We start from the raw sequence: 56390 nt of genomic DNA on the forward strand, positions 1-56390 counted from the left end.
CCCCTCCCCCAGCCCCTTCCCTAACCCTCTCAATGCTTTTTCTTCTGCACTTCCCCCTCCCATCCTCTATTGCCAGCTGTTCCCATTAGCGGCTCAGTTCGTGAACCCCATGGGCCTTACCCACACAAAACTTACAAAGCATTACTCCTTTTAATCTATCCTCCCCCTTTGCCTTCTAGGCCCTCTTCAAGGTCCCATCCTACACATTCCTGTCACATCACCGTCACCAAGCCAATATGTGTTAACCCTTCCCCTGTGCTCTTCTCCGGTGCAGTAGCATTGCCAGTGTCTACATTAAACCCTCCTGTTCAAGGGTTCTGCACCCGTGTAATGATTGTTCCCCAGGTTTACACTTTACAGCTGGTAGGGGACCGGAAGAGAAGAGAGGTCTTCGTCCCTCTGCTCATCGGGCCGGGTCTCACCATCTCACTTGGTGCCACAGAGCCGCTGGAGCAGCCTTCGTCCTAACATACCATCAGGATAAGCTTCTCCAGGCTGTGCCTCCCACCTTGGACAGTTTCGAGTCCCTCCAACGAAGGATCTCCTCCCTAGCAGGGGTTGTTCTTCATAACTGGACTTATTGATGGCTGTGCAGGGAGGGGCGTGGCTTGCATTGGGTTGGGGGAAGAAAATGGCTCCTCTGTCAATGAATCTGGGCTGGTGGAACAAAACATACAAATGCTCAAAGATTTCCAGCGAGATCTCTGGCCATGCTATGCACCCAACACCCGTACCCCATGGTACCCCATCACCTGATGGCTTAGCTCCTCCTCTTCCTTGGTCTTGCATTGGTTCTTGGGACCCTTCTCCTCCTGGCACCCTGCCTCATCCAATTTCTAAAACAACAGATAAGTAGCACTGCAAAAACCACTGCCAATCAGGTTCTGGTCCAGTATCAAACCATTCCCAACGTGGATGTTGACTATGACGATACTGCCCCTTTAAGGGGGGAGCTGTGGGACCTTAATGGCCCAGGGTTACAGAGAAAGGGTCAAGGGAGCTTCAACCCTGCATACCTCACACTTGAGGACAGCAGGAATTGGCTCCCTCCTGTCTCCCAATCTGTTCCACAAAGCCAGCTCCCCCCGCTATCCTAGAAAGAATTTATTACCCTGATAGTTATCAAGCTTCACTCTTTGTTTGACCTTATAGGGTTCCTACACACATACACACACACACACACACACACACACACACATACACACACACATATACACACATACATATACACACACACATACACACACACATACACACACATATACACACATACATATACACACAATACACACATACATATACACACATACATATACACACAATACACACATACACACACACATACACACATACAAATACACCTACACACATACATACACATACACACACACACACATACACACTCACACACACACACACACTAAAAGCTCCTGAGTATGCAGTATAAAGCATCTTCCAACACTCCTGCCCCTGCCCCCTGCTCTGACCAATGGTACACACATAGCCAAATAAACCTTGCCCCAGAGACCCTGGCCACCCCACCCCCAGAGGCATAAGCACCCCTCCTCCATAAATGGAACCATTTCTCTGAAGCCGGTCTCAGGTGTGTTCTTGGCCAACCCAGAGCCTGCACTGCACTCACCACTGCACTCACCTGGACCCAGCTAGCTTCTCACCCTCTAGTCCAGCTGGGTGCAGAATGGACCTAGCTACCCTGAGGGGAAGCAGACACAGGGTGGCACAGAAGTGTGTGCTGGGAAGTAAACTCAGGTCCTCTGGAAGAGCAGCATCCCCCACTTAACCTCTAAGCCATCTTTCCTGCCCCAGGCATTTTTTTTAAAACTGGTAACCAGGTGTGGTAGCCCATATCTCTAATCCCAGCACTCAGGAGTCAGAGACAGATCTCTGTGTGAGTTTGAGACCAGTCTGGTCTACATAGTGAGTTCTAGGCCATCCAGGGCTACAAAGTAAGAACCTGCCTTTAAAAAAGAGTTACAGATAAGTCTCTGCGCAGGGTACACGCCTCACAATGCTCCTGCAGGTAGACCCTTCTCTCCTCACATCCATGTGACTGTGGCATTCAAACAGCAGTACTGTGAACCACCAAGAGGACCCTAGAGACCCCACCAAGTAACAGACTGCAAAGGGAGTAGAACCCGCAGCATGTCAGAATGACCCCCACAAGTTTAGGCACTGTCTCCCTTTCTTTTATTCTGCACTTCCCACACACACAGGGTTTCTCTGTACAGCCTTGGCTATCCTGGAACCTGCTCTATAGCCCAGTGCTAAGATTAAAGGCTTGCACCACCTCTGCCAGCCCCCTTTCCATCCTAACTCTACTGACAAGTAATATCCAACTTTGACACTGTGCTAAAACCCAGGGAAATGTGCACTTTGTTTCACGACTTCTGTCTCTGCGAACACACACATGAAAATATGGAAAGCAGCAGCAGAAGGTGGAGACCAACGGGGTCTTTACTGATTTTTCAATTTCCTAGTCAATGTCCATGCAGGGGTTAAGAGCATTTGCTACTGTTTCAGAGGACCTGGGTTCTGTCACTCACAGCCATCGATAACTGCAGTTCCAAGGGCTTTGATCCTTTCTCCTGCTTTCCTTAGGCATCAGGCATGCACACGGTACACACACACATACACACACACACACACACACACAGTGGAGACGTAAAGGTTCTTTGGAAAGTCAATTGTGTTGGATGATGGTTTGCTGGGGCAAACACATGAAGGAGTGTTTTCCTGAAGTGGACACAGGTGAAAGACTAGGGCAGACTCATAAAGGAAGGTTTAGCTGAAGCAGACACAGGAGAGAGAATCTTCTATAAAGCAAGCACATGAAAGGACACATGATGAAGGGTTCTTCGATAATGACACGCATGCCTTAGTCCGCCTTACGTTTCGTAGTTGAGCACATTTTGTCAGGATTCCATAGAGAGAAACACACCAAAAAACTTGTGGTGGTATGCTACAGTTTCTTGCCACTTCCTCAGACTCGGGCTGATTGGCAGAGTGATGTTAGCTGTGACAGACATGAGTGCTGAGGCAAGACCCGTGGAGGACACGCAGTGCTTGGAGGATACTCTGTACATCACAGCAGAACAGGAAGCAGGAAGCACAGGGCTGGAAGCCTCAAAGCCCAGTGATCTAATTCTGCCAGCGAAGCTCACAAAAGCCGAAGCCCAAACACATCAAGAGGAAAGGACTCTGGTAAATTGTTTACAGTACTCAAGGCTGTTCACACACGGCCACTGCACACAAAGGAGTGTCCCCAGCACAGATGCCGTGATGAAACAGCCACCAAGAGCCGAGTCTGAACTGCCGATGGCTGTGGGCAGAGCCGTCCCTAAGCAAGTTACAGCGATGAACTCTGCGCACACGGTGGTCTATGACGAACCCTTCTGGAAAGACTCAAAAGTGAACAGAACTTAGCCCTGGGGTAAAAGACAAGGAAGACCAAGCTTTTCATTCTAGACTTTTCTATACTTTCGAACTCTACCATGTGAATTCATTTCCCTTAGGTGCCAATATGCTGCTGGTAGGGAAAGACCAGGTCATTTCAATTTCTTTGTACTTCCTGGCTTTATTTAAAAAAGAAGAAGGAAGGAAGGAAGGAAGGAAACGAAACAAAAGAAAAAAAGGGAGGGATCAAAGCCAGGCATGGTGGCACATCACAATCCCAGTACTAAGGAGGTAGAGGCAGGAAGATCAGGAGTTCAAGGTCGTTCTCAGCTATACAGTAAGCTGGAAGCACACTGAGTTCTGCTTGGTCTCAGGTCCTTCACACTCAGGGTCCCTCCCACAGGGTACACTCTCCCCATGGACCGTCCAGATCTTTCTCTGACTTTCACAAAGTCAGCTGCTTTGCCAGGTCCCTCAGCTACCAACCGTCCTTTCTCTAGAGGACATCCCTGCTTGCCCATGTGTGGAATGAAGGGAAGCCTTCCCCCCACCACCACCACACACACACCACTAAGACAGTGAGAGGGGTGTGTGCTCAGACCTGTCAGCGTTCTCAGAAGCAGGCAACAGAAGCAACCTTGCAGAAGATGGTTTATCTGGAAATTACTTGGTAGGCAGGAAAGAGCAGCCAGGGCCTCAGCTTTGCTGGGGTTATTCCCTGTCTTCCCACACCCACCCAGAACTCACATGACCACTGCCACGGCCACTGACGATCCTCTAGAACTCACGCTATCCAATATAGTCCAGTACAGACATCTCTGTGACAAAGGTGAGGCAGACGTGTGACTCCCAACCTGGTCACCTGAGACAGTCACAGCAAGGTCTAGTTAACTGGTGTATGGCATTGGGAGCTGGAGAGATAGCTCTATAGTTAAGAGCACTTGTTGCTCCTACAGAGGACCCAGGTTTGGTTCTTGACATCCAGAGGGAATCAGATATCCTCTTCTGAACTCTGTGGTACCAAGCATGGACGTAGTACAGACATACATGCAAACACTCACATAAAATGAAATTTAAAAATCTAAAAAAGAAAAGTACAGCGATGCTTTCCCTTTAGTCACCCTTTGGGCCACGGATCAGGGGTTACCACAAATCGGATCACAAGCGCACACTCTAACAGCGATGGGTGTAGGTAGGTGAGCAATGTTCAGTTCCTTCCTCAAAGGATCCCGAAGCCTCTCACAGTCACTACCGGGGTGACGATCAACTAAAGCGCCTGAAGCCCAGTCTATCAAGCAAATACCCAAACCAAAGCACGTGGATCCTGGAGTCAGACGCGCAACGACAAAACTCCCAGTCAGCACTAAGCGAGTCTCAAGAATGCAGCATCAATTTCACCAGAAGGACTACTGTAGTGGATTCGTTCCCTGGTCCCACACTCCAGCCCAAAAGTACTTCTTACACATACCCATAGAATTGGGGCATGACTCCTAGAAGATAATCCCTGGGAACTGCCAGCCATCCCCTGGCTGTGCAGCTAACAGCCAGCAGTAGCTAGAAACCACTCAGAGGATTACAGCGAGCACAGCCAGCTTCGCCACCTAGTGGCGAAGGGTTGAAGCATCTGTGGGTTTTGGCTCATGGTGAACCTGGCCAGGACTTGGTCCAGGGAAACCCAGAAAGCCGGGCTGTGTCTTGGGCTTGGAGGGAAGGGAGAGCAGCTGGGAACATTTTTAAAGAATCAGGAGAGTGGACATTCAAATACTCAGAATTCTTCCCAGAAGAACCCTCTGGGAAAGAACAAAGACAGAAATGACAGTTCTTAGCATTCCCTGGCACTGTGGGGCTTCAGAAAATGATGCCATCGCAGTCTCAAGAGAACCCTCACAGACAACTAGTACAGTGCCTTCTTACCATTTATCCTAACCTTTAGCAAGGTACACATTTATCAGCTGTGACTCAACACACACCCACAAATTTGAATGAGACCCCCACACTCCCCCTTATGAACCATCTGAAGGTTTTTAAGTGTATAGTCCACCTAACAACTATAATAGAACTCATTTTAAAACAATTGCCAGTGGTGGAGTGGCGGGGTGGCGCATACCTTTAATCCCAGTACTCAGGAGGCAGAGGCGAATCTCTGAGTTCGAGGCCAGCATGGTCTACATGGTGAGTTTCAGGACAGCCAGGGCTATGCATGGAGACCCTGTCTCAAAAAATACAAATTATAAAGGGGCTGAGAGAGGTAGGTCAGTGTTTTCGAGCTCTTGCTGGGCAATCGTGAAGACCATAGCTCAGCCTCCCGCACCCACATTATAAGCTAGGTGTCCCTGGATGCCAGCAGCCCTATCTGTGAGATGGGAAGAGGCAGGAGGATTGGTGGGGTTTAACGAATTCCATCCTACCCAGTGAAACTCAAACTCCACGTTCAGGAAGAGACTCTCCCACAAAGGATAAGTGAAGGGGGCTGGAAGATACCATCCCTCTTCTAGACTCCATGAGAGTACGGTTCTCAACCTCCATGATGTGACAACCCTTTAATACAGTTGCCACATGAGTTGTGGTGACCCCCAACCATAAATTATTTTATTGCTACTTCATAACCATAATGTTGCTACTGTTATGAATCCGATGTGATTACTGTGATTGTGTGCAAAGATCTGATATGTGATACCATACAGGTTGAGAAACATTGATACACAGCTACTCACACATATGTAACTATGCCACACACATACAAATAAATAACTTATGCTGATGAGGTGATACAAACCTGTAACACAAGCTCTCAGAAGCTGAGGCAGGAGGATTTCATGTTTTAAGCCCCTGTCTCAAAAAATACATTTGTTATTCTGTTTATAAGTTCAGTTGAAAGCCAGGCAGAGGCGATGCACGCCTTTAACTCAAGCACTTGGGAGGCAGAGGCAGGAGGATTTCTGAGTTTGAGGCCAGCCTGGTCTACAGAGTGAGTTCCAGGACAGCCAGGGCTACACAGAGAAACCCTGTCTCGAAAAACCAAAGAATAATAATAAGTTCAGTTGAGGGGCTGGAGAGATGGCTCAGCGTTAAGAGCATTGTGTGCTCCTACAGAGGTCCTGAGTTTAATGCCTAGCAACCACATGGTGGCTCACAACCATCTGTAATGTGATCTGATGCCCTTTCCTGCTGTGCAGGTGTGCATGCCGACAGAGCACTCATATATGTAAAATAAATAAATTTAAAAAATAAGTTCAGTTGATTGTATGAGGGATTTAGTCTCATTTGCCAGCTGTTCTAAATAAAAACTCTTAAATCTTTTTGTATATGTAATTGCTTTTAATACAACTGAACATCTGGCAAAATACTCTCTAATGTGCAAAACAGGGCTCTTTTTAAATTTTATTTTAGCCAGGTGGGAGGCAGAGGTAGGCAGATCTCTGAGTTTGAGGCCAGCAGGTCTACAGATCAAATTCAAGGACAACCAGGGCTACAAAGAGAAACTATCTTGAAAAACCCAACAAAAATATCTATGTTGTGGCTGGGACGTTGGCTTGATGGTTAAGAGCACTGGATTCTCTTCTATAGGACCTGGGTTGTTTTTTTTTGGGGGGGGGATCGAGACAGGGTTTCTCTGTGTAGCCCTGGCTGTCCTGGAACTCACTCTCTAGACCAGGCTGGCCTCGAACTCAGAAATCCACCTGCCTCTGCCTCCCAAGTGCTGGGATTAAAGGCGTGCGCCACCACCGCCCGGCAAGGATCTGGGTTTAATTCCCAGCATCCACACAGTAACTCACAACCATTCATAGCTCCAGTCCTAGGGGATCTCCTGCTCTCTTCTGGCCTCTGTGGCCACTGCACGCATATGTCACGCAAACACACATGCAGGAAAAACACACATATGAAAATTAAAGAGAAATACATTTTAAAAGTTTATATTATTTTTCACATGTGTGTTGGGGTGGAATATATACATCTGAGTGTAAGTGCTCATAGAGGCCAGCGGTATCAGCTCTCCCTAGAGGTGGAGTTACAGGGGGTGGGGATTGGTGCTGAATACCAAACTCAGGTCCTCTGCAAGAACAGTAGACACTCTGTCGAGAGCTTTCAGTGCCGCTTCTAGGTATTTGGCACTGGGCTCAGACAAGGAAGTAGACTCGGGTAAGAATATTAGAGACAGTGACCACGGGGCTTTGTTTACTGCTTTGCTTGATTGCTACCTTGTGTGACCTCTCTGCTTATTGCTTCTCTTGCTGACTTTGTCTTTGATCTAAGAACTGACCGTGTGCTTTGGATGGACCTAGAATGATATCAAAGCAGACTGGGAAGAAATGAAGCTGCTTCAGCCTCAGCACTGGCTGGAGTCGTGTTATAGTTTTGTCTAATTGGTTTTTTTTTTTTCAATCCTCACTCCCTCCTTTGAGACCCAGTTGACTGACTAAGCTGGCTTGGTCATACTCTTAGCTTCTGAGCCATCTCTCTAGATGCCGGGATAGATCTTAAATCCTAAATCACTGGCTAAATTCTCCTAAATCTCTCAAATCACAAAAACATGAGAGCCAATTAAAGTAGTCATTTTACCTCCATCTTCCAGGGATGGGGCTTCATGTCTACAAGAGGTAAAGGATTAAGGGCTGGAGAGATAGCTCAGCGGTTAAGAGCACTGACTGCTCTTCCGGAGGTCCTGAGTTCAAATCCCAGCAACTACATGGTGGCTCACAACCATCTGTAATGAGATATGATGCCCTCTTATGGGTGTCTGAAGACAGCCACTGTGTACTTACATATAATAAATAAATAAACCTGAAGGAAAGGAGAAAAAAAGAGGCAAAGGTTTCATTTCAGTGGTGCTGATCTCAGGTTGATCACAGCTGATTCTTCTGCCCAAGATGACTAGAAATCACATATTCTTAATTCAAAAATATCATAGGAACGATGATAAAAGTTGTTAAGGGCCTCTCAAGCTTCCCTCTGAAATGCCACAAGCCCGGCCTCCATTTGTCTGATCTCAACAGAGCATCTCCCGGCTCTCACAGAGCATCTGAGCTCTGGTACTCAAGGGCTTTTCCAGCCCTAAGCTCTGAAATCCTTCTACAAACCTCTCCCAGAACAACACAGTCAGGGCCTTTACAGCAATATCCCAATTAATGTGTGTGTGTGTGTGTGTGTGTGTGTGTCAGGGTGTGTCCCATTTCTGTTCTAGTTTGCCTTCTGGGATAAAGCATCTAAAGCAACTTGAGGGGAAAGGGTTTGTTTCACCTGCCATCTTACTGTCCCTCATAAGGGGGAGTCAGGGCAGGAATCTGAGGCAGGAACCTGGAGATAGGAACTGAAGCAGAACCAGGGAGCAATGCTGCTCACTGGCTTGCCTCTTCTCAGCTTGCTCTGCTTGCTTTTTACATATCACAGGACCGCTTGCCCAGGGTGGCACTGCTCACAACAGACTGGACCCTCCCGTCCATCATTAACCAAAAGGATCCCCTATGGGCTTGGCTCGACGGCCAGTCTGATGGAGCCATTTTCTCAGGTGAAGCTCTCTCTTCCCAGATAACTTGGCTTGTATCCAGCAGGGGTTGGTGGGAGTGAGCGAGGATGACAATGAAGGGTAACGGAGAGTGTGACTACGAATACAAACATTACGCATGTCTGCTAACACCTCATAGTCAACCCACGGTTAAGAATGATTAACATTGGGGCTGGAGAGATGGCTCAGTGGTTAAGAGCACTGACTGCTCTTCCAGAGGTCCTGAGTTCAAATCCCAGCAACCACATGGTGGCTCACAACCATCTGTAATGAGATTTGATGCCCTCTTCTGGTGTGTCTGAAGACAGCTACAGTGTACTCATAAATAAAATAAATAAATCTTAAAAAAAAAAAAAAAGAAAAGAAAGGAAAAAGAATGATTAACATGTGATCATTCACACATCATAGTGCAGACAACCTCAAAAGGAAAAACAGTGCCTCCAACAGGATAGGCCAAAGATTCCAAAGGCTTCTCCCAGACGTCACGACTTGACGGTGCTAACACAAGGCTAAAGCTGGAGAGAAGTGTGCTGAGGCCTGGGGTCAGTACTTACAGGATGGAGCGCTGCAGGTTCAGACCAGACAAGCGATGACCAGACAGTGGCATCCGAAGGTCGCTGCTGTCAAATCCACAGACACGGAGACCGACGCTAGGCTTAAGCCATTCTTTTGTTATTTAATTGTAAATGCTTTTAATTTAATTTTTTTCTTTTTTATTTATTTATTTATTTATTTATTTATTTATTTATTTTTTGTTTTTCGAGACAAGGTTTCTCTGTGTAGCCCTGGCTGTCCTGGAACTCCTGCCCGGCGAAATAAATCTTTTTTTTTGTTTTTTTTTTGTTTTTTTTTGTTTTTTTTTTTGTTGTTGTTGTTTTTCAAGACAGGGTTTCTCTGTGTAGCCCTGGCTGTCCTGGAACTCACTCTGTAGACCAGGCTGGCCTCAAACTAAGAGATCTGCCTGCCTCTGCCTCCCAAGTGCTGGGATTAAAGGCGTGCGCCACCACTGCCCGGCTTTAATTTAACTTTTAAAAGATTTTATTTTTCGGGCTGGAGAGATGGCTCAGCGGTTAAGAGCACTGACTGCTCTTCCAGAGGTCCTGAGTTCAAATCCCAGCAACCACATGGTGGCTCACAACCACCCATAACGAGATTCGATGCCCTCTTCTGGTGTATCTGAAGACAGCTACAGTGTACTCATAAATAAAATAAATAATAAATAAACAAATCTTAAAAAAAAAAAAAAGATTTTATTTTTAGTTACACATAGATGTGTATGGATATGTGGATGTTGGTGAAAGTGTTTGTGAAGACCAGAAGAAAATAGCAGATTTCTTGTGATCTGCCTGATGTGAGTACTGGAAATTGAACCCAGGACCTCAGGAAGAACAATTAGGATTTTAACCTCTGAGCCATCTCTCCAGCCCCTGAAATGTTCACATTCTTATCAAGACATCAGTGGCCCTGGGTGTCACTCTCCCTTCATTTTACTTCTTTAATGGTTTTCTGTTGTTACTTTAAAGATTTTTTTTTAATATATATGTAGTGGAGAGATGGTAGCATATGTCTTTGATCCCAGCACTCAGGAGGCAGAAGCTGACAGATCTCTGTGAGTTGGAAGCCAACCTGGTCAACAAAGTGAGTTCCAGGACAGCTAGAGCTAAAAAAAAAAAAAAAAAAGTCTTGAAATATGTGTGTGCATGTATGTGTGTGCATGTGTATAAATATGTGTGTATGTGTTTGCATGTGTAAATGTATGTATGTATGTATGTATGTATGAATGTGTTGCCTGCATATCTGTAGATGTACCACATATGTACAATGCTCATGGAGACCAGGACAGAAGAAAGCCTCAAACAGAGGTTCAAGGGGGTATGAGCTTCCAGGCGGGCACTGGAAACCAAGCCCCAGTGTCTGCAAGAGCAGTAAGTGTTCTTAACTGCTGAACTGTCCATGCAGATTGCTTCTAAAATGGCTGGACAGGAGAAAACACGAAGGACCCTTTGGATCCAGGTAGCTAGCGGGATGCTAAGAATGAAGGGCTTGACCTGGTGCTGGTGGTGCACGCTTTTAATTCCAGCACTCTGGAGGAAGAGGCAGGCAGATCTCTGAGTCTGAGGCCAGCCTGGTCTACAGAGCAAGTTCCAAGTACAACTGTGGCACTGCCGTTACTTAAAATAATGGCTTTTCTTGCAGTAGACCTATTTATTTATATTGCTTTCTAAATTTTGTTGTATGGTAGTGCTATGTTTCCGAGCGAGTCCCCAAGTGCAGACTAGATTTGATTCTCCTGCCTCAGTTTTAAAAATAGCTGAGACTACAGGTACTCCAGGGCTCAGTGACAAGTCAGGCCAAGGGAAGGTGACCATGACAACCAAAGGACGCGGCGCATCTGTTTGCTGTGCTCCTGTGACTGCCCAACCCAATTCCACAACAAACAGTTTTCTTTCAAAACTAAACAGGGGGCTGGGGAGACGGCTGTGTGAGAGCCTGAGTTTGGATCCCCAGCTCCCACATAAAAAGTTGTAGGTGGCGCTGGACACTTGAAATCCTGCCTGCCAGGTGGAGCCAGGAGGACCCTAGAGGCCTTGCTGGCTAGAGATACTGCATCCAGAAAAAAAAAAAGGTGGCGAGAAACGGAGGAGGACACCCAGCGTCAACCTCTGTCCTCCACACATGCAAAGCAAACCAAAGAGTGAGTCAGCACTGGGAAGTTACACACCTACGAGTGTGAACATGTAGGTTACACACACACACACACAGGAAGTTACACACCTACGAGTGTGAACATGTGGGTCCCCCCACACAGCAGCCCCCATCCCCATTCCCACACAGGATGAGTTTACATTGCTCACCAGCCTTGGTCCCCAACGACCTTCGTTATTGCCTCTAAACAGCGGAAAGGAAGAGCAGGTACCCAGTGACAGCACCCATGAGCTAAGCCATTCTTGCTCTGAGTCCCTTCCTTGACTTCAGCCTCTCGAGAAGAGAGTATCCACCAGGAGTCCTGAGATCAAGGCTCTGACCTAAGACGGTAGCACAGCAGGAGCTGGCTTGGTTTCTCCCATTAGGTGGACCAGATTGAGGCCTGGCCCGTGAAGTGTGGTGAGATCTTCCTCGGACCCTTCCACAGTGACCAGCTAGCTCTGCGCCCAGCTAAGATCAACGTCCAATAAACAAAGAGCAGTGACCCCAAGTGATTCTTCCCCCTTGAGGAGCGCTCTGCCAGAAGACAGATGTAACTGCATCCACACGCCTCACCATACACACAGACAGGCCCAAGGCTGAGTCCCTCTAACGCTTTCTGAAAGGCTTGTGACCCACTATAAGATGTACGTTTTACAGTATAGCTCAAGAACTGTGTGTATACATTCTCACGTCGGAAAACACTGAAGCCTTGTGGACAGTAGCAGACAGGGGTCTGAGGTCACACAACTGGGCCTCTTACCAAGGCCAACAGAACAGTGACATCCTATGAATAGGGGGCCAATTTTCTGGAAGGAAGACATTAGGACCTAAGCAACCTCCCACCTGGAGGTCTGGGATCCTCTCTTCCAGGTCAGTTGGAAATGAGGAAATCCAGGGTCCAGGCTCAGCCCCTATTCCTATTCCTTTTTTTTTTTTAAGATTTATTTATTATGCACAACATCCTACCTGTATGTACATCTTCAGGCCAGAAGAGGGCACCAGATCTCTTTACAGATGATTGTGAGCCACCATGTGGTTGCTGGGAATTGAACTCAGGACCTCTGGAAGAACAGCCAGTGCTCTTAACCACTGAGCCATCTCTCCAGCCCTCAGCCCCGATTCCTTATCCTGGGCTGAAGACACTTCTGCAGGGAATGAAGGCATTGACTCATGAGTGAGTTTAAGGGGATGCAGGCAGAGCACAGAGCTGTGCATGCTGCCCAAGTAGGCTATGTGACATGTAACTGTCACAGAAGTCCTCCTACATGCTGCACCATACCGTGTCCTTTCTTTCTATGTCCTCTGGCGACAGCAATGCTTAGAACATGCCACTCTGAGCGTTCAGATAATAATATTACAGAGAAAGCAAATATCAAGCCTCATGTGGTTGTGTATAGCTAAAAACTCAACACTTGGGAGGTAGAGGAAGGGGAGTCAAGAGTTAAAGGCCAGCTTGGGCAACATAGCTACCACGTGCTGAAAGCCAAGAGCTGGTTTTGGAGCTCAGTGCTAGGTGCTTCCCTAGGGCTGAACTGGAACAAGCTGGGTATAAAGGTACATGTCTGTAATTTGAACACTCAAGAGCGGCCAGGCGGTGGTGGCGCACGCCTTTGATCCCAGCACTTGGGAGGCAGAGGCAGGTGGATTTCTGAGTTTGAGAGTTCGAGGCTAGCCTGGTCTACAGAGTGAGTTCCAGGACAGCCAGGACTACACAGAGAAACCCTGTCTCGAAAAACCAAAAGAAAAAAAAAAAAGAACACTCAAGAGCAGAGGCAGCAGAATCATCATGAGTTCAAAGACAACCTGGGCTACATAGAAAGACCCTGACTTAGCTCCCCATCAAGAAAAAGTGGGCTGGGGCTATAACTCAGTTGATAGTGTTTAGCAAGCATGTACGAGCCCCTGGGTATGGTCTCTAGTATTTCATATAAACTAGGTGTGTCTGCACTGTGTGGAATCCCAACACTAGAGAGAGTAAATAGAACGATCAGGAAGTTCAAGATCATCCTCAGCTACATTTGAGGCTACCCTGGGCTACGTGAGACTCTATTTCAAAAACAAAAATAAAATAAACAGTATAACTCACCAAATAGTAAAATTAAAAAGCAAACATCATGCTGGAGAGATGGCTCAGCGGTTAAGAGCACTGACTGCTCGTCCAGAGGTCCTGAGTTCAATTCCCAGCAACCACATGGTGGCTCACCACCATCTGTAATGGGATCCGATGCCCTCTTCTGGTGTTTCTGAAGACAGTTACAGTGTATTCATATACATAAAATAATCTTTTTCAAAAAAGCAAATATCAGCCGGACAGTGGTTGTGCACACCTTTAATCCCAGCGCTTGGGAGGCAGAGGCAGGCAGATTTCTGAGTTCGAGGCCAGCCTGGTCTACAGAGTGAGTTCCAGGACAGCCTGGGCTATACAGAGAAATCCTGTCTCGAAAAACCAAAAAAAAAAAAAGCAAATATCAAAGGCCAAAACTTGTGCTAACAGTGGTGTCACACACCTTTAATCCCAGCATTCAAAAGGCAGAGACAGGTGGGGCTCTGAGTTCAAGGCCAGCCTGGTCTACAGAGTGAGTTCTAGGATAGCCAGGACTGTTGAAAACAAAAAAACAAAAAAACAAAAACAAAAACAAAAAAACAAAAACAAAAAAACAAAAAGAAATAAAAGCCTAAAGTTGTGGCCAGATCCACTCCTGCCACCTGACACCGCTGCCACCTGACAGCCCTGCCACCTGACAGCCCTCCTCAGCATTGCCACTGCCTGCAGCCTGAGCTAGGAACGTCTTTGAGGAAATAGCATGTTTGTGAACGGCTGACCCAAATACCCGACCTGACGGAGGACATCTCCCAGGCAGTTGAGGAAGTGCGCAGATGAATTTAAATGCTACTCTCTGAAGCAGAAAGGCTGGATGACAAGGTCAGGCTGTTTTTCCCAAGGGCGGGGGGGTTGGGTGAGGACGTCAGTGCCAACATTTTCCAAAGGCCGCAGCCCCAGGCTGGCAGTGCCCAGTCAGCTCGTGGCCGCTTCTTCAAGCTCGGGGCCATCTGCAGAAGGATGTAGGCTTTAAACCTTAATTATCCTGTGTTTTATCTAGTCCCTGTGACCTGATTTTTTTTCTATCCTCAGAGACTTACAAGGTAGAAGTAGAATTTTCTGATTTAATCATAATGCTCATCAAATGAGGGCATGATCCTTAAGCAAAAGACGGGCACATCGGGAAGTAGGAAGGAGGTTGTGACAGACATACCAGCCAAGGCCACTGTCCCCTTGGCCTTTCTACCACCATGGAAACGGGGATACAGACAGGCCCAGGCCAGTCAAATCTAAGGATGTGTGTTGGCATGAGATTCACCTCCCTCCTCACAGCTCCAGGAAATGTAAATGGTCCACACTTCCCACAGCCAGGGACCTAGTGTGGCAAGAACACTCAGGCTGGCAGCCCTGAGGAGTCACGATGGTCAATCCTGGGCCCATAATTCAATGGTGGCCTTGCTTAGGTGTCCTGACCCCTGAGGATACTGCCAACCTTTTATCCTTCCTTGGCAGCTGACCTAGTCTCACTTCCTAGGGAAAGCACACCTTGACCCTCAGGCATAGTCTGGGCTCAACCGCCCACTCCGCTAAACAAGGCTAGCAGAGTAGCTGATGTCTCTGAGTGTGTGCAAAGCCAAGTACCCAGCCCACACAGGGCAGGACCAATGTAAAGGAGACAGACCATGAACTGTGTTTCACATTATATTGGCTGTAGTGGAATGTCAGGACCAGACTACTAAACAGAGCAGGTGGGGTGAGGGGAGATATTAGCAACCCACAAATAACAACAGGGAAGGGTGGCAGAAAAAGGACAGAACACGAAAGCTCAGCCATGGAAAGCACAGATGGAAATTCAGATTACAATAAATAAAGGGCCGACTGGACACAGCCGAGGCACACATCAGCAGATGGGGAGATCACAGGGAGGACACTTCCTAGAAGGAGAAGGACTAAGACGGAAACAGAAACAGAAAGCGCCAAGCAAGAGATGGAGAGAGAAGGGCAGTGCCAACCAGGCGTGGTGACCCAGGTTGTCCTCAGCTACACGGCATGATAGTAGAGCTCGAGGCCAGCTCGGCCTACACATGGCCCCATCTCAAAACAACAACAAAAGGGAAGGAATGCTGGGAAAGGGGATAGAGAAGGAACACAAGTCCCAGCCAGCCATGGCGGTGTGCACCTCTAATCCCCGCATTTGGGAGGTGGGAGCAGGTGATCACAGGTTCTAAGCCAGTCTAGCTCCATCGGGGATGCTATTTTGAATAGAGAATTTCTCTCAATCCTTTTTCTTTTTTAGGGGTGTGTGTGTGTGTGTGTGTGTGTGTGTGTGTGTGTGTGTGTTATGTGTGTGTGTGTGTGTGTGTGTGTTATGTGTGAAGGTTCCCACCAAAGCCAGAAGATGGCAGTGTATCCCTTGGAGCTAGAGTTAAGAGGCAGCTGTGAGCCACCTAATGGGGGTTCTGGGAACTGAACTCAGGTCCTCTGGAAGAGCAGCAAGTGCTTAACCACTGAGCCTTTGCTCTGACCCCTCTACCAATCCTTAAGGTAAAGTTTTTTTTTTCTTTCTTTTTGGTTTTTCGAGACAGGGTTTCTCTGTGTAGCCCTGGCTGTCCTGGAACTCACTCTGTAGACAAGGCTGGCCCCAAACTCAGAAATCTGCCTGCCTCTGCCTCCCAAGTGCTGGGATTAAAGGCGTGCACCACCACTGCCCGGCTAAGGTAAAGATTTTATGTTGTAATCTTTTGTTGTTGTTTTTTGAGCCAAGAGCTCACAAAGTAGACGAAGCTGGCCTGAAATTCGCTGGCCTCCCAAGTAAGGTGTGAGCCACCACAGCCAGCATTGCAAAACCTCTTAAAGCCATACAAATGAGTTTACACTGAGGCCAGCCTGGGCTAGGTAAGACCTGGTCTCGAAATAAATAAACAAGTAATAAAAAAAATGGATTTATTAGGTTGGCTTGTATAACAGGACTGAAGAGTCCAGCAGTGGCTGTCTGTGCTTTGGAGAGGCAGAGAACCCAGAAGTTTCTCATCCTGGAAAGTTGGACACCTCCACACTCCTACTGAGATGCTAAAAGTCTAGAAGCTCCCTGGAGAGCCACCGGTTTTGAGTCCATATTGGACCACTGAGGAAGCTAGAGTCTGATGTCAGCAAACAGTCAGTCACTCCAGCCAATCAGGAAGCAGCAAAGGCAGGTACCTGCAACACTGCTTTTCCTAGAACTCTTTATCTGGGCCACTGGCTGGAAGATGCCACCTATATTCTTTACGGAACTGTCCTTCTAGGTCACTGTCCCTTGGGGAAATTCTCTCTGGAATCTGTCCCTCTCAGACATCCAGGAGAGTTTCACTAATGCTAGGTACCTGTTAGCTCAGCTAAGCTGATAGACCAACCATCATACCCACAGACTAAACTGAAGAAATGGAAAAACCCTAGCCAAGGCCAAATGGAGAAACACCTAGATGTTACTGAGAAGCCGAGGCAAAAAGGAAGGCTGTGGGAAGCTGTCTCTCTTGCTCTGCATGGGCTATCCCACAGGGGCTAAACATTAGAAGACTAGAAAGAACAACAGAAAAGAGTTGGACATGATATTTCCCATCTTCAGCCCCAACGCTTGGGAGACAGAGACAGGTGGATCTCTGAATTCAAAGCCAGCCTGGTCTACAATAGCCCCAAAACAAACAAAAAAGAGCCCACTGTGATGACACAGACCTTTAATCCCAGCACCCCAAGAAGCAGAGGCAGGTGAATCTCTGTGAGTTGGTGGTCAGCCTGGTCTATACAGTAAGGTCTAGAACAGCCAGAGCTATGTAGGGAGACCCTGTCACAGAAACAAAAACAACATAAACAAACCAAATCAAAAACCAAAAAGAACTACAGAAAAGGGGCTGCAAACTGCTCTTGCGGTTAATGTGGTAGAGAGGTGCAAATATTTCAATAATTACAGTAGACAAGCCACAGACACAGGCAGACACACTGAATGTTTTAACCTGATACAGTTATGCTACTGGCCACAGACACACATGAAGGGCACTGACGGATGCGTATGGGAGAGTGAACAGTTCTGACTCAGCAAGAAGCAGGTGCTAAGCAGATGACGCAATGCCAGCTCAAAGAGACCATGGCAGAGTTTGATTAGGGACAGAGGCAACTCACCAAGATAGTTCAAAATCAGTATGTCCCAGTGATACCGCCTCACAAAAACATAAATATCAGGAGGCCCCAATGGACACAGCCGTCACTTAGTGGGAGATTGTTGTTTGGGGTTTTTTTAAAGATTTTTTTTTTTTTTTATGTACGTGAGTACACTGCAGCTGTCTTCAGACACACACCAGAAGAGGACATCAGATCCCATTACAGATGGTTGTGAGCCACCATGTGGTTGCTGAGAATTGAACTCAGGACCTCTGGAAGAGCAGTCAGTCCTCTTAACCATTGAGCCATCTCTCCAGCCCGAGATTGTTGTTTTTCTTATTTGTTTTCTCATGCTGATCTTGATATACCATTCTTGCTGGCTTGGAAGTCACCTTGTGGCCACAGAGTGGCTTGGAACTCCAAGAGATCTTCCTGCCTCAGCCTCTGGAATGTCAGGATTATGGGTGTGAGTCACTCTACCTGGCTTGGATTTCAACACTTCATACTACAGTGGCTTCATTATTTCGATTGGATAATTACTTCCTAGTGCTGTGGACCAAACCCATGGCTGTGTACAGGCCAAGCAAACATTCTACCACTAAGCTATAACATTTAACTATCAATCATTCAAATATTACATTAATTCTAATATTAAAGGTATATATCACATCAATCCTAGAACTTGGGAAGCAGAGACAGGAGGATCTCAATGAGTTCCAATCCAGCCTAGCTGGTCTACATAGTGAGACCCTATCTCAGAACCTTCTTCATAATCAAGAAATTATATCTGAAAAGCACAGGACGGTGTGCCCTCCACTTGAGAATCTCATAACCCACAAAGGAACACACATAATAGGTGCTTTCAAAATCCTGCCCTGAGCTTCCTGGACCTTAATATGTTGCAAAATGTAGACCTCACGGTGCAAAGAGCAGATCATGTGACATGGTTCAGACCATGTGACACTATATAAGCTACACCCAATACAATGGAGAAACTTAAAACCCTCTCTACAGAATGGCTGGAGCATGCCTTTAATCCCAGCACTAAGAGGAAGAGGGAGGGCCGGGCAGTAGTGGCGCATACCTTTAATCCCAACACTTCGGAGGCAGAGGCAGGCTGATTTCTGAGTTCAAGGCCAGCTTGGCCTACAAAGTGAGTTCCAGGACAGCCAGGGCTGCACAGAGAAACCCTATCTCGAAAAATGAAAAAAAAAAAAAAAAGAGGCAGAGGGAGGGAAAGACACTAATATGCCCGCACAGGAAGCTACCCTAACCCTCTGAGATGCCGAACAGAGACTGTGTTCCAGGCTACTAAGTACAACTGGAAGTGCTTGTTCCATTCTTAGGAAAAGAAGATGCACTGAGATCAGCCAGGGTGGGAAATAAACAAAACATTTATTCATACAGGTAGCACCAGAAAAGCCACCCCCTCCCGCTGCCTTCTCTGGCATGTGTGGCTTTGATATGAGTGGTTTGGGAGTCGGTAACAGTATCAGACGTGTTTGTCATGAGAAGATAAGTGGTCCCCACTGGAGGCTCTCCCAAGGTACACAGAACTCACAGCCCAGGGAGGCTCCAGCTCCAGAACAAAATCACCAGCTCCTTCAAAGGCCCAGCTCAGCCATCAACTGGAAGCAGCGCCTATAAACAAACCAGCCTCTTTGTAAGCAAGGCAAACGAGGCCGTAGATGGCGATGCCACTTACAGCACTGAATGAGCGAGTCCCGACACAAGAGCTGCCCCATCACTGCCCACGAACTCAGACCTTGTTGGAGGTATGCAGGCTCACACTACTCATTCCCAGAGTACAGCCACTGGCTCTGCACGCTGGCTCTCAGCTTTATTCCAGGGACAGAAGCCAGCCTCCTCACCTGTCTGCTGCACCAAGTTTAGCTCCTACCATCAAGTGCAGGCCACACAGGCCTCCACAAATGACCACGAAGCTTCTCTGTGGCCACAGGCCTCCACAAATGACCACGAGGTTTCTCTGTGGCCAGGTGACCTCCGGGGGTAATCTTATACCACCAGGTTGTCTGTGCCAGAAGACTTTCAAGACCCCTGTGGCTTGCATTCAGACAGAATGTGGTGATGCTTCACATGTGCCTGTAACTCTCTTTGGGTTTCAGAATCACATTTAAACCTCTAGTCTAGTACTTCCTGGATCCACGATAGCCAAACACACTCCAGAAAACTTCCTAATTCGGGCCTCGGTACTGTATCCTGATGCCCTCAATTCCCCCAGACTCCAGACACAGTGCAGTTTCTTTTAATTTTCTTAAACTGTTTAATAACATTACACAGGCTGGGCATGGGGCACATGCCTTTAATTCTTGGGAGGCAGAGGCAGGCAGATCTCTGTGAATTTGAGCTCACTATGTAAACCAAGCTAGCCTTGAACTCACAGAGATCTGCCTGGCTCTGCCTTCCAAGTTCTGGGATTAAAGAACACATCATTTATACAAAAATTCTTCCCTAATTGTATGGGGCCTCACGCCCTTAGGGGGTTCTGGCTGTAGGAAGTTAACTCTGGGTGTAAATGACGACTCTATCCACCCAGCTATGTCCTGCTGAGTAAGACTTTCAGATACACTTGCTTTGGGGTCACCCATGCTTTGTAAGTAGATCCAGTAAACTCACTGGTTCCCAAGTAAGACTTTGTGGAACTGTACATTGGCTTCTCATTGATGGCCCTGTAAGGAAAGTATAGGTGCTTGCCTTTGCCTCCCCGGAGAGAGAGTTTCTACAGTACCATTCCTCATCCACAGACCCCCTCGTCATGGCTAACCCTATGACATGGACTCTCCCAGATGCCAGAAAGCAGCCAGCAGGATTGCACAGTGTGAGCAGGGAGCCTCCCGTGGACCCTGGGCTCCCTCACACTCCACCTCATGCCCAGGCAGCTGGAAGACAAAACACCTGTCCTGAGTACACTGCTTATACAGTGTCCAGTCAAAAAGGACCAACAACTTGTCCAAAGGCAGACGCACACATACCCAAGGCAGAGAAAAGTGTTTCGTTTTCTTTAGTCAACAAGTGCATAGAGTCCCTGTCTTTCCCAAGACAGAGTATGAGTATGACACTGACTCTTATGTTCCACAGCTCTGGGTCTCTAAAATATCTCATTCCCATGGGGGAGAAGACTTCAATGTCCATTTTCAAAAGAAGTATCAGAACGCTATCAAGCACACGATGGGGAGCTCCCTAAAGCCATGAAGGTGGCCCAGCTCCTGACAGCACTCTGACCCAGGAGTGGGTCCTGAGAACCCAACAGGGAACAGCGTCTACAGCCAGGCAGGAGCCTCCTGGAGCTGGAGGGTGAGTCTTCCTGCTGGCCACAAGCGTTCACAGTCCCGCCCCCTCTTCCCTCACGAGTGACAAATTCATGCAACCCTCCACAGGGTAAAGTGTGTCAGCACAGTAAGGACAGGGTGCTGTGGGCGCTACGAGAACTTTCTCCAGGTGCAGAGGATTGGAGGGACACAAAACATCTACCGCTCTCTTCAAAAGGCCCCAGTGACAAACCAACGTTCAATTCCAATAAGTTCACCCTTGGGAAGAATGACTTTATTGGGCTTACATAAAGGTCAATGAGCCCGGGTGGTGGTGGCACACACCTTTAATCCCAGCACTTGGGAGGCAGAGGCAGGCAGATTTCTGAGTTCAAGGCCAGCCTGGTCTACAGAGTGAGTTCCAGGACAGCTAGGGCTACACAGAGAAACCCTGTCTCGAAAAACCAAACCAAACCAAAAAATAAATAAATCAATAAATAAAAAATAAAGGTCAATGTGTAGGGGGTTGAAGGCAGGAGCAGCTTTCCGTAGGCCACATTGGAAGGTGTAGCCTGCATGGATGATATCTCCCCCATGGAAACATAGAAGGCACTTCCCTATACTTCAGCCCTTCCCTCAACCCCAACCATGTGCAATCAGGGCAGAACTGCATACAGCAGCTGGAATACTCTAATGAGGGAACCCCAAGAGTCAACAAGCCCAGCTGTGATGATCTTTTGCACGCAGGCCCAGCTGCCCTCCTGAGGATTGTGTCTGTCTGACTTCAAGAATTGTCCTGGTGCTGGAGAGATGGCTCAGTGGTTAAGAGTACTGACTGCTCTTCCAGAGGTTCTGAGTTCAATTCTCAGCAACCACATGGTGGCTCACAACCATCTGTAATGGGATCTGATGCCCTCTTCTGGTGTATCTGAAGACAGCTACACTGTACTCATATATATAATAAATTAAAAAAAAAAAAAGAACCAGAATTGTCCTGTACAACAGTGGGTATTGTCCCCTGAAGGGAACACTGTAAAAAATAGCTTAACCAACATTTTCCACTTACTACCCCAGGCTAGCCATCCTTCTGAATGGACCCCATCTCTGCCCTCCCAAAGCTAGGCTATAGATGGCTGCCACTCTGAAGCCAGATCATAATAAGAGCAAAGTTGCAGCGTCCTCTTCCCTGTCAGTCACTGTGTTGAGGGTTTCAGAACGTCCACTGATGCTCACAGGAGCTTGCCCAGGTAGGTTCCCGCTGTCCCACCATTCTACTGGACTTTAGCAATATACTGGGGTCAGTGAAAGGCCACCCCTCCGCAGCACCTCAGGCTCCACAACACCCCCACACACATGGTGAGACTTTCCATCCCTAGGACTCCCCATTCAGTTCAAGGTCGTCCGGAATTTCTGCTTTGGCCTCAGGTGGTGAAGCAGGGAAGCAGATGCAAATGGCAGAGGCCGATAACCTCATGCAGTCAGAAAGCAGAGAGGAAAGAGGGAGGAGTGAGGGCCACCCCAACAACCCTCTCGCTCTAACTAGACCCCACCTGCCGCAGTTCTACCACCACCCAGAGGTTCGCTGAAACTTTAATCCATCCATGGGTTAAACCCTGGAAACACCTAGACACGTACAGAAGGTGCTTCAGCAATCTTCTCTTCAGCCCTCAAATCCAATCAAATCCACAGTTTAAACTATCATACCACAGAATGAAATCCGAGATTCGGCCACCCATCCCCCACCCTTGACCACCGCCCATCCTTCCTATACACTTCATATACCTGCTGTCCTACAACCCCCACCCTATACTCTTGGGTCTTCCTTGGTTTCCTCCATCCTTCTGTCTTCCTAGATCCCCAGAGAATTCCTTCAGAGCTCCCTCACCAACCGGTGGACTGTCACGCTGTCTGTAAATGTTTTGTCACTCCTTAGGGACTCTTAGCCCCCAGTGAAGACTTCTTATCAAGTCTTGTGGGCAGTCTACATCAAGGGTTTTCCAGGACAATATTGAAACCACATGCAGAGCACACACTGTGTCTAGTCTATTTCATTTGTTAAAAAATGCCCTTCTGGGAGCTGGAGAGATGGCCCAGTGGTTAAGAGTGCTCTTCCAGAGGTCCTGAGTTCAATTCCCAGCAACGACATGGTGGCTCACAACCATCTGTAATAAGATCCAATTCCCTCTTCTGGTGTATCTGAAGAGAGTGACATTGTACTCACATACATAATATAAATAAATAAACCTTTTTTAAAATGCTCTTCTGAGTCAGGTGGTGGCGCACGCCTTTAATCCCAGCACTTGGGAGGCAGAGGCAGTCGGATTTCTGAGTTCAAGGCCAGCCTGGTCTACAGAGTGAGTTCCAGGATAGCCAGGGCTGCACAGAGAAACCCTGTCTCGAAAAACAAAAACAAAACAAAAACAAAAAAACTTATTAAAAAAACTCAAAAAAACAATAAAAGATGCTCTTCTGCACAGAACATACAAAACCAAAACTTGAGTCCTAAGGTAAGTTACAGAGTGTGGGTAGGTTTATACGTAGTAGCAAATATGCCAGAATTCTATTAACTCCAAGTCTCATAATAGATGTTAAACTGAGAGCCAAAGAAACTTTTGGCTTCTTCAGGACATGTTAAATTTCACAAAAGGTCATAGGTCATGATTTCCATATAATGCTGACAAATTCCTTTGGCATTTAACCCAAAGAACAAATGAAAGTAAGTGCAAGGCTGGGCACACCTTTAATCCCAGAACTCCAGAGGCAGGCAGAGCTCTGAGGTTGAGGGCAACCCAAGCTACAGTATGAGTTCCAGGACATCCTGGGCTACACAGAAAAACCTTGTCTATAAAAAAAGAAAAGAAGCCGGGCGGTGGTGGCACATGCCTTTAATCCCAGCACTTGGGAGGCAGAGGCAGGTGGATTTCTGAGTTCGAGGCTAGCCTGGTCTACAGAGTGAGTTCCAGGACAGCCAGGGCTACACAGAGAAACCCTGTCTCGAAAAACCAAAAAGAAAAAAAGAAAAGAAAAGAAAGGAAGAAAGGAAGAAAGGGAGGAAGGGAGGGAGGGAGGGAGGGTGGGAGGGAGGGAGGGAGGGAGGGAGGAAGGAAGGAAGGAAGGAAGGAATATAGCAAGCACATATGATAAGTATGCAGATCAAAGTGTCTGCCAAACAGAGTTTGAGGTTTAGTTGTGAAGTGGCAGCTATTATTAAAATAGAGAAGTATCAGGCTCATGATAGGCAGCAAGATGAAATAAAATAAATTTATCTATGTTTTTAAAAGATTTAAATTCAAATTTAGAAGGCATTTTTTTTTAATCTAGTGGGGGAGTTATTGCTAGCCAGTGGTGAGGTAGAAGACAGCCCTTAAATTGTCTAAACTGAGGTTCCCCACAAGCTCTGGCTCAAGCGGCTGTCCCTTAGTCAAGTTTCTCTTCTGAAAAGTAGGAGCTGGGACTGAAGGCCCCTGTTCCCCTTTCCAGATGTAAGCTTCCCATTTCAAAGCAGAAATTGCAAACTAGTGCCCACCAGCTAGACACCGCCCACCTTGTTTGCTCTGTGGACTTTTAATCTGAGGGTTTATCTTCAGTAACTGAATGTGATGTCTTAGATGTTTTTAGAGTCACTACATAGCTCAGCTAGCCCTGGACCTACTATCCTCCTGTACCAGCCTCCAAGTACTGAGGTTACCGGTATATGCTGCCTTGCTCTGGCAAGTGTAACGCCTGTAGATCAGTCCTCCAGCTTGCTGCAGTCCCTGACATTCTTACTGTGACACCCAGTCTGTCTCACTTTGACACCACCTGCCCAAACCTGGGAGGACTTGAGTTTACAGCACCTGGCCTCTAAGGAGCTGCGGCTGCTCACCAGGTGATGGAAGCCAGTTAGCAGCAGCAGGGATCTGATGGAGAACTTTATCTTGCAATGAACTAGCTGACAATGATGGCCAGGGTCCTGATCCCTGAAGAGCCATCTTGCCAGGGAGCTGATCTAGAGATGCTTTCTGAGTAACCACCAACAGATGGGTGAAGTGGAAACTTCTAGTTTCTTTGGAAAGCCGGTTATGTCAAATGATGTTTGCTGGGACACACAGGTGAGAGGATGTCTTGCTAGACCAGACATAGATGTTTTGCTATAGCAAACACGTGAAGGTTCACATGATGTTCAGAAGAAATAAAAATATGACCCCACAAACAATGGGAGCTGGGGCATTGGTTTGCTTTGCTCTCCCTCGCTATTCTTCGCTAATGACATTCTTGTATTACTTCACCTTACGTTGCGTTGCTGAGCTCTGCTTGTGGAGATGCCTTAGAGAGAAACTCACCAAAGAACTTCTCGTGAGGTTCCTGAGGCTTCCACGGGTTTCTTGCCACTTCTGTGGCCTGGGGCAGGTTAGTGAGCCTTGTGGTTTCTTCTAGATTGAACTGCCCTTGCTGGTTCGTGTGTGGTGACTGCCAAGTGGACTGAACTAGAGCTGCCAATTCGTACTTAGTGTTTGCTAGTGGACAGAACTGCTGATCTCCTGACAACAACGATTGAGCTTGCCCTCAAAGAACTATTTCTAAACAGGTCTATTTCCCCTGTGTCCTAATAAACTTTTCTCTTCCATTACCTCTGGTGGGTGGTGGCCTAGAGGAGAGGTTGAACCCTTATTAGAGTAAGTTGAGAAAAATGTATGCCTTCAGAAGGGTGTCTTTTCACAGTCAGTCCTGCACATCTGATCCCAATGGCTGAGGTACAAAATGTTTCTCAGCTTTGCACTTCTCAGTAATAAAGACCATTATTTCTTTGGGCTGTTCTCATTACGAAAGAGTTTGCCCACATGCAGTTCCTGACATATTATGCAATGGACAGGTTAGGAGGCCACTAACCAAGCCCTTCTGCTAGTGGCCAAATGCGGGGCTGAGAAAAGAAGACCGGTTTTACTTGGTTCCTGTAGAAAGCGAGAGAGGTTTTGTGAGGGAACCACGGGAGGCAGTAAGACCTGGTCTCAGGGCTCCGCCTCTTTCAGCTTCACTTAAACCTTGCTGGAGACCGATGACACATCAGCCACTTTCTGTCGCTGTGACAAAATACCGAGATCAGAGGCAACTTAAGGGACTTTATTTTTACTTACAGTTCCAGAAGGCCAGATGTCTGTAACAATGGCAGGGAAGGTGTGTCAGCGGGAACAGGAGGCTGAGAGACCACATCTCACACACATGTTGTTAGCAGAGTGGCATCTGGATAGTGGGGTCAAGCTATAAACACTAAAAGCTCGCTCACCTCTAGTGACCAAACCTCTTAAAGTTTTCATGACCGCCGGGCAGTGGTGGCGCACGTCTTTAATCCCAGCACTTGGGAGGCAGAGGCAGGTGGATTTCTGAGTTCAAGGCCAACCTGGTCTACAGAGTGAGTTCCAGGACAGCCAGGGCTATACAGAGAAACCCTGTCTCGAAAAAACAAAACAAACAAAACAAAACAAAAAGTTTCCATGACCTCCCTAAAGGCCACCACCAGTGTGGAGGTGACACTGAGTGCTGAATTCTTAAGCGTTTGGGAGACATTTCTCATCTATACCACTACAACTGATCTTAATTTACTTGTATTTTACTTGTGCTGCTGAGTAATGTACTGGCTTTATTTTACTTATTAATCTTACTATATGTATGCATAGTATGTGCATACTATGTGTATGCCTGTGTGCACATATGTGCTGTATGTGCATGTCCGTTGGATCCCCTTGAACTGGGATGACAGATGGTTGTGAGTCACCAAGTGGGTGCTGGGAATTGAACCCTGGCCTTCTACAAGAGTAACAAGTAACCACTGAGCCATCTCTCTAGATCAAATTTCATGGCTTTAAAAACAATTTTTGAGGGGCTGAAAAGATGGCTCAGCAGTCAAGGGCACTGGCTGTCCTTCCAAAGGTCACAGCAACTACATGGTGACTTACAACCATCTATAAAGGGATCTGTTGTGTTTTTCTGTCATGCAGGCAGTCATGCAAATAGAGCACTCATATACATACATACATATATACATATATACATACATACATACTCTTTTTCTTTTTCTTTTTTTTTTTCTTTCTTTCTTTTTTAGGTTTTTCGAGTCAGGGTTTCTCTGTATAGTCCTGGCTGTCCTGAAACTCACTCTGTAGACCAAGCTGGCCTCGAACTCAGAAATCCTCCTGTCTCTGCCTCCGAAGAGCTGGGATTAAAGGCGTGCGCCACCACCGCCTGGCCATAAATACTTTTTAAAAAGTTTTTTGAGTATTATCATTGGCATGTGCTGGCTAACAATAGCTCACAGCACTAACGTCATGGTCCTTCACAATCACAGGTCACTAACGTGGCCCTTCACAGTCACAGACCTAAGACGGAGCTTTTTTGCTGTTTGCCAAAGGACGGCTTTCTAATCTGAAAACAACAGCAACAACAACAAAAAAACAGAAAGCAAATTTTGTACAACTAATCTTTGCACTGTCCATGTGTGGAGTGTAGAGAGAGAATCTTTACCTCCCGTCCTCTGCGAAGACGTGGCTACGGTCACTCTGGTTACTGTTGTAACGCTACGACAGGGCCTTTGATGGGGAAATAGAGATACAGATGCATGGCACCCACTTGTCCTTATCATCAAGTTTGCCTTGTGAGCGCTGCTATGCTCATCCACCACTTTCCTTTCCAGAACCATTTTTCATCTTGCAAACCAACACTCGGAGACAGTAGAGGACAGTCCATGGCCTGGCTATCACCCTGTGCACTGCACACGTTTGCTGTTTTAGGGATCTTGTGTGAATGAGACAGGTTTTTAGTTTTTTGAGACAGATCTCTGGGTCCTTTCCCTAATCCTTTATTTCTTGGCATGACGGGTGAGCTTCGGAGATTACCTGCTAAGGAGACACAGCCTGTCGTGGCTTTACAATCAAAAATTAAAATTCTCAGAAGATGTCCTCTGGTTCCCACACATGCCTGTGGCACACATGCACCCACACATATGCAAACTAGTACATGTTAAGAAAAAAATTTAAAGGGCTCGACTCTGTATGTTAACTGAAAAATAATAATACATGAACAACAACAAAGAAAAAGTCATGAACCTTGTAAATCCCTGGCAAGAGAGACTTCCTTCTGTACAGAACACCCAGTACAGAAGCAGCCTTGTGAACTGACCCTCTGTCCAGTTGTGCTCTGAACACGTAAACTCCACTCACCCTTTAATAGCACAGAAAGTCACATTGGGAGAGCTGGACGTGGGAGCTCACCTAATTTAAGAAAACTCAAAGTGAACCCACTCTTTCCTTAAGAATTCTGCAGTCCCATCTGGTGCTTGCTATATTTACTCAGAGCTGAACCAAAAACTAAAGGCTATTTAGAGCATGTTGTTAGAGCCTCTGAAAGGTCCTTCCATCAACCAGAGACTATCACAGACACACAGAAATGAACTCAAAGAGGATGTTTAAAAACAACACCCCTGGCCGGGCTGAAAGTCAGCGATAGCCTGTGCACCATACCTTCAGCATGACCCTGGGAGGCTGCAGCACCCAGAAGAGGCTTGTTCTACCTCACAGGGGTGCTTGGAAATGAGGTTCAGACCCCACTGTGAACACCAGACCTGAGGGTGGTTCCCTGGTGTCACTATCACAATGAACAAGCATGACGGGAAAGGACTCGGGTTGCCAAGCCTCTCCTTCAGACTCAGCCGGCTGCTTTGTTCATACCGAGCGACCTTGGTCAAACTTCCTAATATCTCTGGGCTTCAGTTTCCTTATCTGCAAAGAATTTAACAAGAGAATTTATACCTAGGAGGACTGTTGCCGGGAATATATGAGGTAACATATAAGAAGCACTGAGCCAACTGGAGGTTAGTCATGCTTTTAACTTGGTATAGACAAGTAACACAAGGTGTCCTTCACGGGGTAAGCCTTTGCCCCAATGGATACGGCATTCTTTAAGATGAAGTGCAGACAGGCTCACTCAGAGAGAACGTCATGTGAAGACACAGACACTCGAGGACACACAAACTGCATGACAGCCAAAGTGCAGAGCACAGCTGTTTTTTTTTTTTCAATAATTCAATTCAATCTCTTTTTTGAAACAGTCTTGCTTTGTAGCACAGGCTAGCCTTCCAGTCTCAGTCCCTCTTCTTCCTAGTGCTGGGATCATAGGCATGTACCGACATTGTCAAGATTAGAACTTTAGCTGGGCGTGGTGGTTTACGCCATTAACCCCAGCACTTGGGAAGCAGAGGTAGGTGGTTCTCTTCGAGTTCCAGGCCAGGCCAGCCGGGGCTACATAGTGAGATTCTACCTTTAATAATAATCATAATCATAAACATAATCATTACAGTAGAGCTTGCGTAGGTCAGCAAGATGGCTCATCAGTTAAAGGTACTTGCCACCAAACCTAATGACCAGAGTTTGATTCTCAGGAGAGAACTAACTCTCTCAAGTTGTCCTCTGGCTTCCACTGATGCTGTGTGTGTGTGTGTGTGTGTGTGTCTGGCTTCCACTGATGCTGTGTGTGTGTGTGTGTAATAAGTAAATAAATAAAATATAATTTGGAAAAAAAAGAGCTTTGTAAATACAAGTAAGGGGCACCAAAAATTGCCAGCATCCACCGGAAGCAGGACAGACAGCACGGCCTTGAGATCTAGACTCACTTACCGATGACTTAAGGTAGCTCCAGCTGGGGAAAGTCCATTTGCTTTGGTTTTTTTTTTTGTTTTGTTTTTGTTTTGTTTTTTTGGTTTTTTGGGGTTTTTTTTGTTTTTTTTGTGGGTTTTTTTTGTTGTTTGTTGTTGTTGTTGTTGTTTTGGTTTTTTGAGACAGGGTTTCTCTCTGTAGTCCTGGCTGTCCTGGAACTCACTCTGTAGACCAGGCTGGCCTCGAACTCAGAAATCTGCCTGTCTCTGCCTCCCAAGTGCTGGGATTAAAGGCGTGTGCCACCACTGCCTGGCTTTTTTTCTTTTTTCTTTTTTTTTGTTTTTTTTGTTTTGTTTTGTTTTGGTTTTGGTTTTTTGTTTTGGTTTGGTTTGGTTTGGGTGTTTTGTTTTGTTTTGTTTTGTTTTTAACGCTGATGCTTAATCTCAACTGTCAGTGTAATGCGATACAGAGTCACATGGGAAGCAAGCCTCAGGGCAAGCATCTCCACTAGGTTAAAATGATGAGAAGCCCCGCCCACTGCAGACTTTCCATGCCACGCTCCTGTGATCGTGCCCACTCTACCAAGATAGACTGTACCCTGAACCTCAAGCCAAAGCAAACCCTTCCTCTCTGAAATTGCTTCTATCAGGAGGTTTGATCACAGCAACAGGAAAGGAAATTAGTACAGTGCTCTGGCCTCTCTGGCTTCCTGCTCAGAGGCGTGATCTGCTAATCACACTATGCGTGTGATCACTTACACATGTCGCCTTTGTGATGCTGAACTGTTGGGACCACTTGTATGTTCAGTTTCCAACACTACTCAATAAATAGATCTCTTCATTCTTAAAAAAAAAAAAAAAAAAAGCTAGCCCGCCTCAGCTATTTCTTTATAGTAAGAATATATATACCATACAGTAAGAATATAGCATACTATTTCACAGACTGAAATAGTATGTTGAGTTTTCAAATTCTCTAAGGCGGAACATAGAGACCATGTAAATGTATGAATAAAATGAATATGAACAGAGGTAAAGTAAGCTACAGTGAATGATGGGGCAGGTATGGGTCCATGCACACCCGGACTGGGACAGTGCACAGGTGTGGGTCCATGCACACCCGGACTGGGACAGTGCACAGGTGTGGGTCCATGCACACCCGGACTGGGACAGTGCACAGGTGTGGGTCCATGCACACCCGGACGGGGACAGTGCACAGGTGTGGGTCCATGCACACCCGGACGGGGACAGTGCACAGGTGTGGGTCCATGCACACCCTGACAGGGACAGTGCACAGGTGTGGGTCCAAGCACACTTGGACAGGGACAGTGCACAGGTGTGGGTCCATGCACACCTGATGGACACAGTGTACATACTTGGGCAGAGCATATGCACACCTGGATGGGGACAGTGGTGCTCGCGCATGAGTTCTCAGGACCTAAACTAGGGCTCTGATCATCTGGTTAAGACAAGACTACACAAGTTGTCTTATGAGAATGCTCATTGTGCCGAAGGTTCGAATTTTCCAAGTGCGTGCATGCGCACATGTGTGTGTGTGTGTGTGTGTGTGTGTGTGTGTGTGTGTGTGTGTAAAATCTTCCACTTTTAAGACTCTAATTTTTAAGCTGGGCAGTGGTGGCACACGCCTTTAATCCCAACACTTGGGAGGCAGAGGCAGGCGGATTTCTGAGTTCGAGGCCAGCCTGGTCTACAGAGTGAGTTCCAGGACAACCAGGGCTACACAGAGAAACCCTGTCTGGAAAAACCAAAAAAAAAAAAAAAAAAGACTCTAATGTTTATTTTCTGTGTATTGATGTTTTGCCAGCATGTAAGAACATCACACGCTTGCCTTTAGAGTACTGGGTCTCAACTTTCCTAACACTACGATCCTTCAATACCTCATGTTGTGGTGACTCTCAAACATAGTTATTTTTGTTGCTACTTTCTTTCTTTTTTCTTTTCTTTTCTTTTTTTTTTTTTTGAGACAGCGTTTCTCTGTGTAGCCCCTGGCTGTCCTGGAACTCAACTTTGTAGACTAGGCTGGCCTCAAACTCAGAAATCCTCCTGCCTCTGCCTCCCAAGTGCTGGAATTAAAGGCGTGCGCCACAACCGCCCAGCTTGTTGCTACTTTCTAAATGTAATTTTGCTAATGTTGTGAATCGTAAATAATTTGGAGATAGAGATTTGCCAAATGGATCGTGACCCCCAGGTTGAGAAGCACTGCCTTAGGGGCTGGAAGAGGCATCAGACGCCCTGGAACTGGAGTTAAGGATAGTTGTGAACCATTTTGTGGGTGCTAGAAACCAAACCCAGGACCTTGCAAGAATAATACATACTCTTAACAACTAAGTCACCTCTCTAGCCCCAAACCTCCTAATCTTTAGAATGTTAGCTCCCCAGAACCTCTAGTGTCTGTGTACACTGCTGGACAGAATGCACAGTGGCCGATGAGTGACCATCAGTGGTACCCTCACAGAATGCGCATCCTCACAGGTCTGTAGCAGACCGTAAGGCACTAGGCGCCCAGTCTCCCTGTCCCAGGACTGCACCCAGATCCTGCCTTCCCTCTCATCTGTCTTGAACATCCGAACAATCAAATCAGCAGTAAGGGAAGAGAAACACACTGCCAGAAGTTCGATGCACCAAGCATGTCAACCTGTCCCTCACAGTGGGAAGAACCCAGAAGCGAGTGGGTGACAGAACACTGCAGTCCTGCACAGGTGTGTGCTGAGCACACTCTGAGCAAGTTTCCACGACGTGAAGGGAGAATGTGCACATGGACCTCACTGGGCATGCTGACCAGAGCATCTCAAGGTCATTCTGATTCTAACAAATATAACCCGGTTCCCCCATGTACACTGGACCTGGGGCTTGCTTCCACAGCATACTGAGTCGCAGGCCTGCCTCTTCACTGGCTCCCCTTTGCACACTGGCTGCCCTGGGGGACCTAGAGACAAAGCTCCTAAGTCTGTGGTCTTTGGGGGATCCAAAGTTAAAGGACATGGAGCTTTTATGCAGAGAGCTGTCCTGAGATGCATGACACCTGTAGCCTCTGGGAAATTGCCAGAGATCTGTTTTCCATCCTGCCTAGGAGAAATACCTTCTGCAAGGCTCAACTGGTTGATTTAAAAACACTTTAAACGATATTGGTCTAGTAGTATGTGTGGGCACGTACACGATGCAGCGTGCCTGTGGAGGACACACTACAGTCGACAACGGGAGCAAGTCAGGTCTCTCCTTCAGATCTTTGGGTTCTGGGAAGGAACTGAATGCAGTAAGCCCAAGATGCTTTTGCCACTGAGCCATCTTGCTAGCCCCCAATCTGTGGTTTGATTAGCTTCTGCCCCGAGAAAACCCATGTCCCACAAAGGGAAACAGGAGAGCTTTCTTTTTTTTTCTTTTTTAAAGATGTTATCTTTACACATGAGTGGGTTTTTTTTTTGTTTTTTTTTTTTTTTTGGTTTTTCCAGACAGGGTTTCTCTGTGTAGTCCTGGCTCTCCTGGAACTCACTCTGTAGTCCAGGCTGGCCTTGAACTCAGAAATCCGCCTGCCTCTGCCTCCCAAGTGCTGGGATTAAAGGTGTGCGCCACCACCGCCTGGCGTGTTTTGTTTTGTTTTTTTAACTTTTATTTATTATATGTAAATACACTGTAGCTTCTTCAGACACCCCACAAGAGGGCATCAGATCTCATTACAGATGGTTGTGAGCCACCGTGTGGTTGCTGGGATTTGAACTCATGACCTCTGGAAGAGCAGTCAGTGCTCTTAACCACTGAGCCATCTCTCCAGCCCCCGAGCTTTCTTTTAAGAAATGAATGGATCCTAGAGGCTGGAGAAGTGCTCGGTGGTTAACGGCGCTCCCTATGCAAGCGTGAGGGCCAGAGTTTGGTCTCAGGCGCCCACATAAGCGGAAGCCAGGTATGGCTCTATGTGCTGTGACCCAGCATTAGAAGGCAGAGATGGGCAGATACTTAGAGCTGGTAAGATTCCAGTTCAGTAAGAGACTTCTTCTCAATAGGACGGTGATGGCACACACCTTTAATCCCGGCACTGGGGAGGCAGAGGCAGGTGGATCTCTGTCAACTCAAGGCCAGCCTGGTCTACAGAAAGTGTTCCAGGATAGCCAGGGCTACACACACACACACACACACACACACACACACACAAACCACTGTCTCAACGCCACCCTGCAAAAGAGAGAGACAAAGACAGAAGGAGCCTTCCTCTCAAGGCAACAGAGTAAAAAGTGATAAAGGCACCTATCTTTAGCCTCTGGCCTCCCCATGGACCTGTACACTCATAGGAAAACAACACACACACACACACTATGCAGGGGTGTGGTAGGGGGTAGGGAGACAGATCCCAGAAGCTAGCCATACATATTGGTACTTAATATCAGTTGGAGATGACCCACAGATCCCAGGTACCCCTAAGTACAAAAATCTATCCAGACATATTCCTAGGGGGGTGTAGCCTGATACTCCAATAACAGGGACCTACTTCCCACATATCATTAGGGATCAGGGGTCACCCACAGACCAGTAATGCCTTCATCTTGGTGGGCATGTCACTACACTCCTCAATTTTTAGGAACAAGAAGAGGAAAGGCGTGTGCTGTTCTCTTAGACGCTTGCAGGTGGCTGCCAGACCCAGAATAAAGTAGTAATCCCAGGGTCTTGGGCAGGAGGAACGAGCATTGTGCAACACCTCCACAAGCACGGGTAGTGCTTACACCAAGCATTCCTGTAGCCACTACCAGCATGGGGGTGGGGACTCAGTCCAGGGATCATGTACCTGAAGCAGTACCCGGCCCAGTGTGCAGCAACAATCAAGCCAGGAACCTTCCTTGTTCCTGAGACAGCCAATATGAGAACAGAGATGAGGTTCTCACTCCTCAAGTCCCAGCATCCGTGTGGGAGAGAAGATGCAGGCTGACTCAGGCCGTTCTGTGCTTCTTCCTCTTTCCAGGAATGGCAGACAAGGCTCCGCTGCAGTCAGAGTCCTGCTTTGGAGGAGGAGGGGACTACTTCACCTGGATGCTCATCCTTCCCCAGACACTCCTGCTTCCTACTCTAGGCCTCCACAAAACCAGATTATCTTGTTCTTCTCAAAAGCAAGGTCTCTGACTTCAAACTGTGAGGACTGATAAGCGGCAGGGACAGGTGGACAGAACCCTCAGTGAAGTGATGTGCACCCCAGCAGCTGTGGGATAGGGGAGGGTGGAGAAGGCAGGTCATAAAGGCAGGAGGAATCCTGCTAGGGCAGCGGTTCTCGACTGGTGGGTTGTGACTCCTTTGGGGTCTCAGGTCACACATTTACATTACAATTCATAACAGTAGCAAAATTACACTTTAGGAAGCAGCAACGAAACAGTTTTACTGTCGGGGCCACCACAATCTGAGGAACTGTATTAAAGGAAAAAGTCGCAGCATTAAGAAGGTTGAGAACCACTGGGCTAGAGGGTCAGAAATTCAGGGGCAAGCTTCAAGTGGGGTGTTCGCCAATCAAGCACATGCACGCATGTACAAACCAAAACATAAAATGAAAAGCAAATTTGCACACTAAGGAAACAGATGTGTTCGTCTACCTTTGAATAAAGAACTAAATCTCAGCTAAACATCTGATGTGGTAGGACATAAAGTATCATTTATTTGGATGATCAATATTTTGATTTGATAACCATAATTGCTAAGAATGCTACTCTATGTACATTTGTAGTACGAAATGGCAGAAATACATTTACGGCAACTGCAAATTACTGGAAGTTTTGTCCTAATCCTAAGCCAATATTCACTAGGCAGTTTGTTTTTTAGATTTTGGGGTGGGGGGGTGGTGTTTCAAGACAGGGCTTTTCTGTACAGCCCTGGCTGTCCTAGAACAAGATCTGTAGACCAGGCAGACCTCAAAACTCAGAGATCTGCCTGCCTCTGCCTCCTGAGTGCTAGAATGAAAGGTGTGCACCCCCCCCCACTATGCAGTACTTTATGAAACACAAGCAACTCAATTAGGTTTGGGAGTTGTTTTGTTCTGTTTTGTTTGAGATAAGGTTTCTCTGTATAGCCCTGGAACTCACTCTGTAGACCAGGCTGGCCTTAAACTCACAGAGTTCTGCCTGCCTTCCACTACCACACACAACCAGTGGTGAAATTACCACACTCAGCCTCAATTTTTTTTTTTTTTTTTTTTTTTTTGGTTTTTCGAGACAGGGTTTCTCTGTATAGCCCTGGCTGTCCTGGAACTCACTCTGTAGACCAGGCTGGTCTCAAACTCAGAAATCTGCCTGCCTCTGCCTCCCAAGTGCTGGGATTAAAGGCGTGCGCCACGAACGCCCGGTATCCTCAATTTTTTTAAAGACAGACTCACATGTAGTCAAACAGAAATTTTTAATTTTAGTATTACATTTATCTATTTATTTATTTATGTTATTGGGGTTGACACATACATACTGCTGTGTGGAAATCAGCTCTCTCTTTCTACCATGTGAACCCTCGGATCAGACTTAGGCTATCTGTGCCAGAAGCACCTTTACCTACTAAGCCATCTCACCAACTCCCACACAGCATTTTAAAAATAAATAAATAAAGTATTCTAGACAGGTGTGGTTGTATACACATATAATCCCAGTACTCAGAAATCAAAGAGGTAGCTGAATCTCTATGAGTTCTAGACTAGCCTAGTAGTCAGTTCCGGGCTGAGCAGGGCTTTATACTGAGACATTTTCTCAAAATAAATAAAGCAAATAAAATAATTCTAGCACAATATATACTCATTTGATACATGAAGAATGACATTCCTTTGCCAGAATTAAACCATTGTTTCTATAGGAGCAATAACCCTTTTATTTACATCGAAAATACTGCCCTTCATAACTCCCGATGTCCTCTGAGCGGAGGTGACTCAGGCTGCTTTTGTTGACATTGCATGGTGTGTCAGCATATGCAGGGCACTCTGCACACGCCTCGTGCTCAGAGCCGAGGCTGTGGTGAAGCCAAGCAATGGTAAAATGGGCAATGCTGTACTTCAAAGTCACTATACGTTTTTGAATTAATTTTTGGTCATTTAGGGATCAATGCCTTTTACTGTTGCCATATCTCCGTCCTGTTATGCAATTCCATATGGCATTGCAACCCACGGTTTAAGAAGCTGTGATTTAGGGTGCCAGCCTTTAAGGCAGCCAAGGCTCCTGTTACTCACCAGATAATGCTCAGTCCCCTTTGGCATCTTTGATGCCTTGTCTTCTCTGTGCACACTGAGGTATAGGCTAGTGTGCTAGAAGAAAATTTATTCTCCTGTTCTCTGGCTCCTCCTCGAGCAAGAGTCAGTGTCTGAAGTAAACATGTGTAGCCTTAAAATCTGACAAGACAGATGTCATAAAGGGGATGGAGCAGTTAACCAACCAGGTGGCTCCTCAAAGTGGCTCTACCTTAGTCTCCTCAATGGCCTGCTACTCAGAAACACACAGTTCTAGTCCAGGAAGAGTTGATTTTAAAACTCAGGGGATTAACTCAAACTAAACAGACTCAGGGACACCAATGTCTAAACAACCAGCCAGTCAGTTTCCTCATTTATCTCTTCAGCACCTATTCGTATCAGCTATCCAGTGTCAAAATGCACAACCCATGGACAAGGATTTCATAAGCACCAAGTGTCCACCACTTAACAAACTGTAAGTACCTGACTGAAGGAAATCACATGCAAATGAGGTGGGGACAGAAATAGCAGGGGAGATGATGCAATAAGTTTGGCGTCAAACAAGCCGGCGTTCAAAAGCTGCCTACCAAATATTAAAGGGCTGTTGTCACCTGTAAAGTATAGGCATAACAACACCCTTACCAGGCTATTAGTCGGTTACGTGTAAACTGCCTGGTTACACTTCTGTATTTACTAGGGAGGGCTATGCCACACACTGACCCAGAGAAGCTCTGGGTACACATGCTAGTTCTCTAAGTGACGGAGAAAATGACCTTCGTTCCCCTACTCCTCGGGCTTCAATTTTCTTGATTGTAAAATGGGGATAAAAAGTCCTCAGTTGCCGGGCGGTGGTGGCACATGCCTTTAATCCCAGCAGTTGGGAGGCAGACACAGGCCTGGTCTACAGAGTGAGTTCCAGAACAGCCAGGACTACACAGAGAAACCCTGTCTCGAAAAAACCAAAAAAAAAAAAAAAAAAAAAATCCTCAGTATTCGAGGTCTTATCAAAGTTGTAGGATATAAGAATCTGATAATAGCACGATTAAGAGTACTTGCTAATGTAAATAAATGAAATTAATTAAAAAATTTTAAAAGCACTTAACTGGGTGTGAACTAGCTGTCTGTAATTCCCCTACTAGGCAAGTTGAGGCATGAAGATAGCTATGAGTTTGGGGCCGGGTTGGGCTAGTGAGAGAGAATTCTTAGAAATTGTCCATAATAACATAACGGTGTAGCATACACTAAAAAATAAAGTCAAAACTAGTGCAAGCTTTTCTATTTTCACCTGATTTGTGGCCGTCCTGGAACTCGTTATATAGATTAGGCTAGCCTTTAACAGAGACTTGCCTGCTTCTGGCCCCCAAATGTTGGGTTAAAGGTGTCGGCACATCTGACTACTACAGGCTTCTAAAATGAAATGAAACATCAGGCCATCAAACACACAGAAAAGACCACTTTGTATATCGTTACCAAAAATACTTTTCTGAGACAAGCCTCTTACCTCAGACTAGTTTCACATCCTTTTCTGAGAGTTTCTAAAATATTGTCATTTGAGTTCAGCCAAGCAAAAACTCAATCTGTTCCAATACTGCTAAGTCATGATCCACGGTTCACAGAAGCACTGCCTGGGATCTATCTTTCCACTTTAACGAGGGGGAACCTGGATAAGCACAGAGCAGTGTTCATTTGGCTTAAAAACTGGACAACCATGGACTGTGAAATAAAAGCTACAGAACTGACACAAATCTTTCCATTCTGCATCGTGTCTTTATTCTGCCCCACGGACACAGTCAATTAGCTTTACAGAGCTTGTAAGTCATGGAGAAATAACCTTGGATTTGGGCAAATCAAAATTGATCTTTCCATTTTAACCTTCTTACAAATTCGACTGGCTTAGAATAAAGGGCAGCCCCTCTTCCATAATACTGCTTTTTCTCCCCATCCAGGAAACCACGCAGCTGCTGACTAAGCCAGGCTGCTGCTCTCAGAAGCCTTAGAAAGGTGGAACAGGTATTTCTATATTATTTTAGTTGGACTCTGGTATCATTTCAAGTCTCCATAGAAACTTTTACCAAAAAACGAAGTTCTTTTAAAACGATGGCAGTGTGTCTACGCAACAAAACAAGTCGGGGATCTCCTTCCGAACATAGATTGTTAGTGAATACAACACGGTTGCCTCATCGGGTACACCTGCCAGGAGCCACAGTCACCAGCCTGGACTTTACAAACTGGGTTGGGCTGAACCCGACGTGGCGGCTGAGCATCGAGGAGGGGATGGCCAAACCCTGAGGCACAGCCGGACGTTACCGGGGTCGAGACCACACCACGATGCGCGAGGGCCCAAGTTACACACAAAAGGTAGCGTTTCCATCGTGGGAAACCTCAGAGCCACAAACACCGAGTCTCGGCTAGTCAGGAGCCTTGCTTCCCCAGCTCAGGGAGAGAGGCACCATATGGGATGACAGACACGGGCCAGAGAGTAGAAAGGGTGGTAGGGAAAAGGCTGGGGGAACCGCACTTTCCGGAACTCCCAGCGAGGTCTGGACGAACAGTTAAGTCCCGCGTGGCCCACAGAGATACACTGTGGATATTCTCAGCCCCGCCCCGCGGGGAAGACTAGGCAAGCGCCATATTGCCTGAACGCTTAACCTCACAGCGAGCCCGGCTATCGCGAGACCGCGAAGGCCTCTGGGAAGGACAGAGTAGGGGGGGAAGGGAAGGAAGCTGGGACAGGCAGGAGGCGGGCCGAGACCACGAGTGGAGCCCCAGGAAGTGGAGGGCGGGGAAATGTGAGATTGACGTGCCTCCAAGCCAATGACAAGAGACGTTGGCAGGGCCTGCGGCCAATAAGCAGTGGCCGCCCGCTGCAGGGGGCGGGATCCGGGGCCGAGGGTAGCTTGAGCGCGGCGGCGGCGTTGTTCAGTCAGAGCGAGAACATTCCAGAGGTGAGTCCGCGGGGGGCGGTGGCCCGTGCCCCTGCCCAGCGCTCCCGCCCCTCCACCCCGCGGGCCGCCGGCGGGGGCAGGCGCCGCCCGCGGCTCACAGCCGTGTCCCCGCCAGGTCGCCAGGTTCGGCGCTGCTGGTGTGGACGCGGACGTCGCTGGGACAGTCCCTCCCGCTGCTCGGCGGCGGCACCTGCCCAGCCGCCCCCTCCGCTCGCCGCCGGCCCCGCCGCTCCGGACCCGGTTTCCAGCGCCTCTTCCTCCGAGTCCCGGGCGAGCCGCGTTGGGTTTATGTCTTTATTTGACGAAAACGGTGAGTCGCGGGCGGCGGGCCATGGCGGCGGCAAGATGGCGGCGCGGCCGCGTGACCCGCCGCGCGTGTGGCGCAGTTTGGGGGGGCCGGTCTCTGCGGGAGCGCGCGGGGGCGCGCGCGCGCCGGGGCCCGGGCTGAGTCAGGCCCGGGGCGCGTTTGTGACTCAGGGAAGGCCGCACCTCTGCCCCGCCGGCCGCCGGAAGAGGGAGGCCGGGCGATAGGCTCTGACTGTCGCGTAGCCATGGGGACGAGGGCGAAGGTCGGCCGTGCGCCGGGGGAGCGAGCGAAGGGAGCCCGGGCGCGGCTTCGGCCGCGGTCCTCGTGCTCCGACGGAGCCCATGGCTCCCGGCCCGGACGTGCCTCCCTGAAGCCACCGGAGTCGCCGAAAGCCGCAACTTGGCGGTTGGCAGGTCCGGCTCGACGTTTCCCGTCTTACCGCGATGGCAGCCGGGGGAAGCGCCATTGGAGAAGTTGATGGCCCACGGGCTTGAACTGAGGGAGAGGAGGGCCCGGATCCCCCCTTTTTTCGGCAGTTACAACGCGGTCGCTCGGCCGGGGCTTTGACCTGACAAGCTCCCAGCGGCTGAGGGAGCAGGGTTTGTGTTTCGTGTTGTTCTCCTCATTTCGAACGTTCCCCTGCCGCAGTAGTCACAGCTCTGGTCAAGATGGTGGCCCCCTGGGTTCCTGGAGTTGTGCTTTGTTACATGGGAGTGTCAACTGTTTGCTCACAAGAACTTGGGGTTTTTTTTTTTTTTGTTTTTTTTTTTAAAGCTAGGAGTGTTCTGTGAGCTACTCGGGGACAGGAAGTTATCCTGGGGAGGAATGATACTAACCCTGTAGGGTTGTTGTGTGTTTTCTCCTTTTTCTCTTTCAGAGCTGTTGCGCAGCCATTGGTACCTGTATTGGGGAAACATAGCATACAAGCAAGAAGCTTACAGCCTCAGTGGCGAAAATTTTTTCATGTCAGAGACCGAGAACTCTTGCAGTCGTTTATGTCATCCCTTCTTCTCCAGACAGAAGATACCAAAAAGTTGCAATCAAAGATCTGTTCATCTTATTGATAAAGTCACTAATAAGCCAAAATGTCTGTCAACGTCAACCGCAGCGTGTCAGACCAGTTCTATCGCTACAAGATGCCCCGTTTGATTGCTAAGGTAATGCTGACTTTTATTTTAGTAGTCTGTTGGCCCGCACACTCTTGATAGGTTTTGAAAGATTGCATTTTACAGGGAAGACAGTGCAAAATTGAAATTCTTATTTTCTTTAGGTTGAGGGCAAAGGAAATGGAATCAAGACAGTTATAGTCAACATGGTTGACGTTGCAAAGGCGCTTAATCGGCCTCCAACGTGTAAGTAAGCTTGGAGAAGCCTGAAAAGGTATATTATGGATATAGTTTTTACAGTCTTTGAGCTATATATCTTCCTTCAATCGTGTTAATTAGCAAGTTGGAACTGCGGACCTACTTGATTGGGTGTCATTAAACCACCCTGGCTGTATTTCAGTTGCCCTATAATTTTAACACACGGTGAGTTTTTAGATAAATATTCGTGTGCAGCCAGTGCTTTAGTTAACTATAATGAAATGTCTTGTCTTTATATAGATCCCACCAAATATTTTGGTTGTGAGCTGGGAGCACAGACCCAGTTTGATGTTAAGAATGACCGTTACATTGTCAATGGATCTCATGAGGCGAATAAGCTGCAAGACATGTTGGATGGATTCATTAAAAAATTTGTTCTTTGTCCTGAGTGTGAGAATCCTGAAACAGATCTGGTAAGTGCCTTTAAGGTTTTTTTGTGTTTTTTCTTTCTTTGTTTGTTTTGGTTTTTTGAGACAGGGTTTCTCTGTGTAGCCCTGGCCGTACTGGAACTCACTCTGTAGACCAGGCTGGCCTCAAACTCAGAAATCTGCCTGCCTCTGCCTCCCAAGTGCTGGGATTAAAGGCATGCGCCACAACTGCCCTGCACCATAACAAAAACTTACATGCAGTTTTCATCTTTCACTGTTTGTTTTTTACTTTTCTTGACAGCATGTCAATCCAAAGAAGCAAACAATAGGTAATTCTTGTAAAGCCTGTGGATACCGAGGCATGCTTGACACACATCATAAACTCTGTACATTCATTCTCAAAAACCCACCTGGTAAGTCTTTTTAATAAATTGACTAGTAGAACTTTTAAAATTAAGATTTTTATTACTGTATAAATACTACAATATGAGCTCTTAGTCATAAGTGAATTTTATTGTGTGTGTGTCTGTGTGCGCATGTGGTTTTTCAAGACAGTTTTTCTGTACCTCTGGCTCAACAAGCCAGAGCCTAATTCTGTAGATTAGGTTGCCCTCTGTATCTTTTGGTTTTTCCAGTGAGCCTAGCCTCTCTTTTGGTTTTTTGAGACAGGGTTTCTCTGTGTAGCCCTGTCTGTCTTGGAACTTACCCTGTAGACCAGGCTGTCCTCAAACTCAGAAATCCACCTGCCTCTGCCTCCCAAGTGCTGGGATTAAAGGCGTGTGCCATCACTGCCAGACATGCCCTCTGTATCTTAAGTCCTGGGATGAAACACATTCATCACTATGCCTGTCTCTAGACTTTGTGACTTTTAACTGAGTATAAGACATTGAAAAATGTTCTGTTTTATGTAGCAATAAGAGTGAGAAAAAGGCTGCTAAACCAGAGGTCTGCTGTTAGTCAAACGAGAGGTCTGCTGTTAGAGTCAAGGCTTATCTATTAAGCTACAGTGACTTTAAAGCATTGCAAGCAACACTCTGTGGCAGATGAACAAAACTATCTGACACAATTTGAGCTTGCTATAGCAAGAAAGTCTAACCTATTCCGGTGTTCTCTTCCCCATGAGACAAGCCGTTATATAGGCTCAAACAAACTTTTTAATTGTTGGATTGATCTGGTTTTGGGTGTGGTTTTGCTTAAATTCATAGGGCAAACTACCTAATATAAACCTTCTAATCTTTAGCCTCAATACTGTGTATCAGTACTGCTTCACCTTATAGCCTGTGAAGTATAGTTAGTAAATTTATTTGATCGCTGAGTCACTTAAGAATTTTTTTGGTTTTTTTTTCAAGACAAGGTTTCTCTGTGTAACATCCCTGGCTGTCCTGAAACTCACTTTGTAAAGCAGGCTGGCCTAAAACTCAGATCAGCTGCGGCTGCCTCCCAAGTGCTAGGATGAAAGGCATGCAGGGTTGTTTTGTTTTGTTTTGTTTTGTTTTTAAAGATTTATTTATGTATATGAGTACACCATTGCTCTCTTCAGACACATCAGAGGAGGGCATCAGATCCCATTACGGATGGTTGTGAGCCACCATGAGGTTGGTGGAAATTAAACTCAGGACTTTTGGAAAAGCAATTGGTGCTCTTAACCGCCGAATCATCTCTCCAGCTCACAGGATTGTTTTAAGTGTATTTTTGTGTGGGTGTTCTGTTTGCATATATGTCTGCACCACATGCATGCAGTGCCCTGGGGGCCAGAGGAGGGCATTGAATCCCATGGAACAAGTTGGGGATTGTTGTGAGCTACCATATATAGGTGCTGGGAATCTCAACTTCCTTCTGCAGGAATAAGTCCTCGTTGTTGCTAACCAGCCATTGCTTTCAGAATTCTAAGTGGCATTTTGTTTTACCATGTTGCCTTTTTCTGCAGAGTACTATGATGGTAAGAGGGTGGGATTCAAGTCTAATGGTGATGCATAAACCATAGGACTAAGTTAAGTCTTATTTCCCTGTAGAGAATAGTGACATTGGTACAGGAAAGAAAGAAAAGGAAAAGAAAAATAGAAAGGGCAAGGACAAGGAAAATGGCTCTGTATCCACCAGTGAGACACCACCACCTCCACCACCAAATGAAATTAGTCCTCCACATGCTGTGGTGAGTATAGTGCTCTTATAAAATAGTGTGAAAACCGTGGTATTTGGTTGAAGTCATCTTTTTATTATTAATGTAGTATGCTTAAAGCAGTATGCTGTTGGTTGGTTGGTGGGTTGAAGGGTTGAATTGAACTAAATTGAATATATTTTTAGAGTCATTTTCCCTGTAGCATTTTGGCTTTTTGTTTGCACTAATGTGAAAGATAACATTTTCTGAGCTGATGAGATGGTTTATGGGCAGAGGTGCTTGATCTTGTCAGTGTGACTAATTCCTATAGCTAACAATCTTGGCTTTTGACAGGAAGAAGAGGAAGATGATGATTGGGGGGAGGATACAACTGAGGAAGCTCAAAGGCGCAGAATGGATGAAATCAGTGACCATGCAAAAGGTCTGACACTTAGCGATGATTTGGAAAGAACTGTAGAAGAGCGCGTTAACATCCTGTTTGATTTTGTTAAGGTAAATTTGTATAGTTAAATTTTTCTCTGGTATCTTTGAGTTTATTGGTGTCTTTTGTTCTCAGTCAGGGTCTCTAGCCCTGGCTTTTCCTTAGACTCAAGTAGACCAGGCTAGTGTCAAGTTCACAGAGACCCTAAGTCTGCTAGGACTAAAGGCATGTGCCACCGCTCCCTGCCATTCCTTGAATATTAACAGAGGCTTAAATTTGCTTTCTTATTTATTCAAGAAATGTATTGGAAGATATGTATAGTGGGTGTTGAACTGTCTCTGGCAAGTGATAAATTGGGGAAGAAATCCTGGAGAACGAGAACTGTTCTCAAGCATAGCAAAATTTGCCTATATTTTATTGAAATAATTTTTTATTTCCAGAAAAAGAAAGAAGAGGGCATTATTGATTCATCTGATAAAGAAATTGTGGCTGAGGCAGAAAGACTGGATGTAAAAGCCATGGGTCCTCTTGTTTTGACAGAAGTTCTCTTTGATGAGAAAATAAGAGAGCAAATCAAGAAGTACAGGCGTCATTTCCTAAGAGTAAGAGACTTTTTTAGGTTGATTATTCATGATTGTCACCTTAGGGTTTATGGCTTTAAATTTCTTCAGACTACTATATTGTCATCCGGAAAATAGATAGTCTCCACTTTACCAAGTCTGGGAGCACCTGCAAATGGTAAAGGGTGTGTCTGCATTGACCTTTTTGAGGCACTGTTAATGTGCTGTGCTTTAAGAAAGTGAATGTGCTTAGATACAGAATTGTAGTAGAACAGGTAGATGATGTTGATGCTGTCTGCCTGCAGTTCTGTCATAACAACAAAAAGGCTCAGCGGTACCTTCTTCATGGTTTGGAATGTGTGGTGGCGATGCATCAAGCTCAGCTGATCTCCAAGATTCCTCATATCTTGAAGGAGATGTATGATGCGGACCTATTAGAAGAGGAGGTCATTATCAGCTGGTCAGAAAAGGTAAGGAGCATATATGTTGTGCTTCACAAGCATCAAAATGGCATAGGTTATGAGGAAGTTGAGTCTAATACCTAGTCTTGTTTACATGAAGTTGAATTCCTTTGTTTATCCTATACAGTTTGTAAGTCCCTTTATAGTTAAGGCAGCAGAGATTTTTTTTGACTTTTAATGTGTACTCTGTCTATTGAAGATTTAGGATATGACCCTAATCTTTAGATAGCTCATTCCATGTACAAGTAAGTAATTTAATTATATTTTCAAATCTTCACTGAAAAAAATTCTGGACTTTTTTAGGCCTCTAAGAAATATGTTTCAAAAGAACTTGCCAAAGAGATTCGTGTCAAAGCAGAGCCATTTATTAAATGGTTGAAGGAAGCAGAGGAAGAATCTTCTGGTGGTGAGGAAGAAGACGAAGATGAAAATATTGAGGTAAATAGTAAAAATCATGTTGAGTACTTGGTTGGCTGGCAGTGGGTATTGGAGATCTATCACACAGACACAAATAGGGTGTGTGTGACTCTAGCTAGCCTGGAACTTGTGCCTCTGTACCTTTAATCCCAGCACTCAGGCAGCTCTCCTGATTTCCTGGACAAAGAAACTCTTCCTCAAAAAAAAAAAAAATCAAAACAAAATTTAAAAAAAAAATCATAGCTTAGAGGGAATAAAGGGAGATGAAAATACTGTAATACTCTTAAATGAAACAAAATTGTAATGGAAATAACACAGTCCTGTATTTCTATGCCAGGTGGTATATTCGAAGACTGCCAGTGTACCAAAAGTTGAAACTGTGAAGTCTGACAACAAGGATGATGACATTGATATTGACGCCATTTAAAAGGATGGATGCAACTTAGCTTAACAGTGTAATGCTGCAAATTTTTCTTCATTATCAGCCAGAAGTGCAACATGTATGTGCAAGAGCTAAAGTGGCTTAACATCATGCTACACTTGATACTAAAAAGCTATTACTGTGAGTGGTCTATAATTAAGCCCAATGAGACATCTAGGGAGTCCATACATATCAGTGAGCAGTTGTAGTTTGCTTATTTATAGCATGTTTCTTTCGGAAAAACTAGTGGTGGACACATTTGGATCACATTTATACAGTTATAAAAAAATAAAGATTTGATTTTGGTCATTCTTCAGACTTTGGGCTATGGATGGCTTATACTGAAGTAATTGGCTACTTTTAGGATGTTACACCATTTAACTTAGGCTCCTTGAGTTTGGTAGGTTGTTAGGTGCTGAAAACTTAAAGAATGCAAACAAAATGACCTTACTCAGCCATTAAGAAATGAAGTATTTTAAAGTTGTATCTCCAATCCCAGTTCATTCAGATTGGCAACTGACAATACTTGTCATTCTAAGGAAATTTGATGATTAAATGACAGTGTGACATCCTCATGAGAAGTAAAAATGACCTGTGTGTTTTATGGGTTAAGAGCAAATTTTGAAACTTGGAGTTGTGGTTTTTCAGTTTGTGTACACTCACCCCAAATTGTAGTCTTTCGAGTTGTGTGCATTGCACGTTGGATAAGCCAGGGAAATTATTAACAAATAAGTATTTTGTGTGTATTTAGTGGTTGCTTTGTACTGAGAGAAAAGCTTTGAGGTGTGATTAAATCATAAACTCTGATTCTATTTGGGAGAAACAGGAAAAAAGGTGCACTTAATCTCTAGCTAAAACAGCATAATTTTTCAACTTTTACCCTTAAATTATAATTTCAAGATGTTTAGACATACTGTATCTTGTGTTTGATGTGTTTCCCCCCTCCCCAATATTATGGTTTATTCTTTAATGCCTTTTAATTTGGATATAATAGCTTGTACTTTAGATTTTGGTTGCTATCTTGCCAAAATAAGTGTTACTGTTTTTCAAGCTTGATCCCCTTCCCCAATTGTCTTATTTAAAGAGAAAGTTAAACTCATACTTCTGAGTCAGAGCCTGTATTTTGGTGTACGACTTGGGATATTTTTTACTTCACATTGAATATAGCTGGATACCTGAGAAGTCTGGTGATGGCCACTGGGTGGGTGCAGCTAGCTAAGGCCTGACCAGCCCATTCAGAGCCTTGGACTTCAGACACAAAAGTGAGTTTCTTACCCACTTCCTGGTGTAAGCTCTATCTGGGGTCCTGACTATATTTGAATACTTGTCTTCAAATTAAAAACAGCACATATTTTTTTTCCACAAAAGTGCATTCTGGGAGTTAAAACCCCATGTGGGTAATTTGTGTGCCGTGCTAGCTCATACATTATTTGGATTTATTCTTTGTGTCATCCATCTCACAGATTATAAGACTAATAAACATGTAAAAATAGTCTGCATTGAAATCATACAGACATTTGGTAAAATTAAACCCTTGATAAGAGTCTGAGTGTGGGACAGGAGCCATATATGGTACAAGGGAATGTGCTGTGTCACACCAAAGAAGTGGTACTTGGAAAGTCACTTGTCTCCTGGGATTCAGATTCTTTGTTGCATGGCCAGCCCATCCATTTGTCATTTTTTGAGATTCTCAAGTAGATCAGCACGTTTGGCCTCAGGTTGGCAAGATTTTGTCTTAGAGCTGTTGCTTTAAAGGGAAACGGTCAGATCTTAGACACTTAGGAAGGTCTTGGGCTTCTGTTGATTCTGGTGTCAGACCAGTGGGATTCAAATTTCACACAATCTGGGTTTTATTCATGGAGGTTAACCAGATAAGAGTAATCCTTCATTGCTCTATTAAGGTGTCTTAAAAAGTTTCCTGTTTCAAACAGCTACATTACTTGATTAAAACAATGTTAAAATTAAATTTCTGTCTGCTTTAATATTGAAAAGCTATGTTTTCATTTTTTGTAAGTAAAAAGCACTGAATGCTGTCTAAGATTATAACTCATGCTTTGGATTTGAGTGTTGGTATTCTGTGGAGAAGTATGTCAGCCCCTATGCATGAAAACATGTTGGTAATTTCATTGAGTCACTGGCTTTTTTATATAGAGAACTAATTGTGTAGACTGAAAATCTTTTTTTCTTTTTCTTTTTTTTTTAAACAAGCCAAGTTTGCTAGGGAATTCTGATTCCAATGAGTCAAGCCTCTTTTTGGTTTTTCAAGACAGGGTTTCTCTGTGTAGTCCTGGCTGTCCTGGAACTCATTCTGTAAACCAGGCTGGCCTTGAACTCAGTAATCCGCCTGCCTCTGCCTCTGCCTCCCAAGTGCTGGGACTAAAGGGTGTGCCACCACTGTGTAGGGCAGTCTAGCTTCTCTTACCCGCTGGTTTCTTGTGCATTTTTTTTTTTTTCACCAAGGCCTAGCTTGTGGGCACTGAGACTGGCCATGAATTCTTCATTTCGCCTCTCAAATGTTATGTGCCACCATACCTAGACTTTATAGTGCAAACCTGGGCACTTATGTTGTATTACACACAAAGGCCAGGGTGTACAAGCCATACAAGTCTCCATTGTGAGTCCTGGAAATCCGACTCAGATTGTCAGGATTGGCAGTGTAAACTTTTAACTACCTTACCAGCCTCTCATGTTAATGATACTCCCTTGAGTGGGATTGTTCTGGGTAAATGATTAGCCAGAGTTCTTATTGCCCCTCTATTGGAATTTAGTCCTGTGAACCTTACAGGTCTTGGAAATTTGGGGCTTATGCCCACTTATTACCATAAACAAACATTGTTTTTCTTTCATATGCACTGATGTTTTGCCTATGCATATCTATAAGGATGTCAAATCCCCTGAAACTGGGGTCGTAGAGGTACTGGGAATTGAGCAGAGGCTCATAGTTTGGCCAATACCAGCTGGAAAGATACCTGGTGTGCCCATTACCTGCACAAAGAATAGCCTTAAACCTGACCTGGAGTGTCACCTCCATGTACCTGATGAGGGTAGTAACCCATGTGCAACCCTTTGAAGCTCACTGGAACAGGCTACCAAGAAAGAGAATTTCCCAGCTTCACTGAACAGAAAAGGGGGTGGGAGGAAAATTGTTTTCCAAGGAATAATAAAATGAGTACCCTTGACTGTAGAGAGTATTTGTCAAGAGGATTTTAAAAGCAGAACTAAATGATGGATACAAAGTAGTAGAAGGCATAAGTGCCCAGGTTTGCACCATGCTCTCTGGGTTGTAGTGATATGGTAGTTCAGGCATCATGGTAACAGACATCACTGTGGGGAGCCTGACAGGGAATGCTGTTGAACTTTATAGTAAAGCTAAAATCTTTGGTTTTGTTTTTTTTTTTGTGGTTCTTTGAGACAGGGTTTCTCTGTGTAGCCCTGGCTGTACTGGAACTCCCTCTAGACCAGACTGGCCTCGAACTAGAAATCCGCCTGCTTCTGCCTCCCAAGTGCTGGGATTACTGTGGAGGAATTGTATACTGTGGACCTGGGGTTGGGGTGGCCCTAGTGCTCCGTGTGGACATGGAAACCTGACAGACCAAACCTGAAGCAGAAGCCTGGTTGCATAGCAGTTCAGAAGGGGCTTCTGGGTCCTGCACTGCCCACCCAGGTTCTGAGAAGTAGAGGAAGAAATGTGCCAGATCGCAAGGAGGCCTTAGCTCTGCATAAAGCTAAAGTGGTTTGCTAGGCTGCTGAAACAAAAGAGGACCATACCAGGCTGGGGGCTCACCCTGGCTGTTCAAGTGTTCAGCTAGATCATGAGGCTCTGTGGCTGAGGTCAACCTCTTGCTGAGCAGCTTGGGCTTGGAAGAGTTCTTCAGTGAGTTCCTGATCAAATGAGAGCTAGCTGCTCTTAACAGAGAACCTAGGTTCTATTCCCAGCACACCTATGTGATAGCTCACAAGCATCCATAACTCCAGTTCAGGGGGTTCCAATGCTCTCTGTCCTCATACATTAAGATGTACACACATAAATGCAGCAAAACATCCCTACATAAAATAGTAATAGATAAATATTGACCAGGCATGGAGGGAGAGGCAGGTGAATTTGAGAGCAGCCTGGTCTGCATAGATGCAACATAGGACATACAACCAGGGTTATGTAGAGATCGCTATCTCAAAAAACAAGACGGTTTGCAGACTGGAGTTAAGTTCCTAGCACCCATATCAGGTCCCACCTGTAACTCTAGTTCCAAGGGAGCTAGAGTTCTCTGGCCTCTGTAGGTACCGTTCTCATGTGCACAAAGACACACAACTAAAAATACAAATATTTTTTAATTTCAGCTAACCATGGTGACACTTTTAATCCCAGCACTCAGGAGGCTGATCTCTTGAGTTCAAGGCCAGCCTAGGCTACAGAGCGAGTTCAGAGAAATCAGGACTACATAAAGAGACCCTGTCTCCAAAAAAATAAAATTTATGTCTTATGCATGTGTGTGAATATGTGCAGGTGGCTGCCGAGAGCAGGTGTCAGGCCTAGAGTTACAGCTGTGGAGCACTTGTTATGGGTTCTGGGAACTGAATTCTGGTTCTTTGAAAGAACAACACACTATCTCACCCCTGAGCCATCTCCAGCCCTTGATCAGTGTATTTTATCACAGCAATAGAAAACACTAGGACACCAGCTGTTATCAATGGGTGAACATGTTCAGAAATAAAGCATTCTCATCCTTTTAGTAGTAACTATCAATGCCATCTTTTTTAACAAGACAGATCTAAAGGCAAAACAAAAACAGAATAGAACAAAGCACCATTACCAAAAGCAACTTTGAGAGAAAAGGATTTATTTCAGTTTATATGTCCCAATTGCAGTTCAGATGTAAGAAATTCAAAGCAGGAGCCTGGAGGTGGGAACTGAAACAGACCATGGAGAAATGCTGCTCACTGACTTACTCCTCAAGGCTTTTTTGTTGTTGTTGTTGTTGTTGTTGGAGAAAAAAAAAAGGTGTTGGAGACAGAGACAGGGTTTCTCTGTGTAGCCCTGGCTGTCTTGGAACTAACTCTGTAGACCAGGCTGGCCTCAAACTCAGAAATCCGCCTGCCTCAGCCTCCCAAGTGCTGGGATTAAAGGCGTGCGCTACCACTGCCTGGCCTACCATCTACTTTTTATAGGCTGCCAGTAGAAAATATGGTCCAGGTAAGATTTTTCCACCTCCAAAGATTTGGATTAAAGCTGTATCTTCCCACCTCAAAAGATCGATGAAAAGTGAGTCTTCCCACTTCAAGTGATTTAATTATAAAGTCCCTCACAGATAAACACAGCCACTAGTATTTTATACAACCACTGTATTTTATACAGCAGTGAAATACTTCCACCCCCAACTCCCACACCCTCGCACGTGCGTGCCAGGGCCAGAAAGGCATGGCTTGCTGACTTCTCAAACCTGGCCACTTTTCTGCTGAGGCAGTTCTCTGCAGGGGAGTGCAGCTTGAAGCCAAAGAAGGGGTTGGGTGTGTGCAGAGAGCACCACCAACGGTGAAAAAAAGTTCCTTTGAAGGAAATCCCAGGAAACCTTCAAGTGACCATTTCCCAGATACATTTCCTCAAATTCAAGCTGTGCTGGTTCATGTTGTTTCACCAGCTGGAGAATCTAGGAAGAGGAAGCCTCAGTTAAGGAACTACCTCTATCTGACTGGTCTGTGAGCAAGTCTGTGGGGCGTTTCTTAGAGTCATGATGTGGGAAGGCACAGACTACTGAGGACAATGAGATTCCTGAACAGTTAGTCTTGGGAGGTGTAAGAAAGCAAATTGAAGAAGCCTTGGTGTCGGGCAGTGGTGGTGCATGCCTTTAATCAAGGCCAGCCTGGTCTACAGAGTGAGTTCCAGGACAGCCAGGGCTACACAGAGAAACCCTGTCTCGAAAAAAAAAAAAAGTAGATGGTAGAAAAAGGCCTGTTCTCTTTGTTTCCTATCACTGGCATTAGAACCTGCATCTTTGGGATTCCAACATATATTGAAGACCAGCTGAAAACTATTGGATTCTTGGAGTTTCTGTTGGTAGACGGCCATTGTTAGGCTAGCTGGAACACAGCTTGAAGCCATTCTAATAAATCATACATATACACATACATACTATAAGCTGTGTCCCTTTAGAGGACCCTGACTAGAATGGCCCTCCTCCTTCACAGCTCTGCTTACACCTTTCCTTATATACACCTTCCTTATATACCTTCTCCTGAGAATATATAGTGAATCCCTGCTTGCAGGCTCCACTTGTAGGAACTTGAATGGAGTCAGTTGGGTCCAGACATGGTCCTATGAAGCAGTGGCGGGTGGACTTGTTGCCAGTCCCTGAGGCCGCTGCCCCACTGCTCACTTAGAGCTCTCTGAAAGAAGACAGCAGTATCCATCCGGCTTCTGCAGAGCTTTGCTTCTGCTCTGTCACAAGTCTCTAAGCGACCTGACCTATCTATAAGAGAGCACACGGCTAAACACAACCATGGTGTCCTGTTGGAGCTGATGAGGAGGTGAGAAGACTGACATAAGACGCTCCTGCTCCAGAGGACAGCGAGACCTCATCAGGAGCCTCCGTATGTTCTTATGGATCTGAGCTTTCCCAGTGAGGCCTGCGGAAGCAAAAGGTAGATTATTTATTGTATCTGGCGCCTTCCACCACTAGGAGGAAGTAGTACAGCGCTGCTTCCTGGGCCGCACTAGTGTTTGGAGGCAACAGATTTCGCACTTGGGAATGAGGATCCAATCCTTCCACTCTCTGGGCACAGGAAGACTGTTTTATACTGGGTCAGGAGCAAAAGAAGGGCCGAACAGCAGTGCACGCAACAGAATCCAGACAGCACAGCTGAGAGTGTGTGCCGCTCTACACGTTTGGGAAAAGAGCCTGAAGCTCCTATGTCAGTGGTGTCTAGAGGTAGGGCCTTTGAGAGGTTCATGATGGCCCCTCTTGGTGGTATGAACTCCTTCATAAGGAGAGGGAGAGACTCAGGTTAGCAGCTCCTCCATCTTCTGTCCTCGTGATGTCCTGTACCATCCAAAAGGCCCTTTGCCTTCACTAGGCATTTGGACTTCCAAGCCTCCAGGACCATGAGCTATGAGGCTTCCTCTGCTCCATAAGTACTGGAGACTGCATCACCATGCCTAACTAACATTCTATGTCTGTCTTCCTTCTTCTTTCTATATGCATTGGTGTTATGCCTGCATGTATGTCTGTGTGAGGGGGTCAGATCTTGGAGTTACAGACAGTTGGAGCTGCCATGTGGGTGCTGGGATTTGAACCTAGGTCCTCTGGAAAAGCAGTAAGTGCTCTTAACCACTGAGCTATCCAGCTCCTGCATCCTATTGTTTAATGTGGGGGAAATCAGAGAACAACTTGTGAGAGTGTTCTTCTAGTACAAGGGTCTGAGGAACTGAACTCGAGCTGTAAAGCTTAGTAGCAAGTAGCTTAGTAGCAAGTAGCTAATACAGTGTACTAATATGACAGGCTGGAATAATTAAAACTCAAGACAGTGACCTGTGCCTATAACTTGAATGTGCTGCCCAGGAACTTGGTGCTGGCATAGGCACCATAGTGTGCCTTCCATATAAACAAAATAAAATAAAATCCAAAGCTGAGCAGGGCGGTGGTGGCTCACACATTTAATCCCAGTACTTGGGAGGCAGAGGCAGGTGGATTTCTGTCACTTTGAGCCTAGTCTATATAGTGAGTTCCAGGACAGCCAGAGTTACATAGTAAGACAAACAAGAGAACCCCACAAAAATTTAAAAGCTAGGTGAGGCATGGTCACATACACTTTAGTTCCAGCACTAGAAGGTAGCGGCAGGCAGATTTCTGGGTTCAAGGCCAACCTGGTCTACATCGTGAGTTCCTGCCTGTCTGCCTGTCCGCTGGGTGCCCAACCACTGCTGGCAAGGTGCTCAGGAGAGGCAGAACACAGTCCATGATGAGGTCCTCAGTCCCTGTTTCCCCGGGTGGAAAACAGTTGGGAAAGGGGGAAAGTGTGGGAGGGAGGGGAGTCCATTGTCCGAGCGTCCCCTCAGGGCATCTACAAGCCAAGCAGGAAGGGGATGAGCCTCCGATGGGGCAGAATCTGGTTTGTGAGCGGCCGACAACCTGGTTGGTGAGTGATTGGTGAGTGAGTGCCGAGAGTATGTGAGGGGATGGAAGAGAAAAGGCCTTCTCCAGGACGTTTAGGGGAAGCGACCCTTGATCCTTGATGAAGAGATGCTCCTTGCTTGTCCAAATTGTTTTATTTGATGGTGGATCTTACTCAGGGTGAACCAGTGATTACATACCTTTTGCAGGAAGGAATGCCTAGGAAGGGCAGCTCATTGTCTGAACACTCGGGGCCTTTCTAGATACTTCCTTAGCATGGAGAACTCCAGGGTTTTATAGTAAGGTAACTGATTGCCATGATCCTCTCAGTGGGGTGTCACGGTTACATGTTCCAGGTCAGGTAGTTTAGCAGGGAACTGGCTCCACTCCTGCCATTCTCAATTCTGAGATTCCCAGGGTCTGAACACGCTCATCTTACCAGTTCTCCTGTCTGGTGGCACAGTCCACTTGCCCCACGACACGAGTTCCAGGCCAGCCAGAGATACGTATGTAGTAAGACTATCTTTAAAAAAATTAAAAAGTAAAATAATAATAGTAATAAAAAGCAATTTTCAGATCTTTAATTTGGTTTAACTGCACAGAAGGATCTCTTCCCTGCTTTGTGTTTAATTTGTTGTATTTTTAATTTGTTTTGTTTTGTTTGGGGGAATTGAAGGATATTAAGAAAATCTGGCTTTATAATGCCAGTGTGGGGATGGAGAGGGAAGTGATAACTTATTTGTTTGGTTGGTTGTTTGGTTGGTTTTTCAAGACAAGGTTTCTCTCTGTGTAGCCCTGTCTGTCTTGAAATTTATTCTGTGTAGACCAGGCTGGCCTCAAATTCACAGAGATCCCCTGTCTCTGCCTCCTGAATGCTGGAATTAAAGGTGTGAGCCATCACTGTCTGGCAGGAAGTGGTATTTTAAAAGCATTACACAGTTATGAGTGTCCTTCTGTGATGGTTAGTCTCTGTCAACCAGATTTAGAAGCACCTAGGAGACAGGTCTCTGAACATGTCAGTGCAGGCCTTTCCAGAGAAGTTTAACAGTGGAGGGAAGATCCACCCTAACTATGCATCTGCCAGCTGCTGGCCTTCACACTCATTCATATTCACACACACACACATGCGTAATTAAAATACAAATAAAATTTAAAAAATTCTTTTGCTGGTCATAGTAGCACATGCCTTTAATCCCAACACTTGGGGGCAGAGGCAGGCAAATCTCTGTGAGTTAGAAGCCAAGCCGGTTTACATAGTGAGGTCCAGGACAGCCAGGTCTATGTAGAAAGACACTGTTTCAAAAAAACAAAAACAAAAACAAATTCCTTAAAGCCAGGAGTGGTAGCACACACCTGGAATCCCAGCACCTGGGACACAGAGAGGCGAGAGAATCTCTGAGTTCGAGGCCAGCCTGGTCTACAGAGCGAGTTCCAGGACACTCAAGGCTACACAAAGAAACCCCATGGGACCCAGCTTCCTTAAGACCATAGGAGACTTGGGGTATACATGTGATGTGCTGACATGAACCCCTTTAAGTAGTGCATCATAATACTGTGTGGTACAATCCCTGACACATGCTGCCATCACTAGGGGACATTATTCAACTCATGTCTCACAAGGACACATGAGGAACTAACTCCAAACCCCACACTTTTCTCTCAACATGGTTATTCTCCTCAGCCCATCTATTGGTTACTTTCACAAGCTTAAACATAGTGTTTGCAATTTCATTAATTATGCTTCTGTGCGTAAGAACACCCTTGACTGCCCGGAGGGAAGACGAACATGTTTATTCTCTAACTTGGCTTTCTGGCTCCCAGCTGAAGTCATCTTTTATGGCTCCTTTTACATTGTCAACACTGAAGTAATTCTAATCCGTCTACAATTACAATAAAGTGTTCTGGGTTTTATAGATTGAGTCAAAAGGTGAAGATCTGTCAGCCCTGTTGCTCTCTGTGTGTGTGTTATGTTTATGAGTGTATGAGTGTTTCTCTCTCCCTGTATGGTGTCTGTACATGTATGTCTGTAGTATATGTACTT

At 46.0% G+C, this 56390-nt stretch overlaps 1 protein-coding gene and 1 non-coding gene across 2 annotated transcripts; both read left to right on the forward strand.

Moving 5' to 3' along the window:
- The first annotated feature begins 39670 nt into the window (after positions 1–39670).
- Eif5 (eukaryotic translation initiation factor 5) lies at positions 39671–48282 on the forward strand. Its single transcript, XM_028764498.1, has 12 exons — positions 39671–39806; positions 39922–40116; positions 40991–41270; positions 41384–41465; positions 41718–41890; positions 42147–42258; positions 43858–43997; positions 44298–44456; positions 44826–44987; positions 45251–45415; positions 45710–45844; positions 46161–48282. Exons 3-12 carry the CDS (start codon positions 41199–41201, stop codon positions 46248–46250), a joined length of 1290 nt encoding a protein of 429 aa, XP_028620331.1. The 5' UTR covers positions 39671–39806; positions 39922–40116; positions 40991–41198; the 3' UTR covers positions 46251–48282.
- LOC114618799 lies at positions 42870–42995 on the forward strand. Its single transcript, XR_003711021.1, has one exon. It is a non-coding gene; the product is annotated as a small nucleolar RNA SNORA28 (small nucleolar RNA).
- Positions 48283–56390: the final 8108 nt, after the last annotated feature.

This window comes from Grammomys surdaster, unplaced genomic scaffold, assembly GCF_004785775.1.
Source record: "Grammomys surdaster isolate TR1022 unplaced genomic scaffold, NIH_TR_1.0 144, whole genome shotgun sequence".
Lineage (NCBI taxonomy): Eukaryota > Metazoa > Chordata > Mammalia > Rodentia > Muridae > Grammomys > Grammomys surdaster.

Excerpts from the sequence above, each read along its gene's own strand:
- Eif5 (XM_028764498.1), top strand. The coding sequence starts at position 41,199 with ATGTCTGTCAACGTCAACCGCAGCGTGTCAGACCAGTTCTATCGCTAC. Across the intron at positions 41,891-42,146 it reads AGAATCCTGAAACAGATCTG|CATGTCAATCCAAAGAAGCA; the intron begins GTAAGTGCCTTT and ends TTTTCTTGACAG. Across the intron at positions 45,416-45,709 it reads TTATCAGCTGGTCAGAAAAG|GCCTCTAAGAAATATGTTTC; the intron begins GTAAGGAGCATA and ends GGACTTTTTTAG.